The sequence below is a fragment of the Sciurus carolinensis genome (genome assembly GCF_902686445.1).
Source record: "Sciurus carolinensis chromosome 14 unlocalized genomic scaffold, mSciCar1.2 scaffold_114_arrow_ctg1, whole genome shotgun sequence".
In the NCBI taxonomy this organism is placed as follows: Eukaryota; Metazoa; Chordata; class Mammalia; order Rodentia; family Sciuridae; genus Sciurus; species Sciurus carolinensis.
Genome location: NW_025920106.1, coordinates 1153260 through 1225348, shown reverse-complemented (window position 1 = coordinate 1225348; position 72089 = coordinate 1153260). Strand labels below are relative to the sequence as shown.

The window sequence follows — 72089 nt, the reverse complement described above, 5'->3', positions numbered from 1 at the left end:
ATATTTTATGGTACTTCCAATAATTGTATGTTTTTCCTTGGCCTCCATTTGCTCTATGCCCTCAATAAAAAAAAATAAAATCTGCTACATTATTCTACAGTGCATGTCCCACTTTGTATTGAAAACATAGGACTTGGTGGTCCTTTACATCCCTCTAGACCAGCCTGTTATATATTTAATAAACCTTGTTTTAACTTCCCACATATTTAACATCAACCTATATTTTGATATGTAAAGATATGTTGAGATACATTTTAGCTGGTGTTTGCCCTTGAGGTAAACTGAGTCAGAATTCACTGGACTCTGGAATGGGAACCCCAAGATGATAAAGTTATATGAGAATGTTCTATTTGTGTTGTGCTATGAAATACACAGGAGTGGATTTTATATAAATATATCACATATCCTGCTTTTTTGAATTATTTTCACTTTTAAAGTCCAATGAGAATAAAAAAAAATTGCAAGAGTTCTGTGATTGGTGTATCTATTTAGGTTTTGGAATCAGATACAGCTTATCCTGAGACCCAATGCACCTACTTATTAATTGTGGGAATACATTTACAGGAGAAACATACATTACATCTTGGCCAATAGGTCTAACTTCAAATTGCCAAATAAATTTGCATTTCATGTATTTAAAAAACAGAATAAGGACTGTGGAAGATAGCAGGCTAAGTGTCCCTAACCCCTAGGCATCTTCATTTTTCTGCTGTATGATGTGTGCAATGTGAAAAACCTGTGGTCAGAATGAAGTGAGAAAGAATGATCTACTTTTGGACACTTCCTGGTTGGAAATTCCTGCTCCCACTCAGGGTATTTTTTCTTATAATTTTGGGCTTGAGGAGCAATATTATTAGGGAACTCTATCCCTCAATGCTAGCATTTAAAGTGATAGACCAGGTCCTTTAAGTCCCTGATATCAGGGAACCCATATCCCTAAAACCTTGCATGTGGCTATGGTAAAATGAAGTTTGCTGGAAAGAGTCAAACTTGAGGGTGTAGTTCCAAAAGCACATGTTCTTCATTGGTAGTGTTTTATAAATCACATGTAGATAATATTCTCAAAAGGCTGCATTATGCTATTTATATCAATTCCAACTCTTTCTTTTTATGCTATCAATATGAGTATTAGAAATATTAAATTACCCTTGCACCTTAGGTGTTGTTTCATTGGATATTGTTGCCATAAGGGGTTGTTTCATTTAAAGTTTAGTCTGTCTTCTAAGAAGAACAGAGAGCAGAATAGTTAAATAACATTTTATATTATTAGTCATGAAATTATTTTTTTTCTTTATTTTTTTTGCGGTACTGGGGATAGAACTAAGGGCCTTGTGCTTATGAGGTAAGCACTCTACCAGCTGAGCTATCTTGCCAGCCCCCATGAAATTATTTTTATTCATGAATAATATACTGGTGTATATAATCCATAAACTGAAATGGCAAAGTGCACCAGGTTAATGCAAATGTTCTGCTGGTTGGACTAGATCCAACTTCTGGAAAAAAATATTGTCTAAAAGAGCAGCAGACTGAGGCTGTGGGTGCAATTCCCAGACCTCAAAAGAAAAGAAAACTGCAACCAAGGACCTATCATTCTGTTCTTATTCATGTGCATTGGCTATTAGTCACTGTCACTCACAGGGAAGGTTCCCTGGTCTCATACCCCAGAGGCATGGTCAGAAGGCCTGTCCAATCAGGAGCAGTTAGAACTGTCCAATCCTCTGTGCTGACAGGAAACTGGGGGTGGGCTTCCGCTGCCTTCTCCATATCTCCTGAGACCTCCATATCAGTCATTCAGCTCTAGGCTTCACTTTCCTGCTTAGGATCCCCAGGTTGCTCTGCTGTGCAGGGGCTGGAGGTCCTTATGGAGGAGGGCTGGCTCCTGAACACCTGGAATAGGTGAGTGGGCAGCAGCATGATGAGCCTGGGGAGGGAGGCTGTTGGAATGGCAGTACTGGCTGTGGCAGAAACCAGACCTGGCAAACCGGGACTCTCCACAGTCTCTGGAGTCTTCAGGCCTGAGCCCTCCTTTGGGGGCAGTGCACCCTCTGTCTTACTGGCCATCCAGGTGGGGAACATGTCAGTGGCAGAGACCCCTCACTGCCTACCTTATCCTTGCAGGACATTCTCAAATACCATCACACAGGTGTGTGTCTGTGGCCCAGCATTTTCTCAGATGTTGGTGATTGACGTGGGGCCCATTATTGTAATCAAATCTTCCCATGCCACTTTCCTGCAGGAGAGCAGCTGTGGTCTGTAAGGACCACGTTTCCTCCTGAGCCAGCAAATTTTCATTTTTCCTTTCTTTTTACTTTTCCTTTCTCTTTTGGTGTGTGTGTGTGTGTTGCTGGAAGTTGATCCTCAGGATACTTTACTACTGAGATGTAGTTTTAGTAATTTTTATTTTTTATTTTGAGACAGGGTCTAGCTTATTCACTGAGATTGTCTTGATATGGTTTGATTTGTCTAGACTTTTCTATTGCAATTAAGTATATGATTTTTACATACATAAGGATTCATATGTGGATTTAGTTTATATTATGATTCCTTGTTGATTATTCTAATAGTGTAGTTTCACAATGTACCTGAATATCAGGTAATGAGAAGTACTCCTTTTGCTCTTATAATTGAAAAATTTCCTGGCTAAAATTATATATAGTTTTGTGAATGAATTTTAGAAGTTTATAGTTTCTTATTTAATTAAAAGTAAAGCATTTTGATTTTTTTATTATTGCACTATAGTTATACATAATATTTGGGTTCATGTTCACATAATCATATAAGCATTGAATATAGTTTGCTCCACTTCATTATCCAGTAATTTCTCTTTCCCTCTCCTCCTACCTTCTCTCTTCAATTTATTTATGGTTTTATACATCACTGCTTTATAGATACACATAAAAGTAGAATTTACTGTGATATATTCATATAGGCACATAGCAAATTTACTGGGTATATTATCAGTAAATTTCAGGGAAAATTATCTTCCTTGTAATGATGAGTTTTATCATCTACAAATGGGATATGTAAGCATTTTTCTTTGGAAAGAATGCCATTTTTCCTGTTTCCTACACTACAATCTCTATGATTTGAAACTGTCTAAATAGCAAAAGACTTATTAAGAGTTTTGTCTTGAGTTCCACCATGTATTAATTTTATCGTGTGTTCTACACTGATTGCTTTAACTTTTTAACATCAGTCTGGTGTGGCATTATGGTGTTATGGTCAGTGGTAGACTTGATGTACAACAGTGGAATGGATATATCAAAGGGTCTCACTTTGTATTAATCTGTCCCAACTAGATACTTGTCATTATACTCAGGTACTTGGAAAATCACAGAATCATCTTACAATAAATTTCACAGAATATATTCACTTCAAATGAGACATCATTATATATATACATATTATGCAATAACATAGTATATAATTGATATATTTTTTACTTATTGAATTATTGAATTTACCAGGGTCTCTCTGAGTTACTAAGTGATTCACTAAGTTACTGAGGTTGTCTTTGAACTCTTGATCCTCCTGCCTAATCCTCCTGAGTTGTTTGGAGTACATGCTTACTGCACTACATCTGGCTCATTTGTTTTTGAAAAGCACCATCATTGACTTTGGTGATTCTTTGTTATGTTTATTTTTAATATCTTCTTATTTTACTCTTTTGCTTAGGATTTTCTTTTCTCTACTCTTACTTTTATAAAATTTATTTGTTTCAACCTATTGAGATGGATGATTTGCTAATAAATTCCTAGTCATTTTATGGTTTACTAATTTATTCAGATATGATTTGTATTCCCAGTCATTTGGGTTTGTTTTTAATTTGAGTTGGTATCTCCTTTGATTGGTCTTTCCTTAAAGGTAGTTCTTCCCTTTGCAGATCTACCTTGCTGTTTTCCAATTAAATAACAAGGAGCAGGCATTTCTGTTTCCATTTCTAAATGCCTCACATAGATGAAAATATTTTGGTTACAAAATTCATGAATGCAATTTTTATTAAGAAGAAATGATGATGGGAAACTGCCAAAATTTTGTGCAATTCCATGGTCATAACCATGGCTTGGAAAGACTTGAATATCTATACTCATATGTGCAATCCCCCCTGTAGGAGGGCTCCCAGTGTAGGGCATTGCTGAATGCTTCTGTGTTTCTTGAAATTTACTGGGGAACAACAAATGGGGCGGATAACCACAAGGAAGACCTGCAACTCTGAATGGTGCTGAGTTTGGTAAGCCCTGAGGCAACAGTGTATTTGCAAAAAGAAAATTGTCCTGTTTTTTAAGCTGGTAAAAATCAAAGTAAAGGAAAATTCTCTCTTCTTATCTCCTGCTCCTGAATGTATTCATCTTATGACATTATGGCATTATGTGATAACATTCCCTATCCACTAAGTTTCTTCAGGAAGGATAAACAGTCCTGTATGAGCCTTGGTATGCCTCATAGGACCATGAAATGAGTAGAAGTTCAGTAAGTTTCCAAGTCACTGTAAAAAGCCTTTAAGCTAACAAGGTCAGCTAGTTATAATTTCTCTTCATTGGCCACTCTTGGAAAATGCCTAAAAATTGATTTGCTGGGGTCTTTGCTTAATTTTCTGAAACACAAGAAAAAATAAATCACAGAAAAGGGGTGATGGATCCTAGGTTCCAGAAGGAATTGATTCCACTGGAAATAGATTCACTGTTTTAACAAGAAGTGCCATGAACAAGTATATTAATAAAGCCTCCCTGAGTGTTGGTCCCTTGCCTGTAATACATCTTTGTACCAATATCCTCAACATGGTTCTGTACCCAGTTGTCCCAGTGCTGACTTTTACACTCTGAAGCACATCATCACCAGATTCAAACACTGTGGCACCAAGCTCTGAGGGCTGTACTATTCCCTTTCTAAGAAGAGCATCCAAGACAAAGGTGTAGTGTGCTAAACAATCAAGAGAAAAATCACAAGAACATACATTCTTTTAAAATTATGATTTTTCTGACAGCTTGACCAACATAGACAAAATAATACATTTTAAAGTGATATAATATGACCACACCTTCAGTACTGAAATCCAAATTAGGCAAACACGGAAGCCCAGAATAATCAATGTCAGTGTGAGATGGAGACACCCTGGAAACACGGCCCACAGACTTTGTTCTCTGGTCTTGTGTTAGCAAGGAGCAACAAGGCAGTGCAAGTTACATATGTCCTTCCTCATGTCCTCACATCTGCATCTGTGAACTTAGGGTATGGTGATCCTGACAAAGAGATCATGGAACTTAGGTGCCACCTGGTTGGTCTCAGGTGAATGACTGCAACTCAGATCTGAAGGGTCAAGTCCCAGGTGGCATGGAATGCTGTGTATGACTGAGGGATATTTCATTACAGTTTCATTATTGGTGACAGTTGCCTGTGAGAGAAGTGGGACAAAGACCATACTTTTTATGTCTTGATCAGCTGCCTTCTGAACTCTTTGAATTACTGGGCATGGTTCGTTTCTAATAGATCCTGTTGAGAACTTGCATCATGGTTCCTGTTAGTGCTCTGTCTTACCTCTTTGCTCAATACCAATGAAGCTCACAAAGAGCAGCCCTAGTCATGAGGATTCTATAATAGTATGGATTCTATAATAGAACTACAGTACACAGGACAACTATTATATCACTTTTGGATGGTGCAATATTCATATTACATTACTATTAATAACTAAGGACAGATATTGCATTAACTTGAGGTGTTTTATTATAATATTATTTTTGCATAATAGACTACATAACAGCTATTATATTTGTTATGGATGTTATCACACACCACTTCTATCAATATCCAAGATCTACAGAAGCTCTTATGTTAATATTAAATGCTATACTATGGACAAAGTAATAGTATTGAAACCTCAGGGTCATTATTATATTAGTCATACTTTTTATAGTATGAATATTACATCAATATTCATAAGCAGCTAATATATCAGTTTGATATGTCATAGTATGGAAATCATGTTAGTATTAAAAGCCACAAATAAACCTTTAGGTCATTTTTAGAAACCCAAGTATCCATATCATCTTAGGATTAAAATCAACATGATAGTAAATACATTAATTTTAATGATAATGCATGAAAATTATATAATGACAAAAATACAGATATTTTATTAGCATAAGGTTGTACAATATAAATATGCTAATGTTAAATGCTACAGAACACCTATTTATTAGTATTAGATGTTATATCAAGGATATTAAATGAATATCAAAATCCACAAGTAAGTTATATTGGTTTCAGGATTTATGGAAAAGATGGCATATAGTAATATTAAAGGCTACATGACATATATTTCATTGTTTTTTTAGGTGATATTATGGATGTCATATTAGTAGTTCAAGGTAGAAGGGAGTTAGTATATTCATTTTAAATACTAGGCTATGAATAACACATTAGATTTAGAGGCCACAGCATAGCTTATATATTCATATTTAATACTATTGTTTGGATATTATATTAGTATTTGAGTACTCTGAATGACTGTGATATCCATTTCTGATGTTGTAATATCAGACAAATTATATTAATATTAAAGGACAGAACAGCTCTTGTATAGTTTTCCATGCTACTGTATGCATATACTGTGAAAAAAAGGACATGGAACAGCCATAATCTGAATATTGTATTTTTATTGAAGTCTGCAGGGCAGCTTTTATATGTTTTTAGGTGGTCACTATGGATATTATAATCATCTTTAAGGTCCCAGGGAATCTACTATATTATTTTAATGTGGAATAGTAAGAATATTTCTTTAGCATTGAAGACGACAAGGTAGCTATTAGTTTTACAGGGCACAACAAATTAATCACATTTATATTAAGGGTACCAAGCCAGGCAACTATTCTGTTAGGTTTAGATTTCATAGAGTGGAAAGCATTTTAGTATGAACAGCCAGAGGGTAGTGATTACAGCAGTTTTAATGGTATAAAATGAATATAATATCAGTATAGAAAGAACAAGGGATGGTTTAAAAAAATAATGGAGTTCTTCTTTAAATTTAATTTAATTAATTTATTTTTTATGTATTGCTCAGAATTGAACCCAGTGCCTCACTTGTGCTAGGCAAGTGCTTTAACAGTAAGCAATGAACCCAGAACCAAAGGAGTTTAAGAGGCCACATATTCCATATTACATAAACTTGAAAGGACTTGAGGAAACTATTAATTTTGGATGTAAAATGATTGATAATATGTTGGCATTAAAGCCAAAGGACAACTACTATATTAGTTTTAAATTCTAATGTATGAATACTATGTTAATGTTAAAGGACACAGTGCATACTAAGGATATTATGTGAGTGTCAGAGGTCATATTAAGGGTATTAGTGTCTTCTGTCACAGTGAGTGTATCATGTGAGTGTCAGGTTCCACAGTGAGGATATTATGTTAGTGTCAAATGTCAAGTGTAAGCATTATATGCATGTCAGAGTCCAGAGTGAGGGTATTTATCTGAGTTTCTCATGTCAGAGTTCTGACATTATGTGAATGTAAGTGGTCAAATGAGGTAGGTATTAGATTTTGCTTTGGTGAATATTAATGTGTGGAAAAGCATGATACTCACAATGATCTCAATCACATAAAATGTGATGTGTATGTATACTTATGACCTGGAAGGCATGTCCAAGTAAGCTGCTTGCAAAAGGATAACTTTGTTCTTTGCTTGTATTTCTATTTTTTCTGTAATTTACATGCTAACCTTTAAAAATAAATGATATTTGAAAAAAGTGGTCATGTGAGGATTGTATGTGACTTTGAGAGTATGCAGGGCAAATACTTTGTATTTTAGGTCACTGTGAAGATATTATGTGATTGTTAGAGGTCAAGAGAGAATATTATGTAAAAGGGACCAGAGTGAGGATAAGTAAGTGTCATAGACAACATCAGGATATTCTGTGTCAGTGGCTATAGTGAGGTAGTTACCAGAGTGTCAGAGGCATTTTGAAGTTATTATGTGAGTGTTGGTAGGCAGATTAAAGATATTTTGTGAATGTGAGCTGTCAGAGTGAAGACATTATGTGTCAGAGGCCAGATTGAGGATAATATCTGGATTTCAGTGGCTACAGTGAGGACAGTTTGTCAAGGTTAGTGGTCAGAGTAAGAATATTATGTGAGAACCTGAGGTCATACTAAGGATATTATATGAATATCAGAGGCCAGATAAGGACTTTATTTGAGTGTCAGATGTTATAGTGAGGGTGTAATGGGAGTTTAAGAGGCCACATGGAGGATATTTTTTGTGCATCTGATACCAGAGGAAGAGTGTTATGTAAGAGTCAGAGGTTACAGTATGGACATTATGTGCATGTAATTATTCATAGTGATGATATTATGTGAATGTGAGAGTCCAAAGTGAGGGTGTTATGTGAGTGTGAGAGGGCACACATTATTATATGAATTTCAGAGGTCACAGTGGAGATATTATGTGAAAGTCAGAGGCTGCATTGAGGTTTATATGTGAGTGTCAGAGGTCATAAGCAGGGTTTTATGTAAGTATCAAGGTAAAAATGAGGGAAGTTTTTGAGTCAGACCAAGGGAAGATATTATGTGATTGTCATGGCAACAGTGAGTGTATTATATGAGTGTCAGAGGACACAAGATATTATGTGAGAGTCAAAGACCATAGTGAGGATATTGTGTGCAGAAGGCACAGTGAGGATTTTATACAAATATTTGAGGACACACTGATGACATTGTGTCTGTATCAGAGGTCAGACAATGTTTACTGAAATTCAGAAAACTCAGGGAAGATACTCGATGAGTGACAGTGGTTACAGTGGTCACATTGAGAATATTATGTGTCAGTGGTAAGAGTGATGATATTTTGTGAGTGTCAGAGGCTACAGTGAGTGAAATGTGTGAGTCTTATTGCCTCAGTGCGGGTATCTTATTAGTCAGAGGCCACATTGAGGATATTATGTGAATGTCAGATGCCACTGTAATGGTATTTTTTTAGTTTCAGAGGCCAGAGTGAGGGTACTAAGTGTCAGAGGTTTAATTGTGTATATTATGTAAGTGTCAGAGGCCACATTGATGGTATTATATGTGTGTCAGAACAAAATGAGAATATTATGTGAGTGGCAACTGTCCCAGAAAGGATACTTTGTGAGTGTCAGAGGCTAGAGTTGGGATATACTGTCAATCACAGGGACAAAACTGTGGAAATTATGTGGGTGTCAGTGGCCACGGTGAGGATATTTAGTAACATCAGGGGACAGCTTGAGTATATTATGAGTGTCCCAAGTCACTGTATTGAACCATAGTGAGAGTATTAGGTGAGTTTCAGGGGTGACAATTATACTGTGTGATTGTATAAGGCCACATTGAAGGTATTTTGGAGAGTATTAGAGGCCACATTGAGGGTATTATATGAGTTTCAAGGTAACAGTGATGACATTTTGTGAGTGTCAGATGCCAAATGAGGATATTATGTGAATATCATGGGTAAAGGTGAGTATATTAAATGAGTGACAGAGGTCACAGTTTGTCGTGTCTCTCACCCGCAAGAAAGCACAACACAGGAATCTTTCTTTAGCAGTTTAATCAGGACCTTGTTACTATACAACCATGGATTTTTTTTTTCCTTGAGCCGAATTTGTACACCTTTATACTCTTGCAATAGCCAATCTACTCCTGTCACTTGGCCTATGTTCATAGGTGTTCCCATATGCAACAGTTGGCACAACCAAAAATGGGCTTGTTTACCTAGAATGCACTTCAGGCTTTAGCAGAAACCAGCGCCATCTTATCATGGCGGTGTGGCGGCTCACCACAGCTCCCCCTTCTTTATTTTATGAACACAGGTGAAGGTAGAGGCCCTATCCTACTGTGCAAAAGTGGCAGATAGTGAACGTCAGTCCCAGAGTGGCGCCTTCTCTGGGCCTGACATCACCTAAGCTGATGTCTTTTTTTTGTAGGGTGGGGCGTGGACATCAAACCCACATGCAATAGGGCATGCCTTCCTTGAGGTTCAAAATACTCGGGACCCCTAGCCCCAGGCCAAGCAGGACGGCGGCCGGCAGCCCGCCAACGCATGGTCCATGGCACACACCCATGACGCGACAAGCAGGAGCCGCGCCGACCTACGAGGAAGTACTTAACCATCGGCCCCCGTTTTTTGTGTGCAGCGCATGATCCGCTCGTGCCCCACACACCCACACATTGGGACCATGCATGCAGCTTGTGCCCTGTCTGTACAGCTCCCCGACTGGTCCGCCCCACTATACATACTCTTTGTGCGCTCCCATGAGGGAGAACAATAGAACAACAAAGAATCTTGGAAAGCTCCATGCTGTCCGGGCGTTCCCTCCTGCGGGCAGGGGAATCCCCGATAAAAGTGGCTTGGGACCGTGCCTGTCTTAGGTTGAGGGGTCAGCCCGTATCCTTACCCATCATCAAAGACTGTAGATCATGCTACAGCTTCTGTCTTAGGTTGGTATACGGCCACCTCCTACATTACCTGTCTTTGACTACCGGTCCAGCATACTCAGCCATACTTGAGGGGAACTGCCGGCCTCTAAGGCTGTCATGACTTGTTGAAGGATGATTTGATCTCTCGGTTGGGTGGCTCGTAATTGATAAATTAAGCAAATGAGATATAAAACACCTAAAATATTAGTCCTAGGGAGCCAAGGCCTGCCCATTGTTTTACAAAACCTAGAGCAGTAGAGAACCATTTGACCATTTTAGATACAGGTGTCACATTTACCCTGGTGGTATTGACTCTCATAATTTTAGCTCTTAGTTGAGAGGTTAAATTGTCAAACCCATATGACCAAGTACAAGTAAGATAGTGAGAAAGATTTTTAGACAACATAGCTGCATGGCTATCATAATAAAAAAGTGATAGGGGCAACACAAACTGTTCTTAAAGAAAGAACACATCCCAGACCCATAAGTTCTTGTAACAAGTCCACTTGTTCTTGTAATAAGTCCACTCTTTGATTTACTAGGAGGATGCCTGTTCTTAAATGTTGGTTTAAGGTTTTTTGAGTCTGTAAGGCAGTGGCAGTGTTTTCTGCCAAATGATTAACTGTAGTTGTTGTCTGTATTGTAGTTGTCAACGCGGCTGCTGCGGTTGTGGCTGCTGCTGCAGAGGCTGCAATGGCAGTGATCACAGCTGCTGTGATGCCAAAATTTTTTTTGTTTCTTGATAATAGCACTGGTAGTTCTGTATCTGCAACAGAGACTGGGACTGGTAGGAAGGTAGGAATACGCATTAAGACTGCCCGTGAGAACCTAGAAGCATTTCAACATTGAGAGAGAAGTTTGGAGAATAGCAGCTTGATAAATACCCTGCTTTAAAACTTGTATACTTGGAAAATATGAATACATTTAATATACAAGGAGTGACCATTTTACAATTACCTTGACACTTTAATCTTACTAAATTTAGTTTTTAAAGAAAAATTTAGACTCTGTAACATAGTACAATACTCTTAACAGTTGTTTAACCATAATTGTATAAACCCCAATTTTTAAGACTAATTGTTTTAAAGAATAAAACTTAATAGACACAAAGTTAAGAGTAATTAGTGTTTCTAAGAAATCCTTGTTATTTTACCATATAGATTAAACTTTGGCTTATATCAGAACATTAGTATTTCACCTTAGGAAAACCTTAAATAGCTTTAACTGTCTCATATACATACAACCAACTTAATTACACACAAACTTGTTTAAACTTGCCCTTTACTTACACAGACTTTTTTAGCACTTACTTAGACCCTCATGTATTTCATCACACAAGCTCTTTTTTACCCAGAAACATTTTTTTATTAAATATATTTTCATACCCAGAACCTTTTATTTTTTTTTATTTGTTGACCCCTTTTTGTCCACATTTTGAAACAACTCTTATGAAATTTCTGAATTTAGATAAATTACACCATTTTAACAAGATAAAATATTTTGTTGTTTATAGTACTCTAACTGAAACACAGTTGAAACCTTTAGAACCCTTTGTATATAGAATTGTACTTGTTAAGACATAACTCTTAGTAACCTTGTTTTTAGTCAAGATATTAGACAAGTGTCCTGAACAGTATTTGTTGTCTCTTTCCTGTTGAAGAAAAGTCCTAGAAACAATTGATATTAGACATTGTTTAACATCAACATTCCATTAGTTTGACCACCTAGAGACTTGCAAGTTATTTTTAAAGACATTTGACTTTTATTAGCTTACTCAATTTAAATTGAACCTTTTTAAATCACTTGAATAAAAGTATTTGGATCCATTTTTAAATTTTAATTTTAGGAGCACTCAGTTTTGATACAGACAAAACATGACACCAGACAGCATGACATACAAATAATACAAAATCAAAGGCCTTGTAACTTTATAGGTGAATCTCCATTGCAATGTAACAGATGTTCAAAAACTCTAGTTAAATAAAAATAGAACTGATCAAAAAGAAAAAAATTCATTAACCTAGGTATGCAGGATCAAAGTTATGAGCTCAAAAATACAGCATTAAAGAAAAACAAAACAAAACAAGAATCCTGGAAAATGAGTTAGTTCTGTGTAGCAGCCCAGAAGTTTAAAACGGACACCTTTTTTTTTTTCTTTTTTTTTTATCTTTAGGTTACCTCCCTTTCCCGCTGAGACTGCTGCAGCCTACATTCCAATGCAGGCTTCAGCAAGGCCAGGCAGAAGGGAGGGAGGATCACCCAGGACTTTTTAACCCTTTTTCTTCCTGGTTGAGAAATCAGGTTAGCTTTGAATGTAGAAAATCACAAAACATTATTTCTTACTACTTTTGAGGAATGGAGCTGCTGAGATCTCTGCCTAGGGGGAGGACTGCTTCAAGGACACGTGTGTTCCCTCCCTAGGTGGCCATGGAGCTGCATGGAAGGGATCAGGAGGGGGGCCTTTTTCTGTCTCTTGTGATAGTTTCTCTTGATCCAACAATCCCGCATTTAAAAACCAAGGGGCTTTATCTTTTACAGTTTTTAAAAACTTCCTAGCTGAGGAAACCTTTAAAGGTGCTCCATTGGCCTTTAATAAAGCCTTTAATAGTCCTTCCATGCGAACTCTAGACACCTCAGAACCCATGATTAATTTACTGCGATCACTTTTTGTATACCAGTTTCAGTTCACTGGACCGCCTTCCGCTTGGTCCGGGTTGATTGATGGTGGCCTTTCACACACCACTTTCACTTTAATATCTCCAATGTGGACCGCTTTTCGCTTAGTCCAGGGTGTAGCCACCTTTCGCGTGCTACTTTCACTTTAATGCTTTTAAGGTGGACCGCTTTCCGCTAGTCCACCCCGAGCCGCGTTTTGCTTGGCTCTGTCTCCGGACTGCCTTTCGCTAGTCCCCGCTCTCTCTTTATCTACAGAGGAGCGTCCCACTATGTGTGGACCCCACTTACCTGTGGTACTTACCGGTGCACCCCCTGACCACTGAAAGTTCTGACTCCCGGGTTTCGGCACCACTTGTCGTGTCCCTCGCCTGCAAGAAAGCACGACACAGGAATCTTCCTTCAGCAGTTTAATCAGGACCTTGTTACTATACAACCATGGATTTTCTTTTTTTTCCTTGAGCCGAATTTGTACACCTTTATACTCTTGCAATAGCCAATCTACTCCTGCCACTTGGCCTATGTTCATAGGTGCTCCCATATGCAACAGTTGGCACAACCAAATATGGGCTTGTTTACCTAGAATGCACTTCAGGCTTTAGCGGAAACCAGTGCCATCTTATCATGGCGGCGTGGCGGCTCGCCACAACAGTTAGTATATTATGTGAGTGTCAGAAGCCAGATTGAATTTATTATATGAATATCAGAGACCAAATATGGATATTATATGAGTGTCAGAGGCTACATTGCAAGCATGATGTGAGTGTCTCAGGTCACAAAAAGGTATTACATGCATGAAAAGTCACATTGAATGTAATATGTGAGTATAGGAGGCCAATCTGTGGGTATTATGTGAGTATCACAGGTTAGAATGAAGATACTATGTCGGTATCAGAGACCAAAATGATCACATTATGAGTGCAAAAATTCACAGAGAGGATATTATATCAGTTTCAGACATCACAATGAGGGTATTATGTCAATGTCAGAGGTCAAAGTGAGGATATTTTATGTGTGTTAAGGATCCAGTGAAAATATTTATGTGACTTTCAAAGAACACAGTGTGATATTATGTGAGTGACAGAGACCAGAGTGGTAGTAGTCTGTGTCTGAGATCAAAATGTGTGTATTATGTGATTGTCAGAGACCAGAATTGGGGATTAATGTGAGTGTCAGAGGGTACAGTGAGGGTATTATGTGAGTGCCAGAGGTCACAGTACACTTATTTTGTGTCAGAGGTAGCATTGATGTTATTTTGTGTCAGAGGCCAATTAAGGATACAATGTCTGTGTCAGAGGTCAAATTAAGTGCATAATATGAATGAGATCAAGTGAGCTTATTATTTGAGTGTCAGTAGTCAAAGTGAGAATATTACATTAGTGTCAGAGTTTGGAGAGGATATTTTGTGAATATCATAATCCAAACTGAGGGAACTATATAAGTAACAGAGGTCCCAGTGAGGGTATGTTGTGATTAAAAGAGATCACAGTGAGGACATTATGTGAGTGTCAGAGGGACCAGTGAAGATATATGAAAGTGTACAAGTCATTTCAGAAAATAATGTGAATGTCAAAGATCACAGTGAGGACATAATGTGAGTATGAGTGGTCACAGAGGTATCATGTCAGTTTCTAAAAAAGAACAATGAGATATTCTGAGTGTCACAGGTCTCAGAAGAGGAATTATGTGAGAGCCAGATGATACATTGAAGGTATTCTGTGAGTGACTCAGGCCACGTAAGGATATTATGGGTGAGAGAGAGGTCACACTAAGGTTATTATGTGAGTAACAGAGGTCATTTTGAGAATATTATTTCAGAGTTAGAGGTCAAAGGAGGGTATTATGTGTCTGTCAGAGACCACAGTGTGTATATTTTATGAGTGTCATAGACCACAGTGAGGGTATTAAGTAATGGTTAGAGGTCACAGTGAGGGTAGTCTGTGAGTGTGAGTTGTTAGATGAGGGTATCATGTCAGTGATAGAGGCCAATGGAGGACATTTGTGTCAGAGGTCAGAGTGAAAGTATAATGTGTCAAATGTCACATTGAGGGTATGATGTTAGTTTCAAAGGGGAAGTAAGGACATTTTTGAATGTCACAGGTGACAATGAGCTTATTTTGTGAGTGTGAGATGTTAGAGTGAGGATATTGTTGAATGTCAGAAGTCAAGTCAGGATGTTTTGTGACTATCAGAATCACAGTGAAGATATTCTTTGAGTGTCACATGCTACAGGCAGGTAAAGTGAGTATCATAGGAAGCAATAATTATATTATGTCAGTGTCAGCGGTCACAGTGAGGTTGTTAAGTCACTCTTAGTGTTTTATGTGAGTTTCAGAAGCCACTATGAGGAGATATGAGTATCAGAGAAAAGAGTGAGGTTATTATGTCAGTTTCAGAGGCCACAGTAAAAGTATCATGATTGTACCTGAAGTCACACTGAAGGTATTTTTTGAGTGACAGAGGTCACAAGAAGGATATATTTTCAGTGTCAGAGGTCACTATGGGGGTATTTTGTGAGCATAAGGGGTCATGTTTATTATACAATGTGAACTTCAGGGGTCACCATGTGGGTATTTGGTGAGCATCAGTGGTCAAGCAGAGGTTACTACCTGAGTGTCAGAGGTCACAGTGAGGAAATTTGTGAGTGACAGGAAAAATTGAGGATAATATTTGAGTGTCACAAATCACAATAAAGGTGTTATGTGAGTGTCGGAGGCCATTTTGAGGGAATCGTGTGAGAGTCAAAAGTCAAAGAAGGGATATTATATATGAATCAGAGATCACAATGAGGTTATTATATGAGCATCAGAGGTCACACTGAGAGTATTGTAAGTGTCAGAGGTCCCAGAGAAGCTATTATGGGAGTGTCTGAGACCACAGTGAGGATATTATATCAGCATCAGAGGTCACAAGGAGGTTATAATGTGAGAGTCATAATTCATGATAAGGGTATTATGTGAGCATCACAGGCCACAGTGAGTGTATCAATGTGAGTGTCAGTGGTCATACTTAGGATATAATATGAGGCCACACTGAGGGTATTAAATCAGTGTCAAAGGTCACAGTAAGGGTATCATTTGAGAGTAAGAGTTCACAGTGGGGGTAATATGGAGTATCAGAAGTCACAAAGAGTGTTGTGTGACTGACACAGAAAATGTGAGGATATTATGTGTCAAAGGATATAATGAGAAAACATTTTCAACATCAGGGGCCATAGTGTGGATATTTTATGAATGTAACAAGTTATGATGAGGGTATTTTGTTAGAGTCACAAACCAAGTGAGAACATTTTGTGAATGTCAGAGGCCACATGGAAGTTACCATATAAACATCAGAGATTAATTGAGAATATAATGTGTGTCATAGGCAACAGTAAGGGTATTATGTGAGTATCAGAGGAGAAGCCAAAGTGAGAACATTATTTGAGTGGTCGAGGTCATATTCATATTATTAAATGAATGTAAGAGGACAAAATGGGATATTATGTCAGTGTCATAGGACACAGTGAGGATAGTAAATGAGTGTTCAGTGTCACAATGAGTATACTATGTTAGCTTAAGTGGCCATGTTAATATATTATGTAGTTTCAGAGCCCAGTGAGTTATTGTAATAGTGTCAGGGGCCACTATTATGCTATTATGTGAGTGTCAATTACATGAATTCCAGAATCCATGGTGAGGGTTTCATTGCAGTGTCAGATGCCCCAGGTAGGATATCATATATCAGGGGTGCTATGAGTGTATTATGTCTGTGTCTGAGGTCACTCTGAGATAATTATATGAGCATCAAAAGCCACAGTGAGGATATGATGTCAATTAGAGAACACATTGAGGGTATCAGATTTGTGACTCAGGTCACACTAAAGAAATTATATGAGTGAAACATGTCACTGTGATGGTATTATATTAGCATCAGAGGTCAGAATGAGGGTTTAACATGAGTGTCAGGGAGCACAGTAGGGTATTATGTGAGAGTCAGCAGCCAAGTGAAGATATTATGCATATGGCATAGGATACAATGAGGGTATTATGTGAATGTCAGGAGCCACAGGAGACTACTATATGTCTGAGATTATAGTGACTATCCTGTGTTCATGTCAGAGGCCACAGTGAGGATATTTAGTGAGTGACAGAGGCCATGTTACAGGAATATGAGTGCCCAAGGTCATAGTGAGAATTTTGTGTGTGTGTGATCAGAGTCCACAGTAAGGGTTTTATGTGACTGACACAAGAACAGTAAGGATATTATGTCAGTATCAGAGGATGAGTGAGGATATTATGTGAATGACAGAGGCCACATGAAGGAATTATGAGAGTGTTCAAGTCACAGTGAGTAAATTATATAATGTCAGAGTTCTGGTGAAAATATTGTGAAACTGCCACATTGAGGATAATTTGTAATTGTCAGAGGGCAGAATGAAGGCATTATGTAATAAACAATAGGCACAGTGAAGGTATTAGATGAGTGTCAGAAGCCCCAATGAGAATATTCTGAGTGTCATAGGCCACACTTTTGGTATTATGTGTCAGAGAGCACATGCAGGTGTTATATTAGTATCTGAGGTGAGAAATCAAAGTGAGTGCATTTTTTGAGAATTAGATGTTATATTAGGGAATTTTATTAGTGACATTGTTTATACTTAGGGTATTTTTTGAGTGCCTGAGGTAACACTGAAGGTATTATGTGAGTGTGAACATACTGAGGTAATTATCTGTCCGAGGTTACAGAGTATAATATGTGAGGATCAGAGTTCACAGTGAGAATATTATGTCAGTGTCAGAGGCCAAATTAGGGTATTTTGTGTTTTGTAGGTCACTTTGATGGTTTTATATCAGAAGTTCCAGTATGGTAATATGTGTGTGTCAGAGAAAACAGTGAGCAAAATTTATGAGAGTCAGAGGCCACAGTGATTTTACTATGTGAGTATAAAATTCAGAATGGTATGTCATTTTCAGACACCAAGTGAGGATATTATATGAGTGTCATAGGTCACATTTAAGGTATTATGTAAGATTGAAAGACCTCACTGAGTATAATATGTGTGTAGGAAGTCACAATTTGGTATTATGTGAGTTTCTGAGGTCACGATGAGGACATAATGTGTCTGTGGTAACAATGAAGGAATTATGTAAGTGTCAGAGACAGATTGAAGACATTCTGTGTCAGAGGCCACAGCATGGTATTATATGAATGTGTGATATCACAATGAGTGTATTATGTGAGTAACTCATGTGACAGTGAGTATAATATGTAAAAGACATTTTGTAAATGAGAAGATATTTTATAAATGTTAGAGGTCACAGTTAGGAAAAATTTTCAATCTCAGGGCCTATTCTGAATAAATAAATGAATATACATGAATATTTTAAGTATATTTGAGAGCATCAGTTGCCATAGTGAGTATATTTTGTCCATGGCAGGGGTCATAGTGATATTATGTGACTTTCAGATCAGAGTGATGGTATTGTATGAATGTCAACATAAGAGTGAAGATATTTTGTGAGAGTCAGAGGCCAAGTGAGGGTATTATGTGAATGTGAAAAGCCAGAGTAGGGTATTATGTGAATGTCAGATGTCACAATGAGCATAATATGTGAGAGTGAGAGTACCCAGTAAGGGCATTAATTGGCTGTCAGAAGTCAGTGAAAATGCTATGTGTGATAGGTCATGGTGAGAGTGTCAGAAGTCAAGTAAGGATATTATGTCAGAGGCCAGTGTATTGTAGCATATCAGTGTAAGAAGCCATAGTGAGTGTAAGAGATTATAAAGAGGGCATTATGTGAGTGAATCAGGCCACGTCAGGATATTATGTGACTGTCAGAGGCCACAGTGCTCCATTTTTGAAATTGAAAAAATGTTTTTCTTGAAAGATTGACTAGGAAGTTTAAGGCACATACCCATGATTTTATGGATGTCCAGTACACAGCTGTCTTGCCCATGATGATGAGAAAAATGGATGTGGGGTAAGAAGAGGTAATAGAGCCAAGAGGTCCAACAGAAAATGCAACATGTTGGAACCAGAAACCCTACATTCCCCCATGAAGTGTAAGACAATGGGAGCCAGTTCTGGTCCTGAGTTCTTGATATAAGGAATGGACCACTTCCCTAACTAAGAACATATTCCAAAAGACCATATCCCTTGCTAAACCAAACTTAGACTGGTAACAAATATGCGCAAAGTCCTCCAAGCCATGGTGTGCCATGTTCCTCTGTGAGTCACAACTTGATGACAGTACACACTTGGCTAATTGAGGTTTAATTGTGCTGCCATTCCTTCTTGGCATATTGGACTAGGTGCTGAGTTGAAGGCTGGCACAGACTCTTGGGCATGTCTGACATGGCCCAGAGTCTCCTAGGATTTTCTAGCTAGTGCAAGTATCAGTCTGAACAAGAAGTAATGACAGTAAGGGGGCCAGGGCTCAGGTTTTATCCTAGTGTTAACAAGCCACATATTAACATGAATTTCAACAGTGCTGATGAAGGAACTCCCTTGTGGGGTCCTGCTGAGAAGGGTCAGGCAACAGGGAGAGAGAGAGAAAGACTCAGAGAACTGCAGCAGTGGCTGACAGCATAGTCTAGTAACCTTGAATTCCTTTAAAATGCTAGAGGACCAGTCAGAAACAAAAGGTTCACTTGTGAATATTGACCCTGGATGGTTCAGGGTCAGGGTTCAATGCCCAGACTACATTGACACATTCAGTCCTATGAAAATGTTTGTTTCAATTCTCAATGCCCAGACAACATTGACACATTCAGTCCCATGTGAATGTTTGTTTCAATTCTGAATATTTAGGGGAAAACTCTCAATATGATTTGGATTCCAAAATATTCAGTGCCATTATTCTTAGCATAGCACCTTCCATGGGGCAGGACAGGTTAGGTACACCTAGATGAGCTTCCTAACATTAGTTCCCAGTGGTAGCTGTGTAGGGTTTGCAGGAGAAAGTTGAGTGTCCCAGGAAGCTCTGAGGCTCTAAGTGAGGACAATGAGTCTAATGTGGTCACATATCTTTATATTTCTGTACATCACCCACAAGTTTACTAGCAGCACTATAGTTGAATGTTTGAGTCTTTTGCTCAACAACTACATCATCACATGGAACAGTAGCAATCTCATCATACATGCAATTTTCTATTTTTTTACATTTGAGTATTTTCTGAGTTGCCTAGACTACCAAATTTTTAACTATCATTCTTAAGTCTGTACAAGAGTTGTGGAACAATGTAACAATTGATTCAGCCATATTGCTCCTCTAGAATATTTAGTTTCCTCTAGTTTTTAGCTAATATGAAAATTATCTGTAAAATTTAAAGATCTTATCCAAAAATAATAAAACCAGAGTGAGTGTAGAGAATTTTTGCTTGGGGAAGGAATTCTGTTGTCTCCCATCCCTTTCCAACAAGACCAATCTTCCTTGGAATCCTGTTTCCTTGGCAGAAGGTTGGCCCTTGAATGGTTCAGATCTTTGCCCCCTTAGACAGTTTGTGTCACTTGCCCCTACTCAGCTCTCTTTCTCGTGCAGTTGTGCTGAATCTTGGATGGTGGGAAACAGTCTCCCCTCTTCTTTGAGTGGCTGACTGTGAGAGAAAAGGGAACAGGCCACATCCTGACTACTGAAAGACACAATGACTCCATAGTGCTTTCTAAGGAAGGTAAAATTTAGTTTATGTACAGCATCTGGTTTAAGTGGTTACATAAAATTTTTCCCCTTCACAGGATAGAAAATCTTGGAATCTTCAGGAGGAGGGTGGGTTGGGTGGGCTTTTTAGTTATTTTTAGGTGACCCAACCTGTGATTTCTATTTCTATAGGATCATTAGAGTCAAGCAGATTATGTGATTAACCTCTAAGGTGAGAGAATATAATTGTGACTGCATTGTCATATTACAGAAACTAGATTATTCTAGAGTGAAGGGTTAATAATCTGTCCTTGGAACTGGGAGCCCAGTGTGTAATTTGTGGTGGGAATATTTTCAGTTGAATAAATGGTAAACATGTGCCAGAATTCTGGGGACATTGATTCAATATAGCTGTGTCCCAGTTGGTTGTGCAAGATGGGGAGACAAAGGACCTCAGAGCTGGCTTGCTTCTCTGTAAACTGAGGGCATTTTTCTGCATGCTCTCAAATGCCCTTTTTTCCTTTTATGTCTCTTCTGTTCTTCCATGGAGATTGGTCTCTGGCAGATATTTGAGAATCAGATGGACAGGAGGACAGTGGGAAAAGATATGACTCATGCTCAATTACATAAAAAAAGGCAAAGATGAATAAGGCTCAAGTATAGTTACAAGCTTTTAAATCTCAGTTAAAATGCCATCCTTGGTAGTTTTGGTATGGAAACCAGACCAGGTGAACTAAAGTTATGTTTTCATAGCACCAAAATATTTGAACTTGAATTTCAGTTATGTGTTTTCATAGTATTATATGTATGCATTTCTCTTCTATTTTTCCTTTTAAATTACTTTTTAACTTTATTCCTACTCATATTTTTATGAATTACCCTGCTTCCTAGTGCATCATTTGCTTCTAATATCACATATTTCCTAAGTAATTTTTTCTAATTAAGTATAAAGTTTAAGAAATCATTTTGCTCTTTGATTTGTCATCCATTACTGATCTTCATCCTACTACAGGAAATAATTGCTCAAGCTATTTAATTTTCAAAACCTTCAGCCTATGTTAATCTTTCAGTTAATGATAATCTCTAGCTGAATTAGACATTTGTGATAATTATTCAATTTCCAAAGATAAATAAATTTGAAACATGACAAAAAAGAGAAAATCTGTATTATGAAACAGGGAGTTCACATACATGCTTTACATTTAAAACATGAGATAGGAAGAAATACATCAACTGCATGCTTTGTATGGATGAAAACAAAGGGATAGAATATTCAGAGCTAAGTTTCTTCACGTAGGTTTACAAACATGTTGATGAGCAACTAAGCATAGTTTAGCTATTTTACATTCATCCTGACTTATGGGTATGTTGAAAGACTCTCAGTATACTATATTCTATATAATTGGACATTTTTTTTCTTTAAATACTTAATGAATCATTTTGTTACAAGGGCTGTGTGAAGATATCTTAGGAGATAGCAATCTGATGGATTTTAATGTTTTTAAATAAAATCAAATACTGTTTACAGAAGAATTAATCTAATTGCTTTCTCTTTATTTCTACAAGGAAATAAAGGAGAAAGTACTACATTTCACTGAACATTTTTCTGTTATGGAATCTTATATTTCATATTATTTTAGAAAATTGATTCTTTGGCTTGTAGGCAATGATTGAAACATATATGATATTTTCCCTGGTCTTGGCTAATATAAACTTAATAATTTTCTTTTTCATTTTCCCAGTTGATGGATTGCTTGCACATCTCTTCTGGAAATTTTCAGTTTATAAAACACATATCTATTATCTTTGGATAAATTTTTCTTTCATGTTACTTTTATATAAAATGGGAATAAATTCATGTTTTGAAACAAATCAAGGAATCTCCTTAGTTATGTTTTATATATATATATATATGTTTATATTAAATGGGAATAAATTTATGTTTTGAAACAAATCAAGGAATCTCCTTAGTTATGTGTTTATGGCTATCAGACGAATGCCCTAAATTAAGAGATTTAATAACAGGCACCATATTCATTTTTTGAAAAACTAGCACATTCTTTGTGTTTTTTTTTTGTACTTCTCATTCATTTGCTTTCTCTTTGATCACTCTGTCTCCCTTTCTGTACTTAGATTGAAGCAAGTGGTACTTCACCACTGAGCTACAACCACAGTTTCTCTTTTTTTCACTGTTTAGTTTGAGACAACTTGTCACTCAGCTGCTGAGGTTGCCCTCAAACTTGTGATCCTCTGGACTTAGCCTATTGGGCTGCTGGGATTATTGGAAGGTGCTACTGTATCCAGTCTAAGACATTTGTCTTTAATTAAAGCTTTGCAAAGTGTGCGCTTTTATCTGCAATTTTCTTCATTTGTTCCTTTAGTTACTTAACTACCTACCAAACACAGTTAGTCACTGGGACTATAGTTCTGAGCCAGATAGTCACTGTGTTAGTGTCTGGTCTCCTGAATCATATATTCAAATAAATTTTACTTTGTCATGAACTGTTTAGAGCATGAATTCAGCTGTATCTTTAAAATATTAGGGAGTTAACTGTAAATTCACATGAGTTTGTGTACATGTTGTAGGAATTCTTGGCACTCACTGGGCAGTCTGGTTCTTAATTACAGCAACCCAGGCAGCAATGAGCTGATTCTTCATTAGACGTTGTTTTAATAAGACAATCTGTTTGACCTGTAGTCTTTTATATTACTATATTGTTTCTGCTGGTGTAATGTCATTGATTTCACATTTTTATGTGTGATATCCATAATTGTATCATAAAACTTATCATTAATATTTCTTAAATGTGTACAATTTGCAAGGTAATTCTCATATATATTGTGGGGGCTTAGAATTGTAGTTAACAATTTCAGAAAAATTAATCACATTACAAAACCTTACTGGAGGCTTCCCCAGTCCAAATCTTGCATAACTACATCCCTCTCCACCCTCCCCACACTCTTCCTCCCTCCCTCCTTTACTGCCACCCTTGCCTGCTCCATCCCTGATCCTGGCTCACTGTGCTGGTTTTCTGTTGGCCACCTGGTGCTGGGCTCTTTAGCCAGCATTTTGCCCACCCTACCATGATGATCATGCCTCAGCTCAAGGCTGTGCCAAACTTAGCTCTCAGCTCTGCTGGAATATGCAGGGGCACCTAGTTTCCAGGCCCCCTCCTAGGCCTCTGTCTAGGAACTTGTGCCCTCCTGGGGTCACCAGAGCACAGCCTCTTCCTCTTTGGTCAGCACTCTGACCCAGACCATGCACAATTTTACTAGACTCTGTAGTAAGACCCCAAATGGGCACATAGAGAGACTTCACTTTTGCTGCTTTCTGACTATAAAGGCAGGCATCTGAATCTTCTCTCTCATCAAAGTCCTCTAAATTTTCTGATGCAGTTCTTTGCATGGATTCCCCCAGCCCTATTTACCCAAACCTGGCAGAATAGACTTTTGAGCAGGCCACTCAGGAATCCAGTTGTGTTATTTGAAATGAGCAGTCATCAGACGTTTCTGGATCTTACTGGTTCAGTTAGTGTGGACCACAGCTACCATATATCAGCAATGCCCTGTGCTACAGAACGTCTCCAACTCCCAAACACTGGAGAGCTATAGAAAGAATGAGGCAGGTGGCAAGACTGCCAGTAGTCCTGGGGAAGACAAAAAAAATAATGGATTTGTCTTCAAGATGCAATAGAAAACCACACATCCAAGTCCTGCCCCTGCTCTGAGATAGTGGGCCAGCCACATAGAGGACTTTACACAGTCCAAGCACAGACCCTTACTCAATATGTCTTACCCTGAGTGGAAGATGGAAATAGAGGAGCAGAGTCTCTTAGCTAAAGTGATTCTTCATGGCCACTGCTGAGGTGGATACTGAGAAAAATAATGGATTTGTGAACAACCTGGAAAGTGACTTAAAGATGACTGTGTGGCTTCCCAAGGCAAGGAAAGCCTCATTTCTACTCCATTGGTCAAGATCTTGGATAAGAAAGAGGAACACTACCTCCTAATGTTCAGCAAGTTCCAGTGGTTCTTCTGCTCTTCAACCATTCTAAGAAGTGTATTAAGACCCATCTGCAAATGCTAGGGCAGCCCCAGAACAGGGACATGACTGTTCAAAATAAGCACAGGAGGAATAACATCCACTGATGGGAATGGTAAACCTGAATGCAATGGAAGCCATGCTAAAGGTCAGCTGGGAAAACTAGAGGTGATGACAAAAGAGAGTTGCTGTTGGCACTATGTTTTCTCACTGTGTTCTGCTTTCCTTTGGGAAGATATTATTTTCCTTAAAGGAATTGAGTGAGTCTGTGATGAATAAATATCTTAGTTTCTTCTGCTGTCACTCAGGAACCACAATGGATATTTAAAACCTGCTTCCCTGTTTTTTTGTAGGTCCAGTCACAACTCTAATGAAGCATTTTTACAGTGTTTTAGCTAATTTTAGTACATTTTTATTACTTAATATTAGTTGTACATCACAGTAGAATAAATTTTGATGGATATTCTGAAGCCATGCTGTGTAGAAATGGGTTTAGGAGGCAGTATTCTCATCTTTCTCATGGTTTTGTGTAAATTTTGGATTGGTTTTTCAAGGGTATGCATCACTCAAGAACATCTATTTGGAAAATTCATATTTAAAGAAGTAAATCAGGGATATTAGGCATGCAACATCTTTATGGTGCATATAACCATTGAAAAAATATTTTGTATTTTGTAAATGTTTTAGGATCCATTATTCTCATAACAACTTTAGTTTTTCTTTAAAATTTTCTGTTTTTAAATTCAAGTTTCAACCATATTAGGTCTACATTTCTGCATTTTAGTAGTGATTTATTATGTTTTAAATTCTGATGATGAGGGAACTATTTACTTTCAGAGCTGTCACTCTGAGCTGGCTTTCCAATTCTACCCTTGTGTAAATTGTGGTGCTTTGGTGCTGCTGGTATGGTGAAAGAAAATTCTTTCCTCATCCTGATATCCTACATGTATAGGACAAGCAAAATCAGCATACTTGTAATCTGCTGTCCATTGCAAACAACAGGAAAGAACCACGAATTTGCAAAGGCATTCATGTCCTTTGCAAATTTAGATACTGTCAGCGATTATCTTTGCTTAACAAATAATCTCTCAATTTCTTCTTGCTGTTTTGTTATATTATTTTGAAGCTCAGCAGTTGATAGGTTTATTTTTGCAAACCATTAGCAATGAAAAAATTTTTAGTATGTGTTCACTGAATTTATCTTTTTATTTCCAACAACTTTCTGCAGTTTATGCCCTAAAGAAAAGTCCACAGTGCTTCCATTTATTCAATACTAAGATTTGAAATGTTGTACAATTCTGATCTTGCAGCATGAGGCATGGGTCAAGATGATATTATGCACTGGAAATATGTGCTCCTCACATCACTAGCAGGTGCTTGCTTCATCCATCATGAGCACCTTTGCACAAGGACATGACACTAACCTGTAGTCTGCATCCTACAGGAACTGCTATAAAGATCCTGGGCATCATCACAGAGGGCCTGTGTCTGAGAGGCAGAAGTCATTTCAAGAGGATGAACCCTTATGCCAAGGCAGATTTTCCAGATATATGTGCATTTAAAGGTAAGTTGAAGTCTCCTTGGAAATTTGGGCCAAGAAACTTTCTGGGGGCAAACTAATTTCAGGACGGTAGCAAATGTAGTGGGACTTGGCAGGTGGTGTGTGCACAGAACAGGTGTACTTTTTGGCTAGCTTCCTCCTGGCCTCCATCACACATGCTAAATGACTTAATCCCTTCTCTCCTTTATAGGGAGCACAGGAGGCACCCACTTTCAACTAGAATAGAAGTTCAACATCACAGATTTGAGTTGTCACTTGCTTGAGCACTGCAGAAAAGGAGGAGAACCCTGCAAGAGTTTGGTTATGCTTTTCCAACTCAATCATCACCTAACTCACTGAGTCACAGGGGAGTCACCACAGCCTGAAACTCTCACCATCCATCACTCCATGTGTCTGTGAGGGTCCTAGGCCATTTCCCTGACTGAGCAATATAGTGGGTGAGCCCAGGCTTGGAGGAGATGTGTGCAAGGTCAGTGCCACTGGGTCCATTGCCTTGCTGGGTGATCCTCGATCAAGTGATTGAACATGCTTCCATGACTTCCCTGGCCACTAGACCTGGTGGGAACCAACAGGCTATAGCAGAATAGGTGTCACCACATGGCCAGCATGACTGGTGCAGGTTGAACAAGGATGGCATCACCTAGCAGGCCTGGAGGGTAGTGTGGGCTGTCGGTTTTCAGCAGGGGTACTTGCCCAGGAAGGAGCTAGAACACTCAGGTCAGATATGCCGTGCCCCAAACACACTCTCCCCTTCCAGTGGGTGAACAACTTGGCATTGTATCCCTTGCAAATAACAGACCCCAAGGGTGCCTAGCTCAGTCTTCCCTCCTAATATAATAGCTGAGCCCAGACTTTTCTTCAGTCTAAGTCAGGAAGGGCCAGGACCAAAAGTTCACTGGTTGCCATAGGCACCAAGATGCATGCTGCTGTCATTCTGTCATTCTGCAACATCACCAGGGATCTGCACAGTGGCAAGGATGTCATAGTATATACTCATTGGGACCCAAGACTCCTCAGGCCTAGAAGCAACCCTGGTGAGAAAAACCAAGTGCCATCTCCTGAAGGAGCCTGGAGTCTCCATGTCCTTCAATCTCAACTGGCTAGATGCCAACCTGTTCCACTTGGAAAATGTAGTTGTCTCATGACTTGCCATCATTTCACAGGAGCATTGTTACAAACTTAGGTATTTCTTTGAGAAGCAGCTAAAACAGTGTAGCAAGATTTTGGATGGAAGTGAATGACAGCATGGCAGTAGATACCACAGAAAATGGGTTTAGAATCCACATAATTAAAATGATCCATGAAAAAAAAGATAAGAGAGCAATTTCAGGTAATGTATGATCATTCCAATAAAGAGTTAAAAGAGAAAATATAGGATGGAAAGAGCACTTCAATAAAGAGACTGAGATTCTGGAAAAAAAAAAACAAATACTTAAATGAAAGAAATAATAAACCAAATTAAAAACTCAATACATAGCATCACCAGTAGAGTAGATCTTGTGGAAGACAGAATCTCAGACAATGAAGACACAATGTTTAATCTTGAAAATAAAGTAGAGCAAACTGGAACGATGGTAAAAGATCATGAATGGAACCTCCAAGAATCATGGGACATCATGAAAAGACCATTTAAGGATTGTTGGAATTGAGGAAGGCACAAAGATACAAACCAAAGAAATAAATGTCTTCAATGAAATAATATTTGAAAATTTTCCAAACCTGAAGAATAAAATGGAAAATCAAATACAAGAAGCTTACAGGAGGGTTTCAAGATGGCAGACTAGAGGGCAGCTGCATTTCATGTTGCTCCAGGACTCAAGATTCAAAAGAGGAGATAGTGAGTGACTTGGGACCAACTCAAAGCCACCGGGTGAGTTTCTCCCATTGGGGAGGCATCCTGGATGGGGTGGTAGCCCCGGAACGCAGGGAACTTTGTGAAGTAGAGTGGCTCGGTGAGACGCCCATCCCCCCCCGGAGCGGTAAACACGGACAGCGGGGAACTTTGCAGAGGAGGCTGCGCTGCACAGTGCTTGGCTTTGGAGCAATGTGCTGGGGCTTCGGTGGCTGCCAGAGGAAGAGCTGGGCGGCGAGCTATTTGGACTCAGCAACCACCTGAACAATGGGGGGGGGCTGTCCTGAGGAGGTGGAGGTGTGCAGTGAGTTGCTTGGTCTCCAAGCGCCCACACAGAACACTGGGTGGCTGCCTGGAGGAAGAGACGAGCGGCAGGTCACTGGGGCTTGGAGCATATGTACGAGGCTCCAACTGACTGCTCAGAGGATGGATCACATAGCCAGGCAATTAGGTGCAAAGCACAGTCTGGTCCGGGGAACTAGGCACCTTTTGTTGAAAGAGCTACACAGAGACAAGCTGAGGGGCGGAGCGAAGGTTCCAGGACTGTGGGCAGCTTCTCTAAGGAGGGACAACCTAAGGAGACTTGTCTGCGAAGGGTGAGGCTCCCAGGCCCAGGAGGTAGGTCCAGGCCCCTGGGAACGTTTCCTGGGAAGTCTGCCTTGCCCAGGTGGCAAGACACCCCTCCCCCTGTTGGAGCAGTGAACATGGAAAGCAGGGAACTTTGCAAAGGAGGCCGCGCAGCACAGCGCTTGGTTTCAGAGCAAGCTGCTGGGACTCCGGCGGCTGCCAGAGGAAGAGCTGGGCGGCGAGCTATTTGGACTCAACAACGGCCTGAACAACGGGGGGGGCTGTCCTGAGGAGGTGGAGGTGCGCAGTGAGTTGCTTGGTCTCCAAGCGCCCACACAGAACACCGGGTGGCTGCCTGGAGGAAGAGACGAGCGGTGGGTCACTGGGGCTTGGAGCATATGTACGAGGCTCCAAGTGGCTGCTCAGAGGAGGGGTCGCATAGCCAGGTGATTAGGTGCAAAGCACGGTCCGGTCCACGGAACTAGGTGCCTTTTGTTGAAAGAGCTACACAGAGACAAGCTGAGTGGTAGAGCGAAGGTTCCAGGACTGCGGGCAGCTTCTCTGAGGAGGGGCTACCTAAGGAGACTCGTCTGTGAAGGGCAGGGCTCCCAGGCCCAGAAGGTAGGTCCCAGCCCCTGGGAAAGTTGCCTGGGAAGGCTGCCCTGACCAGGCGGTAGTTGTGGACTGAGGGGAACCTCTAGGAGGGGAACTGACCAGCAAGACCTCCCCATCGGGTGAGTCTTCCCCGATGGGTGAGGTTTTCCCACAAGGACGGTAAAACCAGAGACACAAGCCCAAACAGGCCTTGCTTCAGTCCGCAGCCTAGTTCCCTTTTGGATGACCATTGGTCAACAAGTAGAGGCACCTCTGCCCACTAGCAGGGAATATACCCCACCTGAAGACCACCACCCCTAGAGAGGCAGCTTCCTTGGGGAACACCACAGTATCAACTTCCTCCAAGACTTCAGGCTACTGAAGGATAAGAGGGGATACACTAGCAATCTTCAGGGACATTATAAGTCAATAGAGGAAATCTGCAACATCTCAGAAGTTCACTGATACCTGAACGACATGAGAAAGCAAGGGAAGAAAATGCCTCAAACAAATCTGGATGTTACATCAATAAAATCCAATGACAGCATGGCAGAAAATGTCAGAAAGGGAGTTCAGAATGTACATAATTAACATGATAAGGGAAGAAAATGATGAAATGAAAGAGCAAATGCAGTCATTGAATGAACGCACCAATTGACAGTTAAAAGAGCAAATACAGGAAGCAAAAGACCATTGCAATAAAGAGTTAGAGATATTGAAAAAATAAAACAAACAGAAATCCTTGAAATGAAGTACACAATAAACCAAATTAAGAACTCCATAGAAAGCACAACCAAGAGGATAGAACACCTGGAAAACAGAACCTCAGATATTGAAGACAAAATATTTAACCTCGAAAACAAAATCGAACAGAGAAGATGATAAGAAATCATGAACAGAATCTCCAAGAACTATGGGATATCATGAAAAGGCCAAATTTGAAAATTATTGGGATTGAGGAAGGCTTAGAGAAACAAAACAAAGGAATGAACAACCTATTCAATGAGATAATTTCAGAAAATTTCCCAAATCTGAAGAATGAAATGGAAAATCAAGTTCGAGAGGCTTATAGGACTCCAAATACATAAAATTACAACAGACCCACCCCAAGGCACATTATAATGAAAATACCTAACATACAAAATAAAGACAAAACCTTTAAGGCTGTGAGAGAAAAGAACCAAATTACATTCAGGGGAAAACCAATACGGCTATCAGCAGATTTTTCAATCCAGACCTTAAAAGCTAGAAGGGACTGGAATAACATTTTTCAAGCCCTAAAAGAAAATGGATGCCAAGCAAGAATCTTATACCCAGCAAGACTTACCTTCAGATTTGATGACGAAATAAAATCCTTCCATGATAAACAAAAGCTAAAAGAATATATAAAAAGAAAGCCAGCATTATAGAACATTCTCAGCAAAATATTCCATGAAGAAGAGATGAAAAACAAAGAAGCAAATCAGCAAAGGGAGGAGCTATCCTAAAGGAACTCTCAAAAAAAGAGGAACCATGTAGTGTCAAAAATAAACAAATAAATTAATAAAATGAGTCAAATGACCGGGAATACAAATCATATCTCAATAATAACCCTGAATATTAATGGCCTGAATTCATCAATCAAAAGACATACTGGCAGATTGGATAAAAAAGAAAGATCCAACAATATGTTGCCTGCAAGAGACTCATCTCTTAGAAAGAGATGCGCAAAGACTAAAGGTGAAAGGATGGGAAAAAACTTACCATGCACATGGACCCAGCAAAAAAGCTGGGGTATCCATCCTCATTTCAGATAAAGTGACTTCAAGCCAAAGTTAGTCAGAAGGGATAAAGAAGGACATGTCATGCTGCTTAAGGGAACCATAAATCAGCAAGACATAAGAATTATAAATACCTATGCCCCAAACAGTGGCTCGCCCATGTATGTCAAACAAATCCTTCTCAATCTCAGAAACCAAATAGACTACAATACAATAATACTAGGTGATTTTAACACGTCTCTCTGACCACTGGACAGATCTGCCAAAAAAAATTGAACAAAGAAACCATAGATCTCAATAACACAATCAATAATTTAGACTTAACAGACATTTATAGAATATACCATCCAACTATGACTGAATACACTTTCTTCTCAGCAGCACATGGATCCTTCTCTAAAATATACCAAATATTATGCCACAAAGTTAATGTTAGCAAATACAAGAAGATACAGACACTTCCTTGTATTTTATCAGATCATAATGGATTGAAATTAGAAATGAATGAAAGAGTAAAAAACAGAAATTACTCCAACACTTGGAGATTAAACAATATGCTATTATATGATGAAAGGATAACAGAAGATATTAGAAAGGAAAATAAAAAATTCTTACAGGTAAATGAGAACAAAGAAACATCATATCAAAATCTCTGGGACACTATGAAAGCAGTACTTAGAGGAAAATTTATTTCATGGAGCGCATTCAATAAAAGAAGCAAAACTCAACAAATAAACGACCTAGCACTACAGCTCAAAGCCCTAGAAAAGAAGAACAGACCAACAGCAAAAGTAGTAGAAGACAGGAAATAGTTAAACTCAGAGCTGAAATCAACGAAATTGAAACAAAAGAAACAATACAAAAAATTGACAAAATAAATAGTTGGTTCTTCGAAAAAATAAACAAAATTGATAAACCTTTAGCCACACTAACAAAGAGAAGAACAGAGAAAACCCAAATCACCAAAATTCAGAATGAACAAGGAAATATCACAACAGACACGACTGAAATACAAAACATAATTAGAAGGTATTTTGAAAATCTATACTCCAACAAAATAGAAAAGTTCGAAGTTATCAACAAGTTTCTAGAGACGTATGAATTGCCTAAACTAAATGAGGAGGACATACACAATTTAAATAGACCAATTTCAAGTAATGAAATAGAAGAATTCATCAAATGCCTACCAACAAAGAAAAGTCCGGGACCTGATGGGTTCTCAGCCAAGTTCTACAAAACCTTTAAAGAAGAGCTGATTCCAATACTTTTCAAAGTATTCCATGAAATATACAAGGAGGAAACCCTCCCAAACTCATTCTATGAAGCCAACATCACCCTGATACATAAACCAGACAGAGACACATCGAGGAAAGAAAATTTCAGACCAATATTCTTAATGAACATCAACGCAAAAATTCTCAACAAAATTTTAGCAAATCACATACAAAAACATATTAAAAAGATAGTGAACCATGATCAAGTGGGTTTCATCCCAGGGATGCAAAGTTGGTTCAACATCAGGAAATAAATAAATGTAATTCACCATATCAACAGACTTAAAGTCAAGAATCACATGATTATTTCAATAGATGCAGAAAAAGCATTTGGTAAAATACAGCACCCCTCATGCTCAAAACACTAGAAAAAACAGGGATAGTTGGAACGTTCCTTAACATTGTAAAGGCCATCTATGCTAAACCCATGGCTAATATCATTCTTAATGGTGAAAAATTGAAAGCATTCCCCCTAAAAACTGGAACAAGGCAGGGATGCCCTCTCTCACCACTCCTATTCAATATCGTCCTTGAAATTCTAGCCAAAGCAATTACACAGACCAAAGAAATTAAAGGGATACGAATAGGAAAAGAATAACTCAAACTATCCCTATTTGCTGATGATATGATTATATACTTAGAAGAACCAGGAAATTCCACCAGAAAACTCTTAGAACTCATAAGTGAATTCAGTAAAGTAGTGGGATATAAGATCAATGCTCATAAATCTAATGCATTTTTATACATAAGTGATGAATCTTCAGAAAGAGAAGTTAGGAAAACTACCCCATTCACAGTAGCCTCGAAAAAAAATAAAATACTTGGGAATCAATCTCACAAAAGTGGCGAAAGACCTCTACAGTGAGAACTACAGAGCACTAAAGAAAGAAATTAAAGAACACCTAGAAGATGGAAAGATCTCCCATGTTCCTGGAAAGGCAGAATTAATATTGTCAAAATGGCCATACTACCAAAAGTGCTATACAGATTCAATGCAATTCCAATTAAAATCCCAATGATGTACTTTACAGAAATAGAACAAGCAATCATGAAATTCATCTGGAAGAATAAGAAACCCAGAATTGCTAAAGCAATCCTTCGTAGGAAAAATGAAACAGGGGGTATTGTAATACCAGAACTTCAACTATACTATAAAGCAATAGTAACAAAAACGGCATGGTATTGGTAACAAAATAGACAGGTAGATCAATGGTACAGAATAGAGGACATGGGCACAAACCCAAATAAATATAATTTTCTCATACTAGACAAAGGTGCCAAAAATATTCAATGGAGAAAAGATAGCCTCTTCAACAAAGAAATTAAAGGGATACGAATAGGAAATTTCTGGGAAAATTGGAAATCCATATGCAACAGAATGAAACTAAACCCATATCTCTCACCGTGCATGAAACTAAACTCAAAATGGATTAAGGACCTCGGAATCAGACCAGAGACGCTGCATCTTACAGAAGAAAAAGTAGTTCCAGATCTTCAACATGTTGGCTTAGGACCAGGCTTCCTTAACAGAAATTCCATAGCACAAGAAATAAAAGCAAGAATCAACAACTGGGATAGATTCAAACTAAAAAGCTTTCTCTCAGCAAAGGAAACTATCAGCAATGCAAAGAAAGAGCCTACAGAGTGGGAGAAAATATTTGCCAATCATACTTCAGATAGAGCACTAATCTCCAGAATCTATAAAGAACTCAAAAAACTCAACACCAAGACTACAAATAACCCAATCGACAAATGGTCTAAGGAAATGAACAGACACTTCACAGAAGACCTACAAACAATCACCAAACATATGGAAAAATGTTCAACATCTCTAGTAATAAGAGAAATACAAATCAAAACCACCCTAAGATTCCATCTCACCCCAATCAGAATGGCGATTATCAAGAATGCAAGCAACAACAGGTGTTGGCGAGGTTGTGGGGAAAAAGGTACACTCATACATTGCTCGTGGGGTTGCAAATTAGTGCAGCCACTCTGGAAAGCAGTATGGAGTTTCCTCAGAAAGCTTGGAATGGAAACACCATTTGACCCAGCTATCCCACTCCTTAGCCTATACCCAAAGGACTTACAATCAGCATACTACAGAGATACAGCCACATCAATGTTCATTGCTGCTCAATTCACCATAGCCAGATTGTGGAACCAACCTAGATGCCCTTCAGTTGATGAATGGATAAAAAAAACTGTGGCATATATATACACAAAGGAATATTACTCAGCCATAAAGAATGATAAAATTATGGCATTTGCAGGCAAATGGATGAAATTGGAGAATATCATGCTAAGTGAGATAAGCCAATCTCAAAAAAACAAAGGAAGAATGATCTCACTGATAAGTTGATGATGATACATAATGGGGCATGGGAGGAATTAGTTTTAGGGTTAGAGTGAGGGTTAGGGAGGGGGGAAAGAATGGGGGAAGGAAGGACTGTATAGAGGAAAAAGAGGGATGGGAGTGGTGGGGAGAAGGGTGAAAATAACAGAATGAATCAACCAACATCACCCTATGTAAATTCATGGTTACACAAATGGTATGCCTTTACTCTATGTACAAACAGAGAAACAACATGTATCCCATTTGTTTACAATAAAAAAATAAATAAAGATATTTGTCCATGTCAAAAAAAAAAAAAGAAGAAGCTTACAGAACACCAGGTGCAGAAAATTACAACAGATCCACACCAAGGCATATTATAATAAAAATACTTCACATACAAAATAAAGTTAGGGGATCCAAGATGGCAGACTAGAGGGAGGCTGCATTCCTTGTTGCTCCATAACTCTGGTTTCAAGCAGAAGATATCTGTTTCTTGCTAAGGCAGTTTTTTCTGCTTATCGATCCCCTGCTGTTTACCCCATTTGTCTGCTGTGATCACCTGCAGTCTGCCAGCATATCGACGCCTTTTTTGAGTAAAGATTGCTCACTGTCAGGCACCTATCATCCAACATTTGCCTGCCTCTCGCCTGTCCATCATCTGCCTTACACCTATCCATCACTCAACTCATGAGGTTCACCTCATGATTGTCCAACAACAGTCAGCAAACTGATCACTGACTGCCAGTGGAGCACCAGTTGCCTGCTGTTGCCTGGAAGTTCACTGTTACAGTACCTGCAAGTTTGATTACACGTGGCTTCTGCCATTTTGAGACAACAGCCAGGCCCTGTAGGAACCCTGGCCAAACTGACTGAGCCCCATATCCAGGACACCTCAGCCCGACCGATCACTCCCTTTCTCTGGGGCCCTCACATCAAGTGACTGCTCCCTGACACCAGGACCCTCAGAAAAACTGACTGTGCCCTATCACCGGTACCCGAGACCAACTGATTGCAACCAGGCTCCCGGATCCCACAACCACATAAAGAACCCCCGACCTCCAGGAACCCTGCCTGAACAAATGCATCCCACCTCAAGAATTTCATGTTGACCATGGCCACACCCTGAGCTGCAGCTCCCCATTTGCCAACACATTTGGAAGCCAGAGAGGCCATCTTTGATAATCCTGAAAGCCATAGCTCCAATCTTTAGGGGGGGTAAAACCAATCCTGAGACACCTGCTGGAGGCTTGAAGCTCATTGTCAGGTACCTCTCATGCATCAGGCTACTGAACACTGGGATATTTCATTACTATATGACTGTTATACTGTAGATTTTCTTTTTTCTCCTTATTGAAAAAATTTAAGATTTTATTTCTTTACTTTTTTTGCTCTCTTTTACTTTTATTTACCTGTACCCTCAGAGTTTCTTTCTCCCTTTTATGCATGCTAACATCCAATTTCTTTTGATTACACTCTCACCATTTCTATAAACTTGAACTGCTGTATATTCTTTTCTTCTCACATTAACAGCCACATTCTACACCCTCTGCATCCTCCTTGTCCTCCATTTGAAAGAGCAGATCTCTTTGTTTTACTGAACAAATTTGCAAATTTGCAAATCATTTGCAAATCTCTTTGTTTTACTGAAGATAATATTTGAACTCATTCTGTTTATTATGACAATTTTGTTACTGTCTTCATAGGGGCTATTTGGTCTAGGATTGCATAGTGCCTGAATTGGGGACTACTACTATTCATCTATCCTTAAAGAATGGGTTTTGGAAACCTATAGAGCCACTATAAGCCTATAGGGGAAAATCTGCAATACCTCAGATCTGCACTGCTAGAGGGGAAGGTATATGAACAACATGAAAAAACAAGGGAAGAAAATGATCCAAACAAATCTAGATTCAATATTAATAGAATCCAATGAAAGTATGGTAGAAGAAATGTCAGAAAAGGACCTCAGATTATACATGATTAAAATGATTTGTGAAGTAAAGGATGAGATAAGAGAGCAAATGCAGGCAATGAATGATAATACCAATAAGCTGAAAGAGCAAATGCAGGAAGCAAAACATCATTTCAACAAAGAGATAGAGATTCTCAAAAAAAAAAAAAAGAAATGGAAATCCTTGAAATGAAGGAAACAATAAACCAAATAAAAAAAACTCAATGGAAAGCATCACCAGAAGACTAGACCACTTGGAAGACAGAACCTCTGACAATGAAGACAAAATATTTAATCTTGAAAATAAAGTTGCTCAAACAGAGAAGATGGTAAGAAATCATGAACAGAATCTCCAAGAACTGTGGTACATCATGAAAAGACCAAATTTAAGAATTATTGGGATTGAGGAAGGCACAGAGATACAAACCAAAGGAATGAACAGCCTATTCAATGACATAATATCAGAAAATTTCCCAAACCTGAAGAACGAAATGAAAAATCAAATACAAGAGGCTTAAAGAACACCAAATGCACAAAATCAAAACAGATCCACACCAAGGCACATTAAAATAAAAATGCCTAACATTCAAAATAAAGATAGGATTGTGAAGGCCATGAGAGAAAAACATTATTTTATATATAGGGGGAGACCAATACGGATAGCAGCTGACTCCTCAACCCAGACTCTAAAAGCTAGAAGGGCCTGGAACACGTATTTCATGCTCTGAAAGAACATGGTTGCCAAAGAACAATCCTATACCCAGCAAAACTAACCTTCAGATTTGAAGATGAAATAAAATCCTTCCATGATAAACAAAAGTTAAAAGAATTTATGAATAGAAAGCCTGCACTACACAATGTCCTCAACAAAATATACCATGAGGAGGAAATGAAAAACAACAATGTAGATCCGCAAAGGGAGGAACTGTCTTAGAGAGAAACCACTCAAAGGAGAAACCAAGCCAACTTAAAAACCAAAAATAAGTCAAATAACTGGGAATAGAAATTATATCTCAATAATAAACCTGAATGTTAATTGCCTAAACTCATCAATCAAAAGACAAAGACTGGCAGAATGGATTAAAAAGGTAGACTCAACAATATGCTGCCTTCAAGAGATTCATCTCATAGAAAAAGACATCCACAGACTAAAGGTGAAAGGATTGGAAAAAACCTACCATGCACATGGACTCAGTAATAAAGTGGGGGTTTCCATCCTTAGATAAAGTGGACTTCAAGCTAAAGATAATCAGAAGGGAAAAAGAAGGACATTTCATACTGCTGAAGGGAACCATAAATCAGGAAGACATAATGAAAGTAATTATTTATGCCCCCAAAAATGGTGCATCCCTGTACATCAAAAAAATTCTTCTCAATTTCAGAAATCACATAGACCACAACACAATAATTCTGGTTGACTTTAATGCACCGCTGTCACCACTAGATAGATCTTCCGAACAAAAACCAACCAAAGAAACCATAGGACTCAATAACACAATCAATAGCCTAGACTTAATAGACACATAAAGAATATTCCATCCATCAATGAGCAGATTCACTTTCTTCTCAGCAGCACATGGAATCTTCTCGAAAATAGACCATATGTTATGACACAAAGCAGCCCTTAGGAATTGCAAAAATATAGAGATACTGCCTTGTGTTCTATCAGATCATAATGGACTGAGAATAGAAATCAATGACAAAATAGAAAACAGAAATTACTTCAACACCTGGAGACTAAATAATATGCTATTGAATAAAACATGGATAGCAAAATCATAAGGGAGGAGATTCAAAAAATTCTTAGAGGTCAATGAGAATGACGACACAACATATTAAAGTCTCTGGGACACCATGAAAGTGGTACTAAGAGGAAAATTCTTTGCATTGAGCACATTCCACAAAAGATTGAAAAGTCAACAACTAAATAACCTAACATTACAGCTCAAAGCCCTAGAAAAAGAAGAACAGAATAACAGAAAAAGTAGAAGAAGACAGGAAATAATTCAAATCAGAGCTGAAATTAATTAAATTGAAAAAAAGAAACAATTAAAAAATTGACAATAAAAATGTTGGTTCTTTGAAAAAGTAAACAAAATAGACAAACCCTTACCATACTAACAAAGAGGAGACAGAAAACTCAAATTAATAAAAAACCTTATGAGAAAGGAAATATCACAACAGACACAACTGAGATACAGAACATAATGGGAAGCAATTTTGAAAATCTGTATTCCAACAAAATGGAAACGACCGAAGATATTGAAAAATTTCTACCGACATATGCTCCTCCCAAACTGAACCAGGAGGACATACACAATTTAAACAGATCAATATCAAGCAATGAAATAGAAGAAGCCATTAAATATCTACCATCTGTACTTGCTTCAGCAGCATGTATACTAAGATTGGAACGATACAGAGAAGGTTAGCATGGCCCCTGCACGAGGATGACATGCAAATTTGTGAAGCGTTCCATATTTTTTGGTTCAACATCCGGAAATCAATAAAAGTCATTCACCATATCAACAGACTTAAAGTTAAGAATCACGTGATTATTTCAATAGATGTAGAAAAAGTATTCAATAAAATACAGCATCCCTTCATGCTCAAAACACTAGAAAAATCTGGGGTTCTGGGAACATTCCTTAACATTGTAAAGGCCATCTATGCTAAGCCCATAGCCAATATAAATATATATGGTGAAAAACTGAAAGCATTCCACCTAAAACCTGGAACAAGGCAGGGATGCCCTCTTTCATAACTTCTATTCAACATTGTTCTTGAAACTCTAGCAAGAGCAATTAGAAAACCAAAGAAATTAAAGAGATACGAATTGGAAAAGAAGAACTCAAACTATGCCTGTTCGCTGAAGACATGTTTATATATTTGTAGGAACCTGGAAATTCCACCAGAAAACTTTGAGAACTCATAAGTGAATTCAGTAAAGTAGCAGGTTACAAGATCAATGCTCATTAATCCAATGCATTTTTATATATAAGTGATGAATCTTCATAAAGAGAAGTTAGGAAAACTACCCCATTCACAATAGCCTTGAAAAAAATAAAATTCTTGGGAATCAGTCTCACAAAAGAGGTGAAAGATCTCTACAATGAGAACTACATGAAACTAAAGAAAGAAATTAAAGAAAACCTTAGAAGATGGAAAGATCTCCCATGTTCCTGGATAGGCAGACCTAATATTGTCAAAATGACCATAATACCAAAAGTGCTCTAGAGATTCAATGCAATTCCAATTAAAACCTCAATATTGTACCTTACAGAAATAGAGCAAGCAATTGTGAAATTCATCTGGAGAATAAAAAACCCAGAATAGCTAAATCAATCATCAGTAGAAAGAGCAAAGCAGGGGATATCGCAATAGCAGAACTTCAACTGTACTACAGAGCAATAGTAACAAAAATGGCATGGTATTGGTACCAAAATAGACAGGTAGATCAATGGTACAGAATAGAGGACATGGACACAAACCCAAATAAATACAATTTTCTTATACTAGACAAAGAGGCCAAAAATATGCAATGGAGAAAAGATAGCCTCTTCAACATATGATGCTGGGAAAACTGAAAAACCATAAGCAACAGAATGAAACTAAACCCCTATCTCTCACCCCGCACAAAACTCAACTCAAAATGGATCAAGGACCTCGGAATCAGACCAGAGACCCTGCATCTTACGGAAGAAAAAGTAGGTCCAAATCTTCAATTTGTTGGCTTAGGATCAGACTTCCTTAACAGGACTCCGATAGCACAAGAAATAAAATCAAGAATCAAAAATTGGGATAGATTCAAACTAAAAAGCTTTCTCTCAGCAAAGGAAACTATCAGTAATGTGAAGAGAGAGCCTACAGAGTGGGAGAATATCTTTGCCACTCATACTTCAGATAGAGCGTGAATTTCCAGAATATATAAAGAAATCAAAAAACTCTACACCAAGAATACAAATAATCCAATCAAAAATGGACTAAGGAAATTAACAGAAACATCTCAGAAGAAGATGTACAAGCAATCAACAGATATATTAAAAAATGTTCAACATCTCTAGTAATAAGAGAAATGCAAATCAAAACTACCCTAAGATTTCATCTTACCCCAATTAGAATGGCGATTATCAAGAACACAAGCATCAATAGATGTTGATGAGGATGTGGAGAAAAAGTACATTCGTACATTGCTGGTGGGGTTGCAAATTGGTGCAGTCACTGTGAAAAGCACTATGGAGATTCCTCAGAAAGCTTGGAATGGAACCACCATTTGACCCAGTTATCCCACTCCTTGGCCTATACCCAAAGGACTTAAAATCAGCATACTACAGAGATACAGCCACATCAATGTTCATTGCTGCTCAATTTACCATAGCCAGAGTGTGCAACCAACCTAGTTGTCATTCATTGATTAATGGATAAAGAAACTGTGGCATATATATACAATGGAATATTATTCTTCCATAATGAATGATAAAATTATGGCATTTGCAGGTAAATCGATGAAATTAGAGAATATAATGCTAAGTGAGATAAGCCAATCTCAAAAAACTAAAGGTCAAATGATCTCGCTGATAAGTGGAAGAGGACATATAATGGGGGGTGGGAATTCAGTAAAGTAGCAGATTACAATATCAATGCTCATTAATCCAATGAGCATTGGATTAATTGAAACAATGGATGTTAGCGTTAGGGTTAGGGTTAGTTTTAGGGTTAGGGATAAGGAGGGTCATAAGAATGGAGGAAGGAAAAACTGTATAGAGGGAAAAGAGGGGAGGGAGGGGTGGGGGGAAGTGAAAAAATAACAGAATGATTCAAATATTACCTTATGTAAATTTATGATTACATAAATGGTATGTCTTGACTCCATGTACAAATAAAGAAACAACATGTATCCCATTTGTTTACAATTAAAAAAATAAATTAAAAAAATATTTACCATTCAAGAAAATCCCAGATAAGATGGATTCTCAGCTGAGTAGTACAAGACCTTTAAAGAAGAACTCATTCCAATATGTCTCAAAGAATTCCAGGATATAGAAAAGGAGGGTAACCTACCAAACTCATTTTATGACGCTAATAACACCCTCATACCCAAATCAGGAAAAGACACATCAAGGAAAGAAAATTTTAGACCGATATCCTTGATGAATATAGATGCAAAGATCCTTAACAAAATACTGGCAAACCATATAAAAACATATTAAGAAAATTGTGCACTATGATCAAGTGGGGTTCATCCCTGGAATGCCAGGATGGATTAACATCTGTAAATCAATAAATGTAATCCTTCATGTCAATAGACTTAAGGATAAGAATCATATGGCTATTTCAATTGATGCAGAAAAAGCGTTTGACAAAATACGACACCCCTTCATGCTCAAAACACTAGAAAAATTAGGTATAGTAGGAACATACCTAAACATTGTAAAGGCTATTTATGCTAAGCCCATGGTCAACATCATTCTTAATGGGAAAAACTGAAACCATTCCCTTTAAAAATGGGAACAAGACAGGGATGTCCTCTTTCACCATTTCTCTTCAACAATGTCCTTGAAACTCTAGCCAGAGTAATTAGGCATACCAAAGAAATTAAAGGAATACAAATAGGAAAAGAGGAACTTCAGCTGTCACTATTTGCTGATGACATGATTATATATTTATAGGATCCAAAAAACTTCTCCAGGAAACTTCTAGACCTCATCAATGAATTCAGCAAAATAGCAGGCTATAAAATCAACACGCATAAATCTAAAGCATTTTTATATGCAAGTGATGAAACAGTTGAAAGGGAAATGAGGAAAACAACTCCATTTAAAATAGCCTCGAAAAGAAAAAAAATACTTGGGAATCGGTCTAACCAAAGAGGTAAAAGATCTCTACAATAAAAACTACAAAGCATTGAGAAAGAAATTGAGGAAGACCTTAGAAGATGGAAATATCTCCCATGTTCTTGGATAGGCAGAATTAATATTGTCAAATTGGCCATACTACCAAAAGTGCTATACAGATTCAATGCAATTCCAATTAAAATCCCAATGATGTACCTTACAGGAATAGAGCAAACAATCATGAAATTCATATGGAAGAATAAGAAACCCAGAATAGCTAAAGCAATCCTTAGCAGGAAGAATGAAACAGGGGTTATTGCAATACCAGAACAATACTTCAAAGCAGTAGTAACAAAAATGGCATTTTATTGGCACCAAAATAGACAGGTAATCAATGGTACAGAATAGAGGACATAGACACAAACCCAAATAAATACAATTTTCTAATACTAGTCAAAGTTGCCAAAAATATGCAATGGAGAAAAGATAGCCTCTTCAACAAATGGTGCTGGGAAAACTGGAAATCCATGTGCAACAGAATGAAACTAAACCCCTCTCTCTCACCCTGCACAAAACTCAACTCACAATGGATCAAGGACCTTGAAATCAGACCAGAGACCCTGCATCTTACAGAAGAAAAAGTAATTCCAAATCTTCAATTTGTTGGCTTAGGATCAGATTTCCTTAACAGGACTCCCATAGCACAAGAAATAAAATCAAGAATCAATAACTGAGATTGATTCAAACTAGATAGCTTTCTCTCAGCAAAGGAAACTATTAGCAATGTGAAGAGAGAGCCTATAGAGTGTGAGAATATCTTTGCTACTCATACTTCAGTTAGAGCACTAATTTCCAGAATATATAAAGAACTCAGAAAACTCTACACTAAGAATACAAATAACCCAATCAACAAATGGGCTAGGATATGAACAGAAGTTTCACAGAAGATCTACAAGCAATCAACAAACATATGAATAAATGTTCACCATCTTTAGTAATAAGAGAAATGCAAATCAAAACGACATGAAGTTTCCATCTCACCCCAATTAGAATGGTGATTGTCAAGAATAAAGCAACGATAGGTGTTGCAGAGGATGTAGGGAAAATGGTACACTCATACATTGCTGGTGAGGTTGCAAATTATTGCAGTCAATCTGGAAAGCAATGTGGAGATTTCTTAGAAAACTTGGAATGGACCCACCATTTGACCCAGCTCTCCCACACCTCGGCCTATACCCAAAGCATTTAAAATCAGCATACTACAGAGATACAGACACATCAATGTTCATAGCTGCTCAATGCACAATAGCCAGACTGTGGAACCAACCTCAATGTTCTTCAATTGATGAGTGTATAAAAAAACTGTGGTATATATATATGCAATGGAATATTATTCAGCTATAAAAAATAATAAAATCATGGCATTTGCAGGCAAATGGATGAAATTGGAGAATATCATGCTAAGTGAGATAAGCCACCCTCAAAAATTCAAAGGTCGAATGATCTCACTGATAAGTGGATGATGACACATAATGGGGAGTGGGAAGTGGGCAAGAATGGAGGAAGGGGGGACAGTATAGAGAAAAAAGAGGGGTGGGCAGGTGGGAGGGAAGGAAAAAATAACAGAATGATTCAAACATCATTAAGCTATGTAAATGTATGATTACACAAATGTTATGCTGTTAGTGATACCGCCGTTTACTGGTGACGAGTTCTGCTTCTTCTAATGTTGAAGATTAAGCACTAGAGAAGCACGCCAAGGCAAGCATATTAAGCAGGTTTATTTAAAGGGAATAATACAGATTTCTCCTGGCAGGGAGATGGGGGCCATGGCTGATGTTCTAAAAGTCCCCCGAAGTGAGTGCACCCTACATCTTTTATAGGTTAAAGTCTCTTTTGTTCTCCAGTTTTCTCCCCCCTTATCTCTCTCCCTTTCCTGCCTACAAACTAGGCCTGGTTTTGCATTAAGTGAGAAACCATGGGCAGGGGGAGGGCCAAGGTGATTCAGCCAGGCAAGGGCCCAGGGGGCATTAATTAGCAGCTCCATGCTTGCAGTCCTTGATAAAGGCAGGTGAATTTGGTAATCAATGGGCTCCGGAGATCCTTGATATTCCATTCTTCCAGGGGCAGTCTCCAACTTCCAAAGGCAGATGGCTTCATAGCTTCATTTCCTCGAATTGACCCGATATTCTATTTCTACACTAACTACCTGTCCTTAATTCTGGCTTCATTCCCCCCTTTAGCTATAGGAACTCCTAACTGCTTTAAGGAAAAGGGGGCGTCGGTCGTTCTGGCTGCTTCGAAGCTGAAAGGGGGCAGTGAGGGGCAAGCAGTTTGGAGTTCCTTTTTTAAAAATCGGGTCAATCGAGGGGTCCAAGGTAGAAGTCTGGTTGGGAATAGCAGGTTGTAAAGTCATCTGGGGGTGGGTGCTTCTATGATAGAAGAACAAAAAGACATGAGTACCGAAATGAGATTGGTACAAAGTAAATGTTGCAGCATCTGGAACATGCCACCGAGTATCATGAAAATGACAGAAGTCAATCTTTCACCAGGCGGGTGGAAGAATTGAGAAATTGTTCCCATAACTAGGCCTAGCAAAGGCTGGAGAGGACAAGGCCTTCATTTGGGAACTTTAACATTGTCCAGGTTATCAGCAATGTAAACACAACATTTAACTCTTAATGTCATAGATGTCCCAAGAAAATATAGTTAAGCTACTTAATGTCATTTGATTCTTGTAAAATATTTCTTTATTGGTATAACCTGTGTTTAGTAGAGAGCTCTATACTTCCGTTACGTAGGGCTAGATAATCATATGAGCAAACATAGATTAAGTCTACCTGTGTAGCTTAGGAAGGTCTGCAGGCCTTAAACTGACTAAAAACTTCTGGCAGTTTCTCTTGATAGTTTTCAGGCACATTTGCTGAAGGATCTTTCTTTCATTTGTAGCTTCCAGTCTTTAGTCTAGTGGGCTAATACAAGTGTACATCTTAAGTTACATTTAACTATTATTTCTTTTAAATGCCCAAGAATGGTTATATTTTGGTTTTAACTGTTTTGCTGGGTGTCTAAGATCAAGCTGGTCAAATTGACCTGGTTCCTGTCTTGTTAAAGAGTCAGCTGATTTCCCACAGGGGCCACTCATAGAGAACTTAAGAGCAGCTTCTTAGCTCCTCCAGTACCATTGGTTAGGCAGGGTCTCCTTGATGAGGTGACTTCCTTTGGAAGCATTAAGGGATGTCTCCCTTTTTCCATGACCCTCCTCTGCAGCAGATACACTGAGTGATTTTTCATCCTCTAGTCTCAACAATCTCCTTGATCAGGAGGTTGTGTAACCCAGAGTTGCAGCACTCCTTAGAGAAGTCCTCTTATTCCCTGGGTTCAGGCTGACTGAGGGCAAAAGATCCAAATACTGGTCTATCTTGCCTTCTGTATTTAATTCCAATCTCTAAGTTTGATCTTAATCATCCAGCAAGCCAGTTGCACCAGTCATAAAGTAAGAGTAGTGGGCTTTAAATTCAATGTCCATAACTTTACAGTTATTTACCCTTTTATCTAACTGGAGTCTGCATTAGTACTGGAAGTTACTACTATCTGTTCTGGTATCTGTTACCACTATCTGTTAGGTGATGGCTTATTATCACAAGTTACCTAGGTTGCGTGTTCTTGAAGCAGCTACTTCTGCAAAACATTAACAGGTAACAGTTTTACAAAATGAAATTAGCAAGAGTAAAAATATATTCTGCTTTTATAATAGCTATCTTGAATTTTGACGGAGAACCACATTATATTCCGTATTTGAGATCATAGTAATTTTACAACAAAAAAACAATCTTTTGATTATAACTTTAAATAAGCTGAATTCTGACTTATTTTGGAGTCACTCTAACATGCAGTAAGGTGGGAGGCAGAGCCTTATCTCAGGTAAGGCGTGGCTCTTTACAGATCTTAAGTGTTCTTATTCTGATGTTGATTTTTGCTTCTTCCTTAAATATCATTAAGTAGTTTACATATACTGTTTCCTGAGTCTATATAAACTTTATAATTAACACAATTTAACATTGTATCTAAAACATGAATCAAAGAAAGGCTGAGAGAGCTTTTAACTTTCCTTTTGTGTGTCAAAGTGGCAAAATATTTTCATGTTTCACAAAATTAACCTTTAAACAAGTCAGGCTCTAATGTTTAGAAATACATCTACATTTGAAATTCTTTATCTCAGTGTAAAAAGTAACAAATTTTACATATACCCTATTGATAACAGGTCCTATAATAGAACATTAAATGATAGAAATAAATCCCCAATAAAATTTACTCTTTATAAGTTTAAAATTACCATTTCAGACAAGTTTATCTGGAGAATAGCAGCTTGATAAATTCCCTGCTTTAAAAACTTGTATACCCGGAAAATATGAACACATTTAATATACAACTAGTAACCATTTCACAATTACCTTGACACTTTTATCTTACCAAATTTAGTTTTTAAAGAAAAATGTAGACTCTGTAACATAGTACAATACTCTAACAGTTGTTTAACCATAATTGTATACACCAAAATTTTTAAGACTAATTGTTCAGAACATTAGTATTTCACCTTAGGAAAAACCTTAAATAGCTTTAGCTGTTTCACATACATACAACCAACTTAGTTACATGCAAACTTGTTGAAACTTGCCCTTTACTTACACAGACTTTCTTAGCACTTACTTAGACCCTCATGTATTTCATCACACAAGCATTTTCTTACACAGAAACATTTCCTTTTCCCTTTTACTAAATATATTTCCATACCCAGAACCTTTTATTTTCTCTTTCCTATCTGTTGACCCCTTTTTGTTCACATTCTGAAACAACTCTTATGAAATTTCTGAATTTAGATAAATTGCTCTATTTTAATAGGATTAAATATTTTGTTGTTTATAGTACTCTAATTGAAACACAGTTGAAACTTTTGGGACCCTTTGTATATAGAATTGCACTTGTTAGGACATAACTCTTAGTAACCTTGTTTTTAGGTTAGTGATGACACAAAGCAAGTTTAAACCCTTTTATTTACCAACCTATAAAAACACCAGTAATGTTTAAGTATGATACCCCATGGAATTTAAGGAGTTAAGAGTACTTGATGTTATTTAACAATTAGCATTTTAACTTTGTAAATTAATCAGATGTCTCTACAAACACATTTGAGTAATCCCATACATGTTAACTCTAATTCACTTGGTCTGTAAAAACCAAGAAATCAGACAAGTGTCCTGAACAGTATTTGCTGTCTCTTTCCTGTTGAAGAAAAGTTCTAGAAACAATTGATATTAGACATTTTATTAACATCAATATTTTATTAGATTGACCACCTACAGACTTGTGAATTATTTTCAAAGACATTTTACTTTCATTAGTTTACCCAATTTGAATTGAACCTTTAAATCACGTGAATTAAAAGTATTTGGATCCATTTTTAAATTTTAATTTTAGGAGCGCTCAGTTTTGATACAGACAAAACATGACACCAGACAGCACGACATACAAATAACACAAAATCAAAGGCCTTGTAACTTTATAGGTGAATCTCCATTGCAATGTAACAGATGTTCAAAAACTCTAGTTGAATAAAAAATAGAACTGATCAAAAAAATCATGAGCTCAAAAAAATATAGAATTAAAAAAAACAAGAGTCCTGGAAAAATGATACGGCCGTTAATTACTTCAGTAAAGCACCATAAAATTCACTTTTGCTGGAGTTTAGGTAAGGCTCTTTTTTACCTTTTTTTTCCTTGGGTTTGAGACCGGTCTCCTACTGAGCCTTTAGGCTTCTTATTTACATTTCAATGTAAGCCTTGGCTGAGATCTGGAAGGATCTAACAGGTTTTAATAGAAACCTTGTGCCTAAGGCACTTTAGCCATCTCATCAGGACAGGTTGGATGTCAAAGAAAATTATGAGACCTTATTTTCCATTACTTTTGAGAATGAAGCTACTTTGCTAAGTTTCTCACTGAGATATGCCATTGGTTATTGAGTTGCCTATGGCTGCCTATCCAGGATTTATTTTCCCCTTTGTGACAAACAGGTTAAATCTTGCTTCATAGGTAAGCTGAGGACAGGAGCTTGAAGGAAGGCCCCTTCTTGATATTCCTGGGACAGAATATTGTCCTATGGTGGCTATTTCCTGTAGTATTGAACCTGTTGATGATGTAATTAAGCTTTATTTTTTGAGATCTTTTAATTCCTATTAGCTAAGAAGTTTTAGGAGTTCGGCAATGGCCTTTTGATATTCCTTCTGGGTGGAGGCACATAAAAGATGTACTTTACTTACTGGAGAACAATCACAGAATGTTTTATCTCTGAATTTTGTTAAGTCCTTAGCTAAGGTTTGTCCGGAACAGGGGAGGACCATTTAAATTCTGAGGCAATACTGTCTAGGTTAGTTGAGATACAGTATCTGGTTCCTCAAAGGCAAACAGAAATTGCCATTCAGAGTCTAGCATAAACAGGAAAAGCCATCTTTTAAATCTAACTTAGTATACAAAGCAGCAGTTGGAATCCAAGATAAAAGTGTATGGATTAAGAACTACAGGATGGGGGAAATTACTGCTTCATTATTCTAAGGTCTTGGACTAGGCAGTTTGCTTTTTAACTCCTAAATGGGCAAATTGCATGGGCTATTGCAAGGCATTAAAAGTTTCTATCAGTTTGAATGATCTTTAATAAGTCCTTTTTCTTGCCTATATGTTCCCTTTTCTTTCCTTTGATGTCTATTAAAAATGGAAGATGCAAGCTGGAGAAGATCATCTGAGGATTGATCAGGGCCACGTGCCAATTTTGAAATTTCCTCTAAATATTTGGGGCTGACTAAATGATAAATTTATACTTTAAAAGTAGGTGGCCCTTTATGGATTCAGGATTCAGAGTGGTGTGTTTTCTTATTGCTTTCCTAAGTCTCTCCATGAAAATAGCAGGACTTTCCTGAAGGCTGCATAATAGTTTTTTTAGGCATCCTACTCATTATTTGAATCCCAGTTAGGATGGTTTCTGGGAAGTGCCTGTGCTCTAGATGGTTAATAGCATAATTTTCCAGGTGAAGTCAAATACCTGGCATAAGTTTTGAAACATCTCAATATTTATTAGGATCCTCCAAAAGCCTCCTTAAATTTTTGTCTATCTTAAGTTGGGAGGGTTCCCTCAATTTTCCTTCCTTAGTGGGCGATTCCTCAAGACTTTCTCCTCTCATGGTAGAGATTATTGCTGTCAAGCATGGTAACATATGAAAGGCACTTTTCTTGATCATTTGCAATTTAGCAGTATGCAGGCTAGTGGTGAACCTGGCAATACTGTTGAGAGAGAAGCTCCCTTCTGAGTTAGAAGTATTAGGGATGTCTCCCTAACTGAGCTTCCTTACGGTCCAGAAAAACCCGTCTCTCACTACCTGGCTTTGCCAAAGTTATTTCTGGCCTTCTTCAGCAAAGTGCGAGGGTCCTAGTTTGCCCTGTGCTAGAGACCCTGGGAGGATTCAGACTTAAGGGCATTACTGCTTTCCTCCCTGCCACTATAAACTCCTAATTATGAAAAACGATGACAAAAGTAAAAAGTGTACCTTTTTCCTATCTTCTTGCCCTGTAAACTAAAGGAATCTCCGGAGGTTGAGGGGACATCTATTGGTTGTTAGGCGTATAACACCCTTTGCTTGGAGGGTCTCACGGGAGGGGTTTTTAAATGCCTCCCTCTTGCAGCTTAAAGAGAACACAGTGAGCACATTTAAGCATGGGAACAGTAATGGGGAGACTCTAGTGTCTAGACTAGTGAAGGCTAACTATGCGAACAAAGGGAACCTGGGCATTTTCATACTAATCATCCCAGGCCTTAATCCTACAGCTTAAATTCCTAATGTCTGACCGGCAAGGGAAGGGGAGCATACAGGAGGGAGTGGATGTGTGGGAGTGTTGTGCACTGTACAGCCCATACGGAGGCAAGGATGATTGGTGCTTTCCCTCAGTGCCATTGTCTACTGATCACCCTGGATACCCCTCAGGGCTGTCGGGAGGGGGAGTCTGGAGAAGGAACCTTTGGGGTCCACCCGAGAGTAGCCCGGGCCGAGAACCCTGCAGTTGCTCCAACCCTTCCTCCACCTCCACGCATCCTGGGCAGATCAGGACTAGGGACACTGTGTACTGGTGGCAATTGTGCTCCGGGCCTGGACAGAAAAGTAGGAAACGGCTTCAGCACAGTCCAACATGCCTACAGAGCAGGTGATTGGAAACTTGCCTGGGCCGGGAAACCTCTCACCCGAGTCTTAAGAATGGCGGCTGCACTAACTGCATTTAAGTAGCCGACGGGTGCCCATTTTGCCCTCCAAAAATAAAGAGACAGAAAGAAAGATGCACCTCAAACAGATGTGGGGTGTGTGGAGAGAGAAGCTTACTTACCTTGGCGTAAATCTTGGTGGGACCTCCAAATCTGATACCGCCGTTTACCGGTGACGAGTTCTGCTTCTTCTAATGTTGAAGATTAAGCACTAGAGAAGCACGCCAAGGCAAGCATATTAAGCAGGTTTATTTAAAGGGAATAATACAGACTTCTCCTGGCAGGGAGATGGGGGCCATGGCTGATGTTCTAAAAGTCCCCCGAAGTGAGCGCACCCTACATCTTTAATAGGTTAAAGTCTCTTTTGTTCTCCAGTTTTCTCCCCCCTTATCTCTCTCCCTTTCCTGCCTACAAACTAGGCCTGGTTTTGCATTAAGTGAGAAACCATGGGCAGGGGGAGGGCCAAGGTGATTCAGCCAGGCAAGGGCCCAGGGGGCATTAATTAGCAGCTCCATGCTTGCAGTCCTTGATAAAGGCAGGTAAATTTGGTAATCAATGGGCTCCGGAGATCCTTGATATTCCATTCTTCCAGGGGCAGTCTCCAACTTCCAAAGGCAGATGGCTTCATGGCTTCATTTCCTCGAATTGACCCGATTTTCTATTTCTACACTAACTACCTGTCCTTAATTCTGGCTTCATTAGTCCATGTATAAATAGAAACAATATGTATCCCATTTGTTTACAAAAAAAATAAATTTAAAAAAATGAAGTTAGGATTTTAAGGTTTGTGAGAGAAAATCATCAGATTACATATAAGGGGAAACCAACACAGATATCAGCAGATTTCTCAACCCAGACCCAATAAGCAAGAAGGGTCTATAACAATATATTTCAAGTTCTTAAGGAACATGAATGCCAGTCAAGAATCTTATACCCAGCAAAAGTAACCTTCAGATTTGATGATGAAGTAAAATCTTTCCATGATAAACAAAAGATAAAAGAACATACATATAGAAAGCCTGGAAATAGAGATCATTCTCAGCAAATTATTTCATGAGGGGGATGTGAAAAACAATAATGCAAGTCCACAAATGGAGAAACAACCCTAAAGGAATAGTCAATTAAAGTAGAAACCAATTCAAGTTAAAAACTAAAATTAAGCAAAAATGACCAGGAATACAAATCATATCAAGAGAGTAACTCTGAGTGTTAATGGCCTAAACTCATTAATCAAAAGACACTGGCAGGTTGAATTAAAAAGAATGACCCAACAATTTGTGGTTTTCAAGACACTTGTCTCGTAGAGAAAGACATTCACAAACTAAAGATGAAGGGAATCAGAAAAACAAACCATGAGCAGGGACTCAGTAAAAAGCACATGTCTCCATCCTTATCTCAGAAAATGTGTACTTCAAATCTATGTCAGAAGGGATAATAAAGGACATTTCATACTGCTAAGGGGAACAATAAAGCAGCAAGACATAACAATTTTAAATATTTATGCCTCAAACAATGATACATTCATGTACAACAAACAAACCCTTCTCAATTTGAAGAATCAAATAGACCACTATCTAATAATACTGGGTGACTTTAACACACCACTCTCACAAATGGATAGAAACTCTGAACAAAAAATTACAAAGAAACTATAGTATTAAATAATACAATTAATGATACATACTTAATGGGCAGGTATAGAGTATTTCATTCATCATGGAGCAAGTACACTTTCTTCTAGGCAGCTCATGGATTCTTCTGCAAAATAGACCATAAGCTATACCACAAAGTAGCCTTTAGTAAATACAAAAAAAAAAATAGAGATACTATCTTGTGTTCCATCAGATCATAATGGAATGCAATTAGAAATCAATGATAAAATAAAAAGCAAAAAATTCTACAATTGGAGGCTAAACAATAGGCTATTGAATGATGTAATGATAACAGAAGGCATTAGGAAAGAAATAAAAAAATTCTTAGAGGTAAAAGAAAACAACAAAACAACATATCAAAGTCTCTGAGACACTCTGAAAGCAGTAAAAAAAGGAAAGGTCATTGCATTGAGCTCATACATTAGAATAATAAAACATCAACAACCAAATGACCTAACATTACATCTCAAAGCCCTAGAAAAAGAAAAACAGATCAACACCAAAAGTAGAAGATGAGAAGTAATTAAAATCAGCTGAAATCAATGATATGGAAACAAAAGTAACAATTCAAAAAATTGACAAAACAAAAAATTGATTCTTTGTAAAAGTAAACAAAATATATTAACTCTTAGTCATACTAACAAAAGGAAGGATAGAGAAAACTCAAATTACTAAAAATCATCATAGAAAAGAAAATATTATGATGGACAACCATTGAAATACATAACATAATTAGAAGTTGCTTTGGGAATTTGTAGTCCACCAAAATAGAAAGTATTGAAGATATTGACAAATTTTTGGAAACATATGATCCTCCCAAACTGAATCAGGAAGACATACACAATGTAAACAGATCAATTTCAAGCACCAAAATAGAACAAGCCATCAAAAGTCTATCAAGGAAGAAAAGCCCAAGACTAGATGGATTCTCAGATGAATTTTATAAGACCTTTGAAGAAGAACTAATACAAGCAGCTCCTCAGCAGCCAGACCCAGTGCCACATCACCATGTGGGTCACCAGGAAAATGTTCTGCTGGTGCCAGGCTCACTCCGAGTTGGAGGAAGATGAACAGGAATCTGAGGAGGTTTGGCTAAAACTGGAATAGACCCGAGAGGTGAAGAACTTGAGAAAGAGGCACAATAGGCAGATTGCTGCTGCCCTGCTGGTGGGAGAGAAGGTATAAGAAGAAACCACGGGCTGGGGAGATAGCTCAGTTGGTAGAGTGCTTGCCTTGCAAGCACAAGGCCCTGGGTTCAATCCCCAGCACTGCAAAAAGGAAAAAAGAAAAAAGAAAAAAAAAAGAAACCACACTAGTGGATGATCCCTTTCAGATGAAGACAGGTGATATGGTGGACATGAAGAAACTCAAGGAAAGGGGAAAGATAAGATTAGTGAGGAGGAGGACCTTCATCTGGGGACAGTACTTTCTGCAGAAACCAACCAGAGGGATGAGAATGCAGACATGATGAAGTACATTGAGGCAGATCTAAATAAGAGGAAAGGGATTGTGGCACATGAGAAACAGAAAGTCAAGCCAAAGAATGCAGAGGAATGTCTGTATAAACTTCTTGAAAACATCCACATCTCCTCTGCAAAGAAGACTGAGGAGATGCTTTCCAACCAGATGCTGAGTGGCATCCCCAAGGTGGACCAGGGCACTGATGCAAAAATAAAAAATATCATTTCCACGGAGGATGCCAAGGCCCGCCTGTTGGCAGAGCAGCAGAACAAGAAGAAAGACAGCGAGACACCCTTCGTGCCCACAAACAGGACTGTGATTTATGTGCAACAAAACTGATTTTTATCATGAGGATCTTGATGCCCCCATCCAGAGAAGCAAAGAAGAGCCCAAAGCCCAGCTCTTGTGAGTAGGTGACACAGAGAAGCCAGAGCCTGAGTGCCCCCCTCCTAACCACAAGCTTCCTGCTAATGAGAAGGCCACTGATGACTATCACTATGAGAAGTTCAAGAAGATGAACAGGCAGTACTGAGACATTGAGGGAATGTGACCAGCACTCACTTGCTCATCCCATCCTGCTGAAGAAGGCCCAGGTGGGCCGCTCCTTGGCTGGTGCATTCAGTGTTGGGCAGAAACAGTGCAGAAGAAAAGAAGGGAACCCTTCCAAACTCATTATATGAAACTAGTATCACTCTGATACCAGAACCAGATAAAGATGCATCAAGGAAAGAAAACATTAGCTCAATATCCCTGATGAACATAGATGTAAAAATTCTTTAAAAAATTCTGGCAAGTTGCATACAAGAACATATTAAAAGGATAGTGCTCCATGATCAAGTGGGGTTTATACCAGGGATGGAAGGTTGGTTCAACATCTGGAAATTAATACATAATTCATCACATCAATAGACTTAGCGTTAAGAATACAACACCCCTTCATGCTCAAAACAGTAGAAAATATAGGGATAGTAGAAACATACCTCAACATTGGAAAGACTATACTAAGCCCACAGACAACATCATTCTTAATGGAGAAAAACTGAAAGTATTCCCTCTAAAAACTGGAATAAGACAATTATGCCCTCTTTCACCACTTGTATTCAAAATCTTCCTTAAAACACTAGCCAGAGCAGTTATACAGACCAAAGTAATTAAAGGAATATGAAGAGAAGAAATCAAGTTATCACTATTTGCTGATAATATGATTCTATATTTATAGGATCCAAAAATTTCCACCAGAAAACCTAATAAATTAATTCAGAAAAGTAGCAGGATATAAAATCAATACACATTAATGTAATGCATTTCCATTCATAAGTGACATATTCTCTGAAAAAGAAATTAGAAAAACCACTTCTTTCACAGTAGCCCCAAAAATAAAAACAAATGGGAATCGATCTAACAGAATAGGTGAAAGACTGCTGCAATGAAAACTACAGAACACTAAAGAAAGGAATTAATGAAAACCTTAAGAGATGGAAAGATAGTCTACATCTTGGATAGGCAGAATTAATATTGTCAAAATGGCCATACTACCAAAGGTGCTAAATGGATTCAATGCAATTCCAATTAAAATCCCAATGATATTCCTCATAGAAATAAATAAAGCAATCATGGAATTCATCTGGAAACATGAACAATCCAGAATAACTAAAACAATTCTGAGCACAAAGAGTGAAGCAGGAGGTATCATAATGCCAGATCTTAAATTATAGCACAGATCAAAAGAAACAAAAATGGCATGACATTGGCACCAAAATAAACAGGCAGACCAATGGTATAGAAGACACAGAGACAATCCCACAAAAATTCAGTTACCTCATACTATACAAGGGGACAATAACATACAATGGATAAAAAATAGCCTGTTCAAAAATGGTGCTGGGAAAACTGGAAATTCATATGCAGTAAAATAAAATTACACCTCTATCTTTCACCCTGCTCAAACTCAACTCAAAGTGGGTCAAAGACTGAGTAATTAGACCAGCAACCCTGCACCTAATAGAAGAAGAAGTAGACCTGAATCTTCATCATGTTGGCTTAGGATCAGACTTCCTTAACATGATTCCCAAAGCACAAGAAAGCAAAGCAAAAATCCATAAATGGGATAAACTCAAACTAAAAAGCTTGTTCTCAGCAAAGGAAACAATCAATAATGTGAAAAGAGAGCCTACATAGTGAGAGAAAATCTTTTCCATACCTACTTCAGATAGAGCACTAATCTCCAAAATTTATAAAGAACTAAGAAAACTTTACCCCAAAAGTACAAAAAACCCAATCAATAAAGGGGCCAAGAAACTGGACAGACTCTTTACAGAAGAAGAGATACAGGTGACTAATATATACATAAAAAAGTGTTCAAAATCTCTAGTAATTAGAGAAATGCAAATTAAAACAACTGTAAGATTTTATCTTACAGTTTTTATTTTTATTTCAAAAGAATTACTATTTCCAAGAACACAAGCAATAATAGATTTTGGCGTGAATGTGGGTAAAAAAGTACACTCATACAAAGCTAGTGGAGTTGCAAATCATAACAGTCCCTCTAGAAAGCAGTATACAGTTTCCTCAGAAAACTTGGAATGGACCCACCTTTTGATCTAGCTGTCCTACACCTTGGTTTACAACCAAAGTATTTCACATTAGCATACTATAGTAATGCAGCAACATCAATATTTATAACAGCTCAATTCACAATAGCTAGATTGTAGAACTAACCTAGATGCTCTTCAACAGATGAATGGATAAAGAAAATTGGATATATATACACAAAGGAATATTATTCAGCCATAAAGAATAACATTATGACATTTGCAGATAAATTTGATGGAATTGGAGAATATCATGCTAAGTGAAATAAACAAATTCCAAAAAACCAAAGGCTGAATTTTTCTCTGATAAGTGGATGATGATACATAATAGGAATGGGGGGTGAGAGAAGAATTGAGAAACATTAAATTATAGAGAGGGAAATGAGAGGTTGGAGGGGCAGTGGTATGAAAGATGGTGGAATAAGACAGACATCATTACCCTTTGAACATGTATGATTAAATGAACAGTATGAAACTGCATCGTGCACAACCATAGAAATGAAAATTTGTACACCATTTCTGTACATTGAATTAAAATGCAGTCTATACAGATAAAAAAATAAATTAAAAAAACAATGAAGACTTAGTTGCTTTATCTTGCTAAACTCTCTGGATTAGCAGAGTATTATTTATTGTTCACTTACATGTTAGTATCTTGCAGTAGTATCACTTTCTATCATGTGGATACTGGTAATTTTTTTCTTTGATGCCAAAATACTGTTACTCATCTACCCACATTATTATTGTTTGTATATGAGTATAGGCAGGACAGACCCTAGGAACAGGAATGAAGAAGGGTTAAACACAGTGCAAATTCCCCCTACGGAACTCTAGAGTTGTTTCATCCACTCTACATCCTGTGTCTCCAATGTGGTTCATTTCAAACTTGTTGCAGATCTTTGGCTCCCATACCATTTAGCACTTAGTATTTTGCCTGTTGATGTGGCAAACCTCAGTAGACTCTGGACCCTCAAGACTGGAACTGTATCCTGTTCCCCAAACTGTCTCACAGCATCTAGCATGTTGACTGGAGTACAGGTGATATCAGTAATTATCAATGACTATCTAAATGAAGAGATACCAAAGAATTTATAAAGAGATGTCAACAAAAGAGAAGGGTTAAAAAAATCAAGTCTGTTTACCTTTTTATTTGGTTGTTTAGCTTGTCAAAAATATACATGACAAGGACCATCTCTGTGCCGGAAGTATGATGTACACAATGAGATTTAGGGTCTTACTGGAAAATGGTAAGCTAAAGAGATTCTAATTGCTATTTCACTTCTCTGGCTTGCTACTGGAATTGGGGTAGGCTATCATGCTGTGACTATGTCCCAGGAGAAATTGGGTTTCTTTCTTTCCTCTCACTCTTATTCCTATCACATGAAATCAAGCTTTAGTCACACAGAGAAAAACATTAATTTTTAACTATTTAACTTAGGCAGACAAGCAAAAACTAGTAATTTTAAGTAAAATTAGCAGTGAGCAAATCTACTACTTTAAAAAAGTTTTAGCCTGGGCATCCTAATCTTTTGTTAAAATTATACATACCAAGTACAATCTCTATGCCAGAAGTATGATGTACACAAGGAGGTTTAGGGTCTTATTGGAAAATGGTGATAAAAGGTCTCACTCTCTGAAAAATTCAAGGTTAGAACAGCAGATATCTGGGAATGAGTAGAGCAGAAATGACTTTTGTGATTACAGTGAGCTCCTGAGGGCAGGACCCAGAGCTTCTGTGTAATTCAGCAAGTATTTATAAACAATGAATGGCCTCTCCATTCCCTCCTTATTGGAAATTCTGCCACATGATTGAAATATGGCTTGGTGACCTCCTAGAAAAGGTTTGGGGAATGAATGGAATTATGCTAATTTTCTCATCCAGTATTCCCAAAAATATTATTGTTCATGTCCACTGTTGTTCTACACATTATCAGGATCTCTGGGAGTTGGGAAGTATGTACCCAGGGGATATGAAAATTAAGATCCAGTCACCTGGATTTTGTATTAAAATAAAAACTGCTGAGTCCTTAGGTCTTTGATAGGGTCTGACATAAACACTTCATTCAAGTGCCTAATAATGTCCTTGGTTCAGTGATGATATTTTGTTAACCAATGAAGGCCAGTAGTTCCTAGTTTATATTTAGAAATCTGCAGAAAAAGGGTGATTGGCCCAGGGGTGATCTACCACTGAGCTGCATCCTCAGCCCTTTTTCTATTGAGACAGGGTCTTGTTAAGTTGCTGAGACTGGCCTTGAACTTATGATCTTCTTCTCTCAGACATGAGTTACTAGGATTATAGCCCTGTTTCAAAGCACCTGGCCTTATTACTACATTTAAAGACCACTTGCTTGAGAGTTTCATTTGTAGTTTTACAAAAGAGTCCTGGATTTTTTCTTGGTAATATTTAAAATGCAGCCCCCTCCAAAAAAATACAATCCAGTCTCAATGGCTGATGGGTTATATGGCCTTGGACCCTCCTTTTTTGGTTGGATCATGAAACTAAGGGAAAACAATTATTCACCTTTTAAAATATTATTACTCTTCCAATGAAAAGGATAGTTGAACAGAGTAATTTTTAAAATGATAAACAAAAAACATGATATGAGGCAGATTTTCTGAAACTAGACATTGCAATTGATCGATTTTCACCATTCAGATTATTATTATGTCCGCATTAAACTTAGGAGTGTAATCTCCTTTCAAAATAACAAACCTCTTTCACATATGCTATCAATGTACTGGCAAAGGAAACAAAATAAACTTGGTCTACAACAAATTTTAAGTGATGCTGATAGGTTTTCTACTGTGAGTTTTGCAAAGGTAGGCTGGAAACCTGAGTGGGACAACTGACAGAGCTGAGGAGTTTCTCCAATCATTCATTTACATTAATTGTTCATTCATCTACAGTCATTATATCAGATATTAAAGAATTCCAAATAAGGAGAAAAAGCACTTGTAATTCTGGAAGAGGTAGGCTTTTGAACTGAGGTATATTTTATAAAGAGAGATGCCAAAGACACTGTGCTAAGTGTTGAATGTCAAGGATCCAGATTTACAAATAAAGTGAAATGTCTTTTTCAATTGGATAATTTGGCACTTTGAGCTTACATGACTGTTCCATTCCAACCTTTTAAATAGATTGTATCAAATTTGAATGCACTGAGTAGGTACAGATACATGTTGAAATTCAGTGGAGTTAGTTTAAATTTGCATTTGAGACTATGTGCTGAAATTATTAGTTTGACAAATCTAAGCCATCAAGTATCTGCAATGCTCTGAAGAAGGGACTGTAAGAGATATACAGCATGTGAATTAACAGGAGAGAAGGCAAAGTGCACAGGGAATGAGTGGTTCTTTGCATTGAGGGACTGGATAGATTCTGTGGAAGAAGTGCTGCCTGAGTTGAACTGGGAGAAGAAACAGGATTTTGATAGAGAGCAAAGCTTATTTTAGAACTTAATAGATCTGTCTAACTTGGATAGGAAGAGCATATTAAGGAAGAGACCTGGTGATAGATGAATTCTGAAAAGGAGGTGTGGGCCTTGAAGAGTTCCACCTTAATATGTTAAGAGTGATATCCACATGAAGGAAGAACTCAATAGAAAGTGGAAGGAACAGGAAGGTAGGAGAAAATTATCACACTACTTCAAACACTGAAGGGATAGTGGACATAGGAATCAATTTTGAAGACATTTCAGAGGCAAGATTGAGAATAACTTGAGTTTAGTTTGAGAAATAAGCAGGTAGTGAAAGTGAGAAAGAGGCAAACAGACTGACTATGAGACTGGCAATATTTTAGTAACAATAGCTAATGTAAATTGAAGGCTCCCTGTGTGCCAGTCTGGGCCACGCATCAAAGCATTTCATTTAATGCTACCAGTAGTTCTATTTTAAAGTTGAGGAAACTAAGGCACAAAGATATTGCCCAGGTTACACAAGATCACACACTAGTAAGTGGCAGAACCTGATTAAAATTTAATTTGAATTCCCAACCACTACTCTCAAGGACTTAGAGCACCAAAGAAGAGCAGCTCTCTTGGAAGAGAAGCACTGGCTATGGATGCTAAAAATGAAAATGGTCATCAGGTGCAGGTATGGCTATGGAGAAAAGTAGGCCGAAGACAGAAGTCTGGCCTATGCTGCAATGTAAAAAGACTGTGATCCCCCTCCTCTCCCTCCCAAACCACATTCTCCCACACAACACACTGCACTCAGTCAGGAACTGATCTGCCTTTCTCTCAAGTGCATTTTCCTAATGGTTTCTGAAAGTTACCCCAGGTTATCTCAGGCCAGCCATCCCAAACATCCTTCTGATGCCACAGGGTTGATTTGACCATTCAAATTAGATTAGATGTGGAAGGACAGGAAATGGGAGGGAAGTAAGTCCAGAAACAAATGTGATGTTACCTGGAGCACTGGACTCCAGCTTTTCTTGGGATTCTGCCAGACACATGTCCCCAACATTTGCTACATTCTGGACCACCTGTAGGATCTCTTATAATCATTATAATTTGTACTTTTATCACTACCATTTCTATTAAATGTTTATTATGTGAAGAAAAAATGGGGGGCTGTAGAAAAGAGCCAATAAAAATGACTGAGAAACATGCCATTAAAACCAGGCTTATTGAGAACTGTGACAATTGAGTGTACCCAAATAAAGAGTTAGGGGCAGAAGTCAGTGATCTCTTTAAAACAACAGACAAGACTGATAAAACCAAAGGGGATTCATTTTGTAAAAATAATATTTAGATGTTGATGGACCTTTATTTTATTCATTTATTTATATGTGGTTCTAAGAATCGAACCCAGTGCCTCACACACGCTAGGCAAGCGCTCTACCACTGAGCCACAACCCTAGCCCCAGAAAGGGGATTCTATTGAAAATATCAAAAAGATGGACAAAAACCCCAAACATAATATTAAAAAATTTCTAACAATGAAAATTCAAGTCCTGCTCTTCTCCATTGCTCACTCCAAGTCAATGTGAATAGTGGTTAGGAGCATAAATAAAACATTATAATGTATATGTGAAGAATTTATAAACACAGTTGAGGTAGATGACATTTTAGAAAACATTAAAATTTTAAAGCACCAAAAAAGAAAAAAAAATCTTGAATATACTAATAACCACTGAATAAATTGAACCAGTAATTAAGAGAGTCCATAACCCCTGCCAAAGTAAGAAGTTGGGCAATTTAGTACAGATAAATTCAAGTCAGAGATTAAAATTAGGTGTTGCTGCTTATTAGCTGTGACCTTTATGTAATCAGATCTTTAACTGCCTGCTCATTTGTAGCCCCTAGATATCAATCAAAATGACAACCCTTGATAAGCAAGAAACCACAGATATAAATAATTTATTGAAATAATCTGAAGAGTGCAAAAATATATTTCCTTGTTCTACAGATAATTATTGTACTTCTAACAGGTGCAAGGCTTTGTAGTTTGATATTTACTGCTGAAGTTTAATATTTAAACTTACTCTGGACTAAATAGGAATTAAGCTAAAAGACAGTATAGGAAATCATTTTGACACATATGATCCTAAACAATAAAACATCTAAGTGCAGATGGTTAGGTATTAACATGAGGACTTTACTTCAGCTTGTTCAGGTGGAAGCACAGATGATGGATTTGCTTCAGAACTGACACTTGTCACTAAAATGTATACCTTTTTATCTTGCTGTTTATCATCTTAGTTGCTAACAAAAGAGAAATTAACTGTAGAGTAAGTTTTTTTTTCCCTTATGAGTCATCTTTCTAATAATTTTGGTATTTATCAATGAAAATATTTTTTCAGGAGCTGGGGTATACAGCTCAGTTGTAGAGGTCATGAATAGCATGTCTGGGGCTGTGGGTTTGATTCTCAGCACCACATATAACCAAATGAAGGTCCATTGACAACTAAAACAAAAAAAAATTTGTGCAAAATGAAAGTAAATCCATTCTGCTTTCATGGGTAACTAAGTAGAATCAATAAAAATATTTTAAAAATACATTTTCAACTCTAAAAGAGATACTTCTAAATACTTCAAGAAAAACAATCTGCATTTTTAGTTTACTAAGAAACATCTTTGTAGTTTTCTGGAAAACTGGTGACAAATTCCAAAATGTAGTATTAGAAATTACAGATTTATAAAGAGTTTGATTTAGTTTTTTTCTCAATATTTAAAGCAGATCAGCATTACTAGATGGCCTAGAACCTTTTAAAACTGCATTTGAATATTCTTTAGTAACATCTAAATTATGTACTTTTTTTTAGTAGCCTGTCATATAGAACAATTAAGTACATTTTATGGGCTTTATTCTTCTTTGCTCTAGGTAATCTTGCAATTGTCATCTGTAAATCAATCTATAAAATGGATTGGCAATTGATCCATCACAGGGGTGATGAGAGAACCAAACTACTGTGGTCTTTTTGGGAATGTAAGAAACACCATTTTTTCCCAGGGCATTTGTAATAATTATTTTAATTTTCTTGCCCCCTGCAGTTCCCCACACTACTTAACAGTAACATGTCAGTGCCAATCACGTCTGGACATAGCTGCTTCTCCACCACTGCTTTCTTTGAGCTCTCAGATATTCTGATGAAGTCTGAATAAAATTGAAGTCTCATTAACTGATCAAGTTTTCCCCCTGGTGTAGATTACCTTTTACAAAAGAAGGACATTTTGAAATGCTCTGTCCATTTGGTTTGCACTTTTCATAATATGGATAGTCTACATTTATGTTGGCATTTTAAAAACTGATTTATATATTCAAGTATATATTAAAATCAATTTTGCATTAAGTTAATTCTAATGTTTTTGTTTTTATATACTCTTAGCTCTTAAGCATTGAACACTGTCCACAGGGAAGAAATTTTCTTAATGTTTTCAGTGGAACTAATAAGGATTTGAACCTTTTTTCTTTTTAATTCTGCATATGCTTAATTGTGCTTGTATACACACTATAACCAGCTGTGCCTTCCTTTGCATTCAGTTTATGTAGAATATTTATATATTTTAGTATTAAGAGAAAATATTTGAAAGACAAAAATTAGTACCAAACAATACTCTTTTTTATAATTGGCCAAATATGAAAACATATTCTATCACTTTTTTCTTTTACCTTTCAATTGTGTAAGGATTGCCTAAGAATCTCTTTTCAATTAAAATTAAGTAAGTGTAATATCCAAGTAACAACTTTATAAGACATACTTAGATAATGAACGTTCATAAAAGAAAATATTCTGAAGAGTATTTTTAAACTTTGAAGTCACTTATATATTCATATATTTTCTCCTCCCTAACAAAAATCTGAAATGCATAGTCACCAGTCCATAGCATCCAGACTGCTCTACTTTATATTTGAGAATATTATTTCAAAAGATTAACCCTGATTCTTCCTATAGAAAAAAATCATACCCACCTGATATATTTACTGTATCAATAGAATTTGGATTTCTCTAATTATCTGCAATCATAATTAACATTTAAAAATCTAAGATTTTGAAAGCTCACTGGTGATAAGCTCAAACAACAAAGAAGTGATTTTGTAGCGCTTTTGTGAGAATAGCCACAATTTTTGATGGACCAAAAAATGTACTATAAAACAAATATCAAACTAGGTAATAAAGGCATTGCTTGTGGAAACTGAGACATGATAAACTGCTGTATATTTTACAAAATTGATGGTAACATTGGAAGAAAACTGGCAAAAATCCTTCAGGAATCACATCACTGTGGAACTACCTGCAGATACAACAAGTGATTCTTTTTGTAGTATAGTTTAAAACAGTGATAAAACATTTTTTGTTCTGAAAAAAAAAATCAAGAGGCACAATTACAGTGGCACCAAACCTATACATGAAGCAAGAATGTTCCAAAGTAGATCAATGAACTAGAAAGTGCCCATTGAAGATTAGGTTAACTGTAGTCTTTAACTACAAAGTAACAGAAACTGACTTGAAATGTAACTAAGTAGCTGATCCAAACCAGGCATTTAATGGCAGGGATTATGAAAAGGCTAAAAAGTGAACTTTATGAAAACATATTACTTGAATTTTTAGAAACTAAAATTAGGTTTAGTTAGAAATTTAGAATTTCTATTAGAATCAGACTTCTCTCTCTTGTGTGGAGACACAGGTTTATAGGGAAAAAAATTCAACCACTCCAGTATGCTGTAACTGCAAAGTAGTGGGACTGACTCCAAAACCCACAAACAGACACTACTGGTACTCCCTCTTATGTTAAGTCTTTACTAAAATAAAAGGAGCTGGTTCAGGGCAATGACAAATTCTGAAAGTGAAATGTGTGAGCTAGAATCTAGAATGAACCTTTGAGAATGCTTTCCTCCACCTCTTTCTTGATCAGGACAGGTTTGCAGAAGAAGCTGAGAGTCGCCTGGGGTCACTGAACTCATTGAAGGTAGAACAGTGATGGGCATTCCAATTTCATTTCCCCAAGGCCTAGGTGTAATTAACTAATGGTTCAAAACTGTTAGGAAAAGAAATATCATTAAAAATTGTAGGATAAGGGCTGGGGTTATAACTCAGTGTATAACTCAGTAAGGAAGTAAAGCACTTCCATAGTCTGTTTGAGGCACTGGGATGAGCACAACATATAGATGAATAAAATAGAGATCCATCGACAACTACATTTTTAAAAAATACTGTAGAATAAAAGAACACATACAAAACACAAGATTCTTATAGAGAAACAAATAAATCAAATCAATGGGCAAGAATTTCAACTAAAAATGTAGTATATTTTAAAAATTAAATGCTGATTGGAAATATTCAAATGAACAGAAATCTTATTCATGGTATATTTCTTCCTCAAAATAATATAACTACACTCTAGATTCACTTACTAGATGTAGGATAATAAAATTTTTGATAGACCCAAATGCTCTATGCAGGGACAACTGTAGAAGTAGAGAATAAATTCTCAGAGTGCTGCCTCATACTGTGAGTGTTCTTAAAATAAGTACTTTAGTCAAAATAGGCTCTAGAGGGCAGCAAACACCCACCTTCTTTTAATGTTTGCTTGATCAATGTTAAAGTACTATGGCAGAAGTTTCTTAGAACTATACAACCTGAACATTGATCTGTGTACATGTCTTTTCTGTGCTTGCAAATCTTTATTCACTTTCTTATATGTATCATTTTTACTATGATTTTATTTTTGTGGAATAAATACTTTGTGATGAGAGGTGTTTAGAGGTAGTATGTTGGTTTTATTCCATTTTCTTCGAATAATCCAACCTTAAATTTTTCCATATGGAAACAATTTTGGAAATGTATCTTACTACCTACTCTTAAATATGGCACATCAAAAAACTCTTTAAATACAGATATATTAAAAGTACATATAATTATTGAGGTTGAGTTTGAGAGAGTGGAAAGTGTTTAAAAAATGGTCCCTTGATCATTTGAATCTTAAATTCTATCAACTGCTATGTACTGAGAAGGGAGAAATGAAGAAAAAACCCTGAATCATTGTTCTTCCTTTAGGCTACTTTTTTGATAAAGAAGAACGTGAACTGCCACGTTTGGTGACAGAGGTTATTGGTCTACCTAATCTCACTTCCAGGCTGACCTAGCTCTGACTTTCAAGGGTGAGTTCAAAAACATCTCCATCTGTGTCTGATACAGAAAGACTGGTGTGCATGTAAAAGAGAAGAGGCAGGAGAAAATAATAGAAAAATGGAGACACAGATGGACAGGTTCAGTAACTCTACTGTGCCAGAAAGTGTCACAGAGAACTGTTAGCCACACATTTTATAAGGTATTCTTGTAGGCAGAGTAAGAAATCATTCAGTTTGTGAAGAAACAAACATTTGAAAATAAACTGTTACAGGTACCTCTTCTCAAGAAGGGAACAGATTTGTTTAGTCCAGTTTATACATAAAATGTTTAACTCAAACAGACTTACAAAATGCCCTTTTATGCTTAAATATGCACAGGCACTTTCTCCCACATACACACTCCCTTTCTTAACATTACCTGGGACTGTAGGGCCCTGCCCACAGGGTTAACACTGGAGAACATATTGTATTTACAACCCAGATGAGTCTGGTCCCTAAGACCATCTTTTATTTTACTAGATGATATAATTTTAGTAAGTGACAGCAACTATTTATAAGCTACTTATCACATATAAGTGCTGTTCCAAACTTGTCAGAGTTTCCTTATTCTGTTCTCTGAACAGCCTTAGAAGGAAACTACTCTCATTTAGCATTCTGTAGATGAAGAAATGGAGGCCCAGAGTGGTTGCCTAACTGGTACAAAAGGACACTGAGTTGACTAGATTTCAAAATCTGCATTGAGTATAGATGCCGTGATTTCAACCTATATGTACTTCAAGAGAATTTAAACTTACAACCTGCATCTTTGCACAGAAGACTACCTGACATAAATAAATCTTAAGCACATTTGCTATATCATCATTTTTCTGAGAGATCAGATTATTTGTCCTTATAAAGCTGGCCCTATGTAGACTTCTCCCATAGTGACTTTTTTCCCAATCCTTCTCCCCCAGTGGTGTGTGCTGAGAATATCTTGATTATGGGTTAGTTCTTAAGTTTCTAAAGTTGCACATTTTGACCTGTTAGGAAGAATTTTATCTTCTAATTCTAACCAAGTTTTGACTGCTGCATTTGTCTTTGGTTCCATCAGATACAGGAGACAAGATAATTTAATGCAACTGACAAATTTTACGTAGGACCCAGATTTCTTCATGTAGGTGTGTCTTCTTTCAATCAGCACATGATATATTTTTCTAACATGTATCATGTATTAGGAACAGGTGAGTGAGACATAATACTTTCCTTTATGGGACTTAGTGAGGGAAATAAAATGTGAATAGTGTTACCACAGTGCTAAGCATGAGAATGCTAATGGAATGAAAGTAGTAAAATAGGCAGGGTATGTAACTCAGTCTACTATAGAGTAGAGCATTAGTCAGGGAAGTTTTTCTGGAAGAAATACTTAAATGGAGGCCTGAGGAAAGAGAGTAGTAAAGAGAAGAAGAACAGAAGAAAAGAACAAGCAGAGAAAAGAGAAAGGTTAAATAACAGGTTAGAGAAGAACACAAAAATCAGTATGGTTGGATTTCCCTTCACCCAGAGCACAGTCTATAAATCATCACCATATAAGATAGTAATATATTCAAAAGAGTATAAGTTCAAAGAAAATATGGAGCATTCAGATAATGGAGAAATAGTGAAGGACTGATTGGCAAGGAGTCTTAGAAGAGCAAGATGACTGGAGTGGGCCCAAAGTGATCTTTTGTTGATTTTCAGTGTTTCTAGAAAAACTATGTGCAAAATCATCCAGAGGACTATGATGTCTACACTTGATGTATCATCCGTTCATTATCTGACAACCTCAGCTGCATACACACACAGGAAAGTATACATTATGAAAGCTATACAAATGGAGTTAGTGTCAGTACAGCTGGAGAAAACCACTGAAGCTTTTGTGACTCTTTTTATCGACACTGTTCCTGAAAGACTCAAAGAGTCCCAAGTCTGTAGTAACTAGAATTCCATGTTCTATCCTAAGCACAATGAAGCCATCCTTTTCTAAATATGCAAGACCTTTGGCAGATGCCAAGCTTTCCTTAGTTCCTACAAAGTGCTATGTTATTATGCAGTCACCAGGCGCATCTTCATGCTCATCTTTATGAGCTATTCAGGGATCTCAAATGCAACAAGGCTAGGGTGGATGGAGCCATTATTATTCATATCCCAGTACCTCCTATTTGTCTCTGCCTCCCTCTCACAAATGTATATCTGTAACCTAGCCCCTATCTGTAGTGTCTGAAGTAGTAACATGATTGAAAATTTTATCCAGTAAGTTAATTTTTCCACTTCTCTTAGAAGTTGCCAGTGAAAAGTCTTCCTGAACACTAAAGATCAAAAATTCACCCAAACATGGTATTGCATGCCTGTGATCCCAGCAGCTGGTGAGGCTGAGGCAGGAGGATGGTGAGTTTCAAGGCAGCCTCAGCAAAGCAAGGCACAAAGCAACTCAGTGAGACCTTGTCTTTAAATAAAATTAAAAATTAAAAAGAAAAAATCAAGCAGCTTTATATTTACTAACCTAGTGATAGTCTTTCTATCTTAGTCTAATAGAAAATTGGTGAGTTCAATGGATTTTCTAGATCAGTGATGGAAACTTAGACTTCAAGTAAGAATCACAATAACTGAGGAAATCTCTTATCTAACTAAACCCAGAATCTAAACTTAATGTCAGAAAAGAAGTTCCTGAACTGAACAGAAAATAGAGGAAAAACTGTAATATTCCTTAAGTCTACAGTAATGCACTAAAATCTTTGGAGATTTCAAGTTTGCTACATATATTTGCTGATATACATTACAAACACACACACACACACACACACACACACAATTTTCTCAGTGGTCCACTCATGAGCTTCTATTGCCTCTTACCATTTTTATATGGATGACTTTGTTAATGAAAAACATAATCAATTAAAAAATCTATGTTAGAAATTTAAAAGACAGAGCCAATGAAAAATGATAAATGTTTTAAAACTACACAAAATGAAAATGACTAAAAACACACAAAAAAGCAGAGAATCAAAATGGTACACTACATAAAACCTAACTGTAAAACAAGAAAGTATCAGAGGATTCAAAGCACAAAAGCCATCTGAGACAAAACAAATAGCTAATTGGCAGAACTAAGTACTTGCTTATCAGTACACACACACATGCATACACACAAAGAGGTTGAAAGTAAAAGAATAGAAAAGCGCATTCCAATAGTATAGAAAAATGGAACAGGGTGGCCTTATTTTATGTGGAAAGAAATAGACTAAGAAAAATTACAGAAGATTAAGCACACTATATATAGATAAAAGTTTACTGTATTAAGAAGATAGAGAACCAATATGATCATATATGCACCAAATATAAGAAGCCCAAAGAAAAGTAAACACTGACAGACTGAAAGGAAAAAAAATTATGTAACATTTGGAGATTTCAATAGTCCACTTACAATAAATGATAGGATAGCCTTGCAGAAGATCAATACTTAGATAAACTGAACACTATTAATCAGACACAAGAGACACTTATAAAAATTTATCCAACAACATTCTTCACAGAATGAGAAGTAAACACAAAATATTCTCAAGTACACACAAAATATCCTCCAGAATATACTAAGTTGGGTCACAAAATGAATATCAAGCCATCCAAGATGGCGGCCTAGAGGGAGACTGCACCCCCGGTTGCTCCAGAACCCAGGAGTTAAGAAGGGGAGGCATTGAGAGACTCGGACTGAAGTGGAGCCACGGGTGAGTTTGCCCACTGGGTAAAGCTCGGCCCGGGTGGCAGGCCCAGATAGAGGTGGCTTATCGGAGCCGGGCAGGGCAACTAGAGTCATCCACAGGCAGTCCTGCGCACTCCGGCGGTGGGCCCCGCCCACACAGCCAGCTTCTCCAGGTTCTCGGAACGGAACTGGCCCGCTAGTGAGAGCCTGTCTGAACAGAGCACGCTCCGAGTCCCGGAGCCCCTGCAGTGCAGTGTACTCCTGCAAAGAACCAGCGGAGAGCCTTGATCTGCAATCAGCCTCAGGGATAAGGGCAGGGCAGCCGGAGACCTCTTCAGGCGGCTCTGCCCACTCCGGCTGCGGGCTCTCTTCACGGGGCGATCCAAGATGGCGGCCTAGAGGGAGACTGCACCCCCGGTCGCTCCAGAACCCAGGAGTTAAGAAGGGGAGGCATTGAGAGACTCGGACTGAAGTGGAGCCACGGGTGAGTCTGCCCACTGGGTAAAGCTCAGCCCGGGTGGCAGGCCCAGATAGAGGTGGCTTAGCAGAGCCGGGCAGGGCAGCTTGAGTCTTCCCAAGGTAGTCTTCCACACTCCGGCAGTGGGCTCTTTCCACACGGCCAGCTGCACGGTGCAGGCCCACAGTGAGAGCATTTCCGCACAGAGCCAGTTCCAAAACGTGGAACCAGTAGGGGGCTAGGGGCAGTATTCTTCGAATGAGCTGCTTTATCAGATTCCTCCAAGACATCAGGCTACTGAAGGCTGGGAGGTGATACACTGGAAATCTACAGGGACACTATAAGCCAATAGTGGAAAACTGCAATATCTCAGGGTCCCACTGACAACTGACCATTATGAGAAAACAAGGGAAGAAAATGTCCCAAACAAACCTAGATACTACATCAATAAAACCCAATGACAGCAGAGCAGAAGAAATGTCAGAAAGGGAGTTCAGAATGTACGTAATTAAAACGATCAGGGAAGCTAATGAGGAGATGAAAGAGCAAATGCAGGCATTGAAGGAGGAGATGAAAGAGCAAATGCAGGCATTAAATGATCGCACCAATCAACAGTTAAAAGACCAAATACGGGAAGCAAGAGATCATTTCAATAAAGAGTTAGAGATACTGAAAAAAAACCAAACTGAAATCCTTGAAATGAAGGAAACAATAAACCAAGTTAAAAACTCCATAGAAAGCATAACCAATAGGATAGAACACCTGGAAGACAGAACCTCAGACATTGAAGACAAAATATTTAACCTTGAAAACAAAGTGCAACAAACAGAGAAGATGGTAAGAAATCATGAACAGAATCTCCAAGAACTATGGGATATCATGAAAAGGCCAAATTTGAGAATTATTGGGATTGAGGAAGGCTTAGAGAAACAAACCAAAGGAATGAACAATCTATTCAATGAAATAATAACAGAAAATTTCCCAAATCTGAAGAACGAAATGGAAAACCAAGTACAAGAGGCTTATAGAACTCCAAACATACAAAATTACAACAGACCCACACCAAGGCACATTATTATGAAAATACCTAACATACAAAATAAAGACAGAATTTTAAAGGCCACGAGAGAAAAGAATCAAATTACATGCAGAGGGAAACCAATAAGAATATTAGCAGATTTTTCAATCCAGACCCTAAAAGCTAGAAGGGCCTGGAACAACATATACCAAGCCCTGAAAGAAAATGGATGCCAACCAAGAATCTTATACCCAGCAAAACTTACCTTCAAATTTGACGATGAAATAAGATCCTTCCATGATAAACAAAAGCTAAAGGAATTTACAAAAAGAAAGCCAGCATTACAGAACATTCTCAGCAAAATATTCCATGAGGAAGACATGAAAAACAACGATGCAAATCAGCAACAGGAGGCGCTAGCCTAAAGGAATAGCCAAATAAAGGAGAAACCGAATCATGTCAAAAACAAATATGAGTCAATTGACTGGGAATACAAATCATATCACAATAATAACCCTGAATGTTAATGGCCTGAATTCATCAATCAAAAGACACAGACTGGCAGATTGGATTAAAAAGAAAAATCCAACAATATGCTGCCTGCAAGAGACACATCTCATAGAAAGAGACACCCATAGACTAAAGGTGAAAGGATGGGGAAAAACATACCATGCACACGGACACAGCAAAAAAGCTGGAGTATCCATCCTCATCTCAGATAATGTGGACTTCAAACCAAAACTAGTCAGAAGGGATAAAGAAGGACACTACATGCTGCTTAAGGGAAGCATAAATCAGCAAGACATAACAATCATAAATATC

General features: G+C 37.7%; 1 non-coding gene and 1 pseudogene across 1 annotated transcript; both read left to right on the top strand.

Annotated features, from left to right (window-relative positions):
• The first annotated feature begins 39046 nt into the window (after nt 1–39046).
• Nucleotides 39047–39149, top strand: LOC124973263 (U6 spliceosomal RNA). The gene has a single exon (XR_007106656.1). It is a non-coding gene; the product is annotated as a U6 spliceosomal RNA (small nuclear RNA).
• Nucleotides 39150–53460: 14311 nt separating this feature from the next.
• Nucleotides 53461–54445, top strand: LOC124973240 (telomere length and silencing protein 1 homolog; annotated as a pseudogene).
• Nucleotides 54446–72089: the final 17644 nt, after the last annotated feature.